Source organism: Coregonus clupeaformis, unplaced genomic scaffold (assembly GCF_020615455.1).
Source record: "Coregonus clupeaformis isolate EN_2021a unplaced genomic scaffold, ASM2061545v1 scaf0033, whole genome shotgun sequence".
Taxonomy (NCBI): domain Eukaryota; kingdom Metazoa; phylum Chordata; class Actinopteri; order Salmoniformes; family Salmonidae; genus Coregonus; species Coregonus clupeaformis.
Window position 1 is genome coordinate 524,514 of NW_025533488.1, and position 72,089 is coordinate 596,602.

Below are 72,089 nucleotides of genomic sequence, written 5' to 3' on the forward strand. Positions count from 1 at the left end.
ATGACCACTCAAAACCCGCCCAAAAGCCTGAAAACTACCCCATTTTCTTTTTGTCACAGCAATAGAGGAGTTGCCATATTTATACAATAAACCCTTTCTCCATAACTTTATTGTGCCAATTAAGAAGGAATATCATAGTAACTTGTAACAGCATTAGAAGCTAAATTCAGGTTTCCTCAAAATAATAATTATTGCAAGCTATGACATGACCTAATAAAGGAATTTGAATATGTGGCAAGACAAAAGATAGTGTGCCCTTATTAAACTCGCCAGATCATTTTCCATCAATGGATGTTTATTTAACTCGTTTGACTGCTATGATTAAGCAATAAGGCACAAGGGGGTATGTATGGATATGGCCAATATACACTGCTCAAAAAAATAAAGGGAACACTTAAACAACACAATGTAACTCCAAGTCAATCACACTTCTGTGAAATCAAACTATCCACTTAGGAAGCAACACTGATTGACAATAAATGTCACATGCTGTTGTGCAAATGGAATAGACAACAGGTGGAAATTATAGGCAATTAGCAAGACACCCCCAATAAAGGACTGGTTTTGCAGGTGGTGACCACAGACCACTTCTCAGTTCCTATGCTTCCTGGCTGATGTTTTGGTCACTTTTGAATGCTGGCGGTGCTTTCACTCTAGTGGTAGCATGAGACGGAGTCTACAACCCACACAAGTGGCTCAGGTAGTGCAGCTCATCCAGGATGGCACATCAATGCGAGCTGTGGCAAGAAGGTTTGCTGTGTCTGTCAGCGTAGTGTCCAGAGCATGGAGGCGCTACCAGGAGACAGGCCAGTACATCAGGAGACGTGGTGGAGGCCGTAGGAGGGCAACATCACAGCAGCAGGACTGCTACCTCCGCCTTTGTGCAAGGAGGAGCAGGAGGAGCACTGCCAGAGCCCTGCAAAATGACCTCCAGCAGGCCACAAATGTGCATGTGTCTGCTCAAACGGTCAGAAACAGACTCCATGAGGGTGGTATGAGGGCCCGACGTCCACAGGTGGGGGTTGTGCTTGCAGCCCAACACCGTGCAGGACGTTTGGCATTTGCCAGAGAACACCAAGATTCGCCACTGGCGCCCTGTGATCTTCACAGATGAAAGCAGGTTCACACTGAGCACGTGACAGACGTGACAGAGTCTGGAGATGCCGTGGAGAACGTTCTGCTGCCTGCAACATCCTCCAGCATGACCGGTTTGGCGGTGGGTCAGTCATGGTGTGGGGTGGCATTTCTTTGGGGGGCCGCACAGCCCTCCATGTGCTCGCCAGAGGTAGCCTGACTGCCATTAGGTACCGAGATGAGATCCTCAGACCCCTTGTGAGACCATATGCTGGTGCGGTTGGCCCTGGGTTCCTCCTAATGCAAGACAATGCTAGACCTCATGTGGCTGGAGTGTGTCAGCAGTTCCTGCAAGAGGAAGGCATTGATGCTATGGACTGGCCCGCCCGTTCCCCAGACCTGAATCCAATTGAGCACATCTGGGACATCATGTCTTGCTCCATCCACCAACGCCACGTTGCGCAACAGACTGTCCAGGAGTTGGCGGATGCTTTAGTCCAGGTCTGGGAGGTGATCCCTCAGGAGACCATCCGCCACCTCATCAGGAGCATGCCCAGGCGTTGTAGGGAGGTCATACAGGCACGTGGAGGCCACACACACTACTGAGCCTCATTTTGACTTGTTTTAAGGACATTACATCGAAGTTGGATCAGCCTGTAGTGTGGTTTTCCACTTTAATTTTGAGGGTGACTCCAAATCCAGACCTACATGGGTTGATAATTTTGATTTCCATTGATAATTTTTGTATGATTTTGTTGTCAGCACATTCAACTATGTAAAGAAAAAAGTATTTAATAAGATTATTTCATTAATTCAGATCTAGGATGTGCTATTTTAGTGTTCCCTTTATTTTTTTGAGCAGTGTATATTGTTTTGTCATCTTCACAAATCAACTGCATTATACTTAAAAAACACTTCAACTTCAACCAGTAAAAAGGCTTTTTGGCTAGCTTCTGCTACAGCCGATATCAATGAGCGTTAGCCTTCTAGCTAACAACTGCTGCACCAAAATAGTTATTTTACAACGATCACAACCTAAAATAATCGTAGCAAATGTTCTAGCAAGAATCAAAGCATCATTGTAAGCGTATGAGAACCCCAAATAGTTATTTTGTTTAGAAGTAATAAAAACATAAATCCACGTCGCGCGCATCTGTGCGTGACGTCAGTGTGTTGTGTGCTGAAAAGGGTCTATTGTACTTCAAACTATGTGTAGGCAGTTTGCTTAGGATTCAAACCTTCTCAAACAGCCTAATTCATACCCCCCCTTTTTTTTTGGTTGAGATGTGTGTTGACTACCTCCAATATAGTTCATTTGCGAATTTTCAGAAATTGGTGTCATATTGGCTTAGTTATGGTGAAAGGGAGATTTGAATTTAACACTGAGCTTCATCCAATCCCTATAATAGACGTGACTATCATCACATCTATAATGGTCACAGCACAGATCATGATACAGGATGTGAAAGACTTGATCACACGTACATTGTTTGAAGGAAATCGTGAATTGCAATGCATATGACAAAAAGTTATATTTAATAATGTGGTTTTAGTGCTACTGACTGAGTGTGAGTAATAGCCCTGACTAAAGTTAACGTGGCGGAATGGTACAGTAACAATCTTATAAGATTTTATACTAATTTCAAGAGATTTCACCTTCAGCTTCTGAAAACCTTTGAGTTTTGCAATGTGGAAAACATAATCAAAATAAATATTCTCAAAAACATTACATTTAATGCTTCCCTCAAGGGAAGAGTTAAATCACCCCACCATCAGTCAGAGACAAAATATGGGAAGTCCTGATAGCAAAAATAAAGAAATCACGTTATATGTGAAATGGGAAGTGTGAGCAGGATGGTAATATTTCCTTTATATGTCAATGCCATTAGTCTCTGAAGGAGAGTGGTTAACTGACAAGAGAAAGAAAGATCCTGCTAAGCAAGTAAGTGATTGTCTTTTAGACAGTAAAAGTATCATATGCAATGCTAACATTCTAGTGATAATCAAATGTTTCTTATTCCCTCAGGTCCTGTACAAAGAGGAGGGGATGCGGAGTGAAGCATTACCGTGGCCTTTTCTTATTCATTGCATTTGGCTTGGAGGTAGGATACAAATATAGATGTATACAGTATAAAATATTGTATTTATTTATTCAGTTTTACACAAGAAAATAGATAACTATGTGAGGAGAGTTAAAAAGAGAAGCGAAAAGTACATGTGCAGGGGAGGGAACCTCCCCCTTTCAAATATTAATAGAACAAAATGAACAATAAAATGGCAAAATGAACAATTTGTTCAAATCAACCCCTGTGACTTATACTCATATTCCTTGACTGTGTCCAACACCTCTTACTAACATTTCCCCCACTGCGATTTGAGTGATGGGAGTTGATGCCTCGTCATGGACTGCTGAGGTGCCCAGCTCAGTATCCGGCCTGCAGGGCTCGTGCATCGTGATTCCCTGCTCATTCAACTACCCAGAACCAGAGGAGAAGCCCTCTGAATTCACTGGCATCTGGTTCAAAGACACCAATGATGTTATATACCACCCAGACAGTTCCAAAGTATTCAAAGACTACAAGGGTCGTACAGAGCTGGTGGGAGACCTCCGGCAGAAGAACTGCTCACTCAGAATCCACCCGCTCCATCGCAGTGACAAAGGACCCTTTTATTTCAGGATTGAAATAGAAGACCATAAAAAGTATTCCTACATACGTGACACAGTCTCCATTGCAGTGACCAGTAAGTTCCCTTGGGAAGAATTGACAAGGAGAATTTCAATTTATGTAGTAGAGTATCCCATTATTTACCCTATTGATAGCTATAGCTTCTTCTAGATTACAATTATAGTGCTGAAAGGACAGACCCAAGAACTAGTGGATGCACACCTCAAAAGAACTGCAATAACTGTTTTCTTCTCTTTGCTGATTTCAGGCTCTCCAGATCCCCCCTCTCTGTCAGTGAGGGAGGAGGTGAAAGTGGGGGAGGAGGTATCTGCCTCCTGCTCTGTGTCTCAATCCTGCCCATCTGATCCCCCTCTCCTCACCTGGAGCCATTCTGGAACACCCAGTGTCCAATCACAGCAGCTGACCAACGGCCAGTGGGAAGTGACATCATCCCTGACCTTTACCCCTAGCATCACTGATCACAACCAGTCTCTTGTCTGCACAGCAGCGTACATGGGAGGGAAGACAGTGAAAAGGTCCAAAATACTCAATGTCAAATGTAAGTGGACCACACCTGTGTGTTAATAACACTGGAAGATTTACACTTTGATTTCTGTGAAAACAGAATGCTTCTGTGCATATGACAAAAGTCAAAACAATAAATTAAATTGAACTAATTTGAAAAGGAATCATGAACTTTGTCCAGATCCTGGATTTGGCATACTTGTCCAGATCCTGGATCATGATACACTGAATCTGTCCTAAGATCTGTATTACATAGTAATATCATTCTTACTAATGTTGATATTTATAGATGCCCCAGTGGATGTGAAGGTTGAGGGAGTGTCCAGTGTGAAGGAGGGAGACTCTGTAGAGCTGAGATGCTCCAGTGACAGTAACCCTGCTGCCCACAGCTACCGCTGGCACAACAGCAGAGGGCCTCTGCCCACCACGGGACCTACCATCACACTGGAGAATGTGACCAGACTCACTGAAACCCTCTTCTGCACTGCCATCAACACAGAGGGACGAGGCCAATCCAGCCCACTGAAACTCAATGTAGAGTGTAAGTAGATGCCGATGTTCTGTCAATAAGGATCATGTCCTTTCTGTGTATATAATATGAAGACAATACTCTTCAGGATGTAGCACTACATGTTCAGTTGAAACCAAACTGTATATCATTCTCATCCCAGACCCCCCTGAGATCAAAGTGGGCTCTGCATGCACATTAGACATCTCCATGGTAACCTGTCTGTGCATTGTGTATTCGGAGCCCCCCGGCACTGTGGAGTGGTCTCTTCCAGCAGGACCCCTGCCCAGTACCAGGGTGGAGAGGCATGGGTCAGAGCTGGCGACTGCTTATATTTGTTAGCTTTATGGTTCTTGTGGCTAAAGAATATGGTACATTCTTATTTGTGTTGTGGCTTTGTGTTATGGCTTTTACAGTACAAAAAAAAAAGGGCTAATGCTTGGGTAGTTCAGGATCTTTGGTATCACATACACTTATGTCAGTCTCATTAAGACTGCAGAACTGTGTGCAAACTTCACCTTTAATTACAGAACACAACATAACACATTAACTGGCATGACAATCCGTCTCATTAGTCAAAATGCATTTTTATTGTACTTGACACATACCAAAAGCATAACATGCATTTAAATGCACTTAAATTACTACAGAAATGATACATTATCTCTCATGTAGTGACTCCATGTCTTTCATGTGTATAACAAAGAAACAAACAAACTTGATGAGAGCGTTGCAACCAACGTCCAATGGGCAGAAATGAATTGTTTTTGCATCCCTTTGATATGTAAAGTAGAAATGATGCACCAATATTGCATTTGAAAACCCTATTATATGAAATGAAGTGCCCTTTAATATAGACCACATGGAGAATTCAATAAATCAGATTTAAATATGAATAGAGACTTGCTAAAGTGCCATAATTCTGCATTTTGCACTCCATGCACCCTCTGTGACTTCTAGAAAGATTTTAACCCACTAACCCCCAAAATACTAAAAGTTTTCACCATCATTGTAAAGCCCTAGTGATTTCGTTGCTTTGACAAAGTTATTTCAGAAGATTATTATTTATTTTATGTGAATAGTGATTCATTTGTCTGTCCCTCATTTTAAGGTCAACCCTGTTACGTGAACTCTCATTTTAATATGGTGAAACTATTCCTTTTTAAATTATAGTGTAAAAGCAGTTGAGCTGGTTTTACTCTTTTGGCCATTTTCTGGTGTTTTGTGGTAAAAAACTGAGCGGGTCTAGCATAACACGTCAACCCTGTTACCCATAGATAGACAGGCTAGAAATGTTTTAACAATTTAAAAGTATGTGTGAATATTGCATTCAATTGCCCCTCCTTGTTGCACTCAACAAGCTTCCATTCTTCTTGTCACAAGGGGATTCATGGCTGATTTAACTAGTAATTACCAGTTGGAGGGCCGTTCAAGTGGATTTGTCCTAACCATCCACTGTAGAGCTGTACAATTCCACTCAATTGAAGCACAAGACCTAAACCTACGCTTTGATATAGTGTGGAGCAATGTTCCCTCTATTTTTTTTAGGCACTGAGGAAATTTCAGGTCTACTGAGCGCATACTTGAACGTTGTGAAAATTCTGTGCAACTTCCAGTGTGCGTTTACTGTGAACACTGAGGCTGTACCAGTTTTCAGTTAGTTTTAACAGTGGCCATGTAGGCTACTGTGGCTATTTGATCATAATGTAGGCCTACCAAAGTGGCTTACCATCAAAAACAGTGGAGAGAATGCATCTCATAACATTTTAACATGGAAATAGCTGTTCTATCATTCAGCCTACAGTAGCATCCAATGTGTGGTGTTCAATGTAGGCATTAACCTGTTTATCCACTTGTCCTTCAGACAAGGAGGTGACTAAAAATGTTGTTGTTGTTTGATGCAAGAAACCACTTTACAAAATAAAATGCGTTATTATTCCCATACCATTATAACAGAATTATGCTACCCTCTGCCTATTGGCTACTTAGCTTATTCAAGCCTGTCTCAAAATATGACACTGCACCTTTAAGACAATTAAAAAGCTCTTTACCTGACTCACTTTTCAAAGATGAATACGTTTTGTGCTCTTGTAGGAAGCAATCACTCCCCTATTTCTGACTACAAATGATCTATAACTGGGCTAATAACTCACTAACTTGCAAAGGATATGAACAAAATGTGCACACATGGCTACATGCAGCTCTCACTTTGATCTCAAAACAAGCTCATCTACACACGACCGCTAATGCTGTAAACACAGTCCAGTTCAAAGTAAATGGCACAGATCCATATATGGCAATGGTCTATTTGCATATAAGCCTACTGCAGCTCTGATTGTTTATGCCGCAACAGTTTGTGTAGAGTACGGTCTGTGCAGAGTATGGTAGAGTAGTGCATGTCAAGACAATAGAATCCTACTCCGATGTGTTCTGCCTACAACAAAATCTGTTTTATAGTTTGTTTTGTTTCGGTATGTTGCAATGAAAGTGGCTAATATTGCATTGATTCGATCACAATTGCCACAGTAAATGGCAACGTTGATAGTGTTAACAGGGAAAACTCTAGAACTGCGGTCACCAACCTTTTCTGAGTCAAGATCAATTTGAGTCAAAATCCAAGCCGAGATCTACCGCTCAGATTATTTTTTAACATGACTTAAAAAATGGAAGCCTATGCAACATTAACCAATTAAAAACAGTACTACAGCAATGAGGTTTGTGCAGTGAGCTCTAGGCCCGATATATTATCACTGCATATTGTCTTTGCTTGAATTGCCCTGCCAATGCATTGTTGTTCGGCCATTTCTTTATTTACTGGGCTGATGGTGACAGCATCTGATGGCCAGTCTCAGCAGAGGGAGAGAGCAGCAGACTGAGGTCCGCCACCGCTCTCCCTTTCCTCCGCTGACACTGACCATAAAGGGACACCGTCTTCCAGTTGATGGCGAAACTCGAATCGCATCGCATTATTTCTGCCTCATGTACAAATTCATGTTGTTACTCCTATGAACAGAGAAAGTGAAATATTCCTCGATATTAAGAAAGTCCAAAGCCACTAATAATAACAACAACGCAAGCCTATAGATACACTTTCCTACTCATTCATTACTGCTGCAGTGCTTGTTGTAGTGCTGAGTGGAAATACCCTTACGAAAACAGATTGCAGTCAGAGCACAGTATAACTGCAGTTAGAGTGCAGTATAACTGCAGTATGCCTCAAATACTGTATCCAATATAACACAGTTTTTTTTGTGCAGTAATTTTGCAGTGTAACTGCAGTTAAAGTGCAGTATAACTGCAGTTCAACTGCAATACTCTGTAGTTATTCTGCAATTACTGCGTCCAAAATACCACAATTGACTTTTTTCTGCAGTTACAAAACTGCAATCTTTTTTTGTAAGGGTAGGAAGAACGTGCATTTTATGGCTTATAAAAGTGTTGAATACAAAGTGTTGACTGTGCTGAGTAAGAACTTAAACATGAACTCACTTATAAAATCAATCTCTTTGCTAGTCTCTCTAGTCATGGTTTTAAACGTTTTGAAATCTCACAGTATCTGTAGCTTTCTTATATGTCTGCTACTTTACTGCAGACACCGTTATCTGAGCCATCCGATTGGCCAGCGGTAGACCTATAGTGCACCTAATTTGCTCTCTGGGCCCACCAGGAAGGCAGAGTTTGTGCCTTCAGACACATGAAATGGTTCAAAATGGCAACAGTTCGCCTACCCGGTGTGCAGGGCAGCTGATTCGGGTGCACCTACCACCAAGTAGGAACACAAGGCTTTATCATTGGGTTTTTTACAGAAATGTTTGGCGGTCAACTAGGAATGCCTTGGAGATCGACCAGCTCTAGAGAGTTCAGTGAAGTTCAATCTCATGCTTCTCTCTCTGTGGGCTGATATTTCTGTGCAGCAGTCCCGGGGGGGCTGAGCGGCAGGCTCGTGGATACTCACGCGCAGCATAGAGGGAACATTGGACAGAAATACTCAGTTTCATCAGCTGTCTGGGTGGCTGGTCTCAGACGATCCCACAGTTGAAGAAGCCGGATGTGGAGGTCCTGGGCTGGCTTGGTTACATGTGGTCTGCAATTGTGAGGCCGGTTGGACATACTGTCAAATTCTCTAAAACGACGTTGGAGGCAGCCTGTGGTAGAGAACTGAACATTACATTATCTGGCAACAGCTCTGTGGACATTTCTGCAGTCAGCATGACAATTGCACGCTCCCCCAAAACTTGAGACATCTGTGGCATTGTGTTGTGTGACAAAATTGCACATTTCAGAGTGGCCTTTTATTGTCCCCAGTACAATGTACACCTGTGTAATGATCATGCTGTTTAATCAGCTTCTTGATATGCCACACCTGTCAGGTGGATGGATTATCTTGGCAAAGGAGAAATGCTCACTAACAAGGATGTAAACAAATTTGTGCACAACTTTTGAGAGAAATAAGCTTTTTGTGCATATGGAACATTTCTGGGATATTTTATTTCAGCTCATGAAACATGGGACCAACACTTTACATGTTGTGTTTATAGTTTTGTTCAGTACATATTATTATTATTTAATTTGTTTATTTATTCTGATTTATCAGGAGGTGCTGCAGCACCCATCAGCACCCCTACCTCCTGTGGCTATGTCTGTGATCATAACCTAGAACCCTTGCTGAGTTGCTAAAGACCATTAGCCTACATTCACTCTTGTTGTGTCATATGAAGAGAATGCATCACATAGTGGCCCTAACTCTATCCACAGGAAAGAGCAGAAAGACTCCAGCAGTGAAATCCACACAAACTACTACACCAACAATCACCTATATGGCAACATGGAGGTATGTACTGTAGGCCTACTGCAGACATTTACAGTAGATATCTGAGAAGAACTTTGCTCTAAATACAAAGGATTTAAAAAACAATAGAGGTGTTGTTGATGATGATGATGATACGATATCTCTGATCTGGTTTCCTGTAGGCTGAAGAGGATGGCGACCCATACCAGTGTGATGGTGGAGACGATGCAGTCTATGCTAACGTGTGAACCCAACAAGAAGAATGTGGAAGTCAACTGGCTCAGTGGGCATGGTCCTCAGTCTTTTAAAGGTTCCAGTAAAATATTAACATTTTAACCCAATGTAGCAGAACAGGTGACTGCTTATATCTGTTAGCTTTATGGTTCTTGTGGCTAATGAATATGGTACATTCTTATTTGGGCTGTGGCTTTGTGAATTGGCTTTTACAAGGCTTTTGTTTAATATCTATGGCTTGGGTAATTCAGCAATGTTTTTACTAAACGTTAAATATGCACAATCAAATATCCAGTATTTAACAATAGCTTGTTTCACACTTCCCCAGCTGTCTGTTGCAATTGTGTCTTGAGGGTAATCTGAGGATCTGAATACGAGTGTGGGACTTTCAGTGTTTCTCCACTTGGGGTTGCTCTTTCATTTATTGAGATTTTCAATGTCTGTTTATTTCCATAGGGTTTGAGCTATTTCACAATACTGCTTTTGTCAATATACTGTAGCTTTAGGTTTATTGACCCGCTCTATAAGAATATACCAGTAACAGTCATCTCCTCCTGTCCCAGAGGGTCCAGCGGCCACATGTCCCACTCTCTTGGGAAGCTGTCCCAGGGCCGCCACAAGGAGGACAAGGCCAAGCTGGAGGAATTCCTGGCTAAACAGGAAGAGGATCTGTGGGCGGTCCCCAAGTACGGCTGTGCCGGGAACAAGCTGGAGCATCTCACTAGGAGCAGCTGCATCCGTTACGTCCACCTGCCCATTTCATGCCCTCAGACCAGCAGTTTCTGTTTTAACAGGGGAGAGATGTGTAAACCAGCCTTTGTAGATGACCAGAACTCCTGAGTCACCCAGGAAAGAACCATTGACTTCTGTTTTCCATGGACAGCTATACACTAATTTGAAAACTGGAAGAATACCTCTGATGCTTAGAATATTGGGAAGAACTTGTCCGAAATGAACTAAACCTGTAGTCTCATTTCTGAGCCTGTTGGGACATTGAAACTCGGGACAGCAATGTCTTTAGGTCAGGACTTACTGTACACTTGTTTTTACTCTATTTAAATATGTTAATTTTGCAGTATTAAAATTACATGGTTTTTTTCTCCACTTCTTTTGTTTGAGTTGGAATTTCTTTGCACATGGAAGTCAGGATTTCCTCTTGACCATATGACTACAGTACCCAGAATATGAATATATCAGATATGTTACATAGACAGACCATGAGAGGGAGCAAGGGGTGGTGTGAAAATAGTAGATTTACACAAGGCCTTTGGTCTGATTCTCTACTGTTCTCTCCATAGAGTGTACTCACTCACTCCTCAAGAATACATAGAATAATGAAGACACATCCTGTGTAGGCTACTACATGCAACGCATAGCCACTGAAAGATGAAAATAGGACACCCATAGGGGTTTTGATAGTGATAGCATTGAAGGGTCAGGCTACACTCAGGAATACCAAAAAGTGTTACAGCATTTGTGTTTAGCACATTCTTTACTTGTAATCTGTTAATTACTCACTGTTACATTCAACACTTTATCATCTTAATGGTAATGTTTAGTTGATGCATTCAGGTGCTATAACCACTATCTACTGTATGTATGAGGTCCTACAGTTAGACCACTTCCTGATTGAGTCACTGCTCAACTTGATGCAGGAAAAGCCCTACATGACAAGCGAGGGAGGGGCGCTCTATGTTGAACCAGCACTTTCTGACCATACACATATCTACTCGAAGACCAGACATTGTTATAAGGTAAAGACCATTTTAATAATCGTGTTAGTGTAGGATATATACTGTATGCAGCATTTTTGCTTGGAACTGTTACTGTATTTAGAATTGGGCATGACTACTGATCTTTATCAATATTAAGGGATAGATTAGTGAAATATGTCTACCTAGTCACAGCCATAGAGATCCTATTAAATTACTAGAGGGGCTATGTCATAAACCCTCAAAGTTCCAGAATGTATGAAAATGCCAGCCATTGTGGTCAGGGAGAAATCCAACCCAGTCTATTTGGAATTAATGGCAGTAGAGGCATAGGTGATGCATTTCCTGCTTTTACTTATGCAGGAAAATAAAAGTAAGGCATGTGATGTATCAGAAACTGTGTAACAGAATTATTGTTAACCTTCAATATTGCCATATAATTTGAAATACTGTATATACAGGTTTTATACACATTTTCAGTATAAATAGCCTCTTAAATATGTAAACAGAGGTATGTAAGTCCTATCATCAACTGATTTCAGCCAGTGTATGGCTGTGGATTGACTGCATTGTTTGAATGGAATGTTGGCATATTGGCAGTAATTTTAAAATAATGTTGGAATCATTCCACTTAAACTGGCTGGCTAGCTAGCTTATAAACATACTGTGCAGATATTCTTGAAGTTGATTGTTTTAAACAATATCTTATCATAGCACACTGGCTGACCATTGTTGACCACACTGGCTGACCATTGTTGACCAACTCCCTCAACAAAATGGCTGACCTTTTATAAGACCTTTCATGTCCATTCTAGTATTATCTTCCCAATTCTATGGTCACAGCACAGATCATGATACAGACTGTGAATCACTTGATAACAAGTATATTGTTTGAAAGAAATTGTGAATTACAATGCATATGATAAACAGTTTGATTTAATTGTGTGGGTTTTAGTGGTACTAACTGAGTGTGAGTAATAGCCCTGACTAAAGTGAACATGGGGGAATGGTACAGGATACAATTGTATAAGATTTAATACTAATTTCAAGAGATTTTACCCGTAGCTTCTGAAAACCTTTGAGTTTGGAATGTGGAAAGCAAAGTCAAAATAAATATTGTAAAGGACATTACACTTTAAGAGGTTCAATCAAATAAAGGTTTATTGGACACGTACACAGTTTAGCAGATGTTATAGCGGGTGCTGCGAAATTGTTAGGTAACAAGCTCCAAACAAAATGTCAAACAAGTACAAAAAAATAAATATTAATAATAAATAAATCAAGAAATGTCAGAACGAATCAAATTAACAACCCAAATAGCACTGTAACAGTAATCCAAAAGCAATCTATATAAACTGAGTGAACAAAACATTACGAACAACTTCCTAATATTGCGTTGCACCCCTTTTTGCCTTCAGAACAGCCTCAATTCGTTGGGGCATGGACCCTACAAGCTGTCGAAAACGTTCCACAGGGATGCTGGCCCATGTTGACCCCAAAGCTTCCCACAATTGGGTAAAGTTGGCTGGATGTCCTTTGGGTGGTGGACCATTTTTGATACACAAGGGAAACTGTTGAGCGTGAAAAACCCAGCAGCGTTGCAGTTGTTGTCACACTCAAACCGGTGCGCCTGGCACCTACTACCATACCCTGTTCAAAGGCACTTAAATCTTTGTCTTTCCCATTGAACCTCTGAATGGCACACACACACAATCCATGTCTCAATTGTCTCAAGGCTTAAAAATCATTCTATAACCTGTCTCCTCCCCTTTATCTACACTGATTAAAGTGGATTTAACAAGTGACATTAGTAAGGGATCATAGCTTTCACCTGGATTCACCAGGTCAGTCTATGTCATCATGAAAAGAGAAGGTGTTCCTAATCTTTTGTACACTGTTTTGTACCCATATATATTAAAGTGAGCTATGTCAAGAATCCGAATAAAAGTAATTATGCTGTGTGTATAAACAGCGTCATCAAGGCAAAGGGTGTCTACTTTGAAGAATCTTAAATTTGATTTGTTTAACACTTCTTTGGTTACTACATGATTCCATATGTGTTATTTCATAGTGTCTTCACTATCATTCTACAATGTAGAAAATAGCAAAAAATAAAGAAAAACCCTGGAATGAGTAGGTTTGTCCAAACATTTGACTTGTACTGTATATAAAATATAAATGTTTCAAATGAAATATCCTTGGGATGTTCTCCAAACACTCTCTAAACTGTTGTGCACAACATCTGTAACAACCACCATAGAACATTCCCCAAAAGTTCTCATTAGGTTTCCAGGTAATGTAATAACACAATGTGCCAGCAATGTTTTTCCAGCAAACCAAAATTGGTTCTGTGAAAGTTCCCAGGACATTCGTTAGTTGGCAGCAAATGTTCTCATAGCACAAAAACTGTCTAGTCGTGCTGATGATATAAAGGTTACCAGAATGTTTAATTAGGTTGTGGGAACAGTCGGATGGGAATATTGTAGTGACATGACAAGAGATAGGTTCCCAAAACACTTAAACTGTCCAGTTGTGCTGACATTCAGATAAAAATTGTATTGGGGTGCACAAAACACTCCTATGATGTTGCAAGAATGAGTTGCCTTTCTGAGTTCTTTAAAGGTTCCCAGAACATTTAATTCAGTTATGGGAGTTGTCTGGGATGTTGCAAGAATATTCTTGTGATATTCGCGAAAGCTTGCGCATAACATTCCCACCAAGTTGCACAATGTTCCACAATTTCCAAATAAGTCCGTTTTTATGACGTTCATAGCATATTTGTTTTAGGTTTAAGCTAATATTCTGTAGATGGTCATGCAATATACTTTTTAACTTGTCTTGGAGGTCCTCAGAACATTTAAAGAACATTTAGAAAATGTTCTATTTAAGTTATACATAATATTACCAAACCATTCTCAGCATGCTAATTTAATGGCAATTCACATTTGAGGACTGTATTGAAGTTTTTATTTAATTCATAGGACATTTGAACAGCATTTAATCATACAATCACAACCACATTTTATACACTTTATACACAATCTGCACATTATTTCATTCATAGGACATTAGAAAAGTGCAGGGGCCTATTGGCCATTAGGCAATTCTGGCAAATGCCAGATGGGCTGGACAATTTTTTTGTTGGGTGGGCTGGTCGAAATTGACACACACAAAAACATATTTTTTATATAAAAATAAAACAATGGAAAAGGTGACATGGCTGGCAGTCCATGGGCCAGTTAAAACAGATATTTTGTTTTAGCTTTTTGCACAATTTCTCTGTTATACTATCTATAATGAGCTTTTGGCTGGTCAGTGGGCATGGCTGGCTCCCATACCAAGATGGGCTGAGCTGAGGTCATTTAAACTCACATTCAAATTCAAACATGGCATCAGGAAAGAAAGCTGCTCCGACTCTGTCCACTTAGATCACAGCCAAGATCATGGATGGTAAAAAATGGAAAGGGTGCCTAGAAACATAGAAAGAGCACATTCTACATTGTCACGTCACTCAAAACGTCCTATTTTTTGGCTGGCTAAAACAATGATTTGAATCAAACAGTAAAGTGCACTATCATCATGATGCCTGTAATGAAAGTGTCTGCCCTGCCCTGCTGTGCCTGTGCCCTCGCTGGGGCCTGCTGCTGTGATGAGTGAGCCACTCTCCTCTCCTCTCCCCCAATGTGTTCGAGAGAAAAATGCCTTCTGATCATTTGCGTTCTGATCATTTAACATTTCAAAATGCAATTTGGGACAAACACAGCTTTGGAAGCTTCATCCCCTTGTTCTTGTCGAAGTGAGGAGGGTGTCAGCTTTCTGTAGCTATCATTTTTATTTCTCAACTTTCAGTATTCAGCTCAATAGCAACTATTTTACTAAAAATATAATTTATATGGCTTTGAGATACTGAGCGGCTCGCGTGCTAAATGCGCACCGGCTGTTGCAAGGACATACAGTGAGGGAAAAACCTATTTGATCCCTTGCTGATTTTGTACATTTGCCCACTGACAAAGAAATGATCAGTCTATCATTTTAATGGTAGGTTTATTTGAACAGTGAGAGACAGAATAACAACAAAAAAATCCAGAAAAACGCATGTCAAAAATGTTAGAAATTGATTTACATTTTAATGAGGGAAATAAGTATTTGACCCCTCTGCAAAACATGACTTAGTACTTGGTGGCAAAACCCTTGTTGGCAATCACAGAGGTCAGACGTTTCTTGTAGTTGGCCACCAGGTTTGCACACATCTCAGGAGGGATTTTGTCCCACTCCTCTTTGCAGATCTTCTCCAAGTCATTAAGGTATCGAGGCTGATGTTTGGCAACTCGAAGCTTCAGCTCCCTCCACAGATGTTCTATGGGATTAAGGTCTGGAGACTGGCTAGGCCACTCCAGGACCTTAATGTGCTTCTTCTTGAGCCATTCCTTTGTTGCCTTGGCCGTGTGCTTTGGGTCATTGTCATGCTGGAATACCCATCCCCAACCCATTTTCAATGCCCTGGCTGAGGGAAGGAGGTTCTCACCCAAGATTTGACAGTACATGGCCCTGTCCATCGTCCCTTTGATGCGGTGAAGTTGTCCTGTCCCCTTAGCAGAAAAACACCCCCAAAGCATAATGTTTCCACCTCCATGTTTGACGGTGGGGATGGTGTTCTTGGGGTCATAGGCAGCATTCCTCCTCCTCCAAACACGGTGAGTTGAGTTGATGCCAAAGAGCTCGATTTTGGTCTCATCTGACCACAACACTTTCACCCAGTTCTCCTCTAAATCATTCAGATGTTCAATGGCAAACTTCAGACGGGCATTTATATGTGCTTTCTTGAGCAGGGGGACCTTGCGGACGCTGCAGGATTTCAGTCCTTCACGGCGTAGTGTGTTACCAATTGTTTTCTTGGTGACTATGGTCCCAGCTGCCTTGATATCATTGACAAGATCCTCCCGTGTAGTTCTGGGCTGATTCCTCACTGTTCTCATGATCATTGCAACTCCACAAGGTGAGATCTTGCATGGAGCCCCAGGCCGAGGGAGATTGACAGTTATTTTGTGTTTCTTCCGTTTGCGAATAATCGCACCAACTGTTGTCACCTTCTCACCAAGCTGCTTGGCGATGGTCTTGTAGCCCATTCCAGCCTTGTGTAGGTCTACAATCCTGTCCCTGACATCCTTGGAGAGCTCTTTGGTCTTGGCCATGGTGGAGAGTTTGGAATCTGATTGATTGATTGCTTCTGTGGACAGGTGTCTTTTATACAGGTAACAAGCTGAGATTAGGAGCACTCCCTTTAAGAGTGTGCTTCTAATCTCAGCTCGTTACCTGTATAAAAGAAACCTGGGAGCCAGAAATCTTTCTGATTGAGAGGGGGTCAAATACTTATTTCCCTCAATAAAATGCAAATCAATTTATAACATTTTTGACATGCGTTTTTCTGGATTCTTTTGTTGTTATTCTGTCTCTCACTGTTCAAATAAACCTACCATTAAAATTATAGATTGATCATTTCTTTGTCAGTGGGCAAACGTACAAAATCAGCAGGGGATCAAATACTTTTTTCCCTCACTGTAGGTAGTAGCCCACAACTGCAAAGTTTTTTAGGACATTACATTTACTGTTGGATGAATACATGGCTAGCAGTGGATATTATATTTAGAGTTAATTATCTAGTAAATGTGTTTTGAGTTTCCACTTCCTCAGGTGTTGAACCCCAAATGAATTAGCCTATGAAATTAGTTAATGTTCATAAAGATGTATGTAATTAATCTCTATTGAAAAATTTTTTTATCTGGAGTCTTATTTTGACAGTAAAACATAGCAACCAGAGTAGACCCCAGGTGATAAACCGAAGATTATCGACACAGACATTGCCTTCCTTTTACCAAAGCATTTTGTTTATGTCAGTCATTTTTGGTGACATTGCTACACAACGTTCCTGTAGATTGTTCTAAAACCATTATTTGGTCAACATTAATAGCCTATGCATTATGTTGATTCCTGCTGTGAAAGTATCTGCCTGTCCATATTTCGCTGTCTGCTCCTTTGTGAGCAAGCCGCTCTCCCTCCCCCCACTGTGCGCACCGAGGAGGGAGAGATGCATTCTGAGAAGCACAATCAGATTACTTTGCTCAAAATGCAATTGTGGCAAAAATACAGTTTTCAAAGCAACTACTATTGTTCTAGTTACAGAGAGGAGAGTCACAGCTTTCTGTGAGTATGTCATTTATTTCCCACCTCTTAATATTGAGTTCATGGCACCACTTTACAACAGGAGTAGGCTGTAGTATGGTTTTGTATGTGCTTGCGGAGCGGGGCAGAGCATGCCATTTGCAGTGAATAGGCTTACATCAAGTAGTTTAGGCCTAGCGCTGGCAAGTTTTTGAAGAACATTATTAGCCTACATTTACTGCCTACATGTCTATATAGCAACAATATCATATTTAGAGTCGTCAATCTAGTTAAGTGTTTTGAGTTCCCACTTCCTCATGTGGTGAATAATATAGCCTATAGGCCAATATGCACAAAGATGTCGGCAAATTCTCTGAAGAGCCTAAAATAAATCTGATCATTCTGGATCCTATTTAGACAGCTTGCACATCAAAATATCAATCATGCATTCCCTGGATATGTTGGATGAAATAGTTTGCTTTTTGAATCATAAGCTACCATCTAAGGCATCTTACTTGGTACTGGAAAACATTTGTCAGTTTTTGTATTATCGCAGAATAGCTAAATGTATCACGATATCACGTTTTGTCCATATCACTCAGCACTTTCCAAAAATATAATTTATAGTAATTTATCTCTTAAAAATGTGTCAATTTATCCCGATATGGATTTTTGTCCATATTGTCCAGCTTTAAACTATAGTCTAATTGTCAACCCAAAGTTGATCACAATGTGTCTTTTGATTGTCTACACCAGTCTAAAAATGTGGGCACAATCAGAATGTGGACAAGATCAGGACAAAGGATGCAAATTAGAACCAGGTATAAATGGGGTTTATGAGTGCTGATCTAGAATCACTTTGCTTTTCAGATCATATACAATTTGACAGGGGGGACAATATCAAGCGTCTAAAATTAGGAATGATATTGGGTGCGTTTTTTCTTTAAAAACGTTTCAAGTACATAGCATATGAGAATGGGAACATTTTAATAACTCAGAAATTGTGTTCTGTGTCCTGATTGACCATATTAGATTGAAAATCCCCATGCACTACCACAGCGATCCACTGGTGGCGCAGAGGATTAATGATTTTGCTGCAGAGTTGAAGATTGCAGGTTCAATCACACATTCTTTAACCATGTTTGTTTGTTTTAAACTGTGAAAAGGAGGCTCAGATATAATCTAATAAGTGAGGGGAAGGTTTTATTTCGTCCGGTTTTATAAATACAGTCAGAAATGCAGAATTGAGAATAACTGTAAAAAATAAAACATTGTGTAAAAATTGACTTTTCAACTTTTTAAAAACACACCTGATATAATTCCTAATTTTAGACGCTTGATATGGTCCCCCCGTCATATTGTTCATGATCTGGAAAGCAAAAGTGGTCCTAGATCAGCACTCATAGTCTTGGATACTTTGTAAATATGAGCCCAGAAGTACACAGCATATAAAGAGGACGGGTGAAGTGATGTTGAATAACCCAGTTACCAGTATTTCCCTGTTAGTTATGTCTAAGAAGGCTAAAAAGGAAGCATGGAATTCCTGATTGACCGTACTGCCATGGCTATATATTGAAAAAATAAAATGTAATAGAGTGTCCTTGTTGGTTCAGAGGATAAAAGACATGAATCATGAAGTTGGTAAACTTATCCTAAATACATCCTAAATACAGGTACCATTTTATTTAGTTTTATCTCTGCAGGTTTGTAATCTGATTTATTATAGCCTGGTGGAGATAGATGCAACCACTCTAAGGCAGGACACATCCAGGTTGAGACTTGCTACCAACAGGAACATGGAGCTTATTATTGTTTCCTTTACATTGCATAATACCATTTCAAGAGTGTAGTGTCTAAACAGTTTATGACTTTGCTGACGTTTGCAAATGGTGTGTTAGAGGAAGTTGACTCAGCTTGCGGAAGCATCTGGAAAGCATTATAGGGGCCCCCTAAAATAGAGGAAGTCTGTTATGTGAAGGCCTGGGATTGGTTTATGGGAGAACCACCCATATCATGTTACATATTATAAATACCATGGTTGGAACAAAGGACGGAGAGGAACAACATATTAGAGATTGGGTCAGTTGTTCTCCAGATGTCTGCAGGAGTCTGTAAATTGACGCTGAAATCTTTGATGTAATAAACTATTATAATCAAGGACAGTGTCAGCGGATTTCTTGTCATCACAGCATAATTAGCATCGTTATCTCGACACTACAAGAGCTAATAGTCCATTCATATAAGGAGTGGAGAGGCTCTAGGCACCATACACCTGTCTACTCCTGGAGTAACTCCCTGTCAGAATAAAGTGTGATTAGAGGGTTAGGTAGAAGGCCCTGGGCCAGTGGGAGGTCAAGGATGAGGACTCTCTCTCTTTCAAGGACATGCTACCTCTATTTGTCTCTCTCCAGATGCTACAAAGACAGCATATTCCAAGGACCTCCAGTGCCTTTCACCAAATACCTGCAATCTCTCACGAGCACAGAGAAGTAAGCTCCACTCATAATAGTATACTTGATGCACTATGTAAACCTCCTTCGCTATGGCAGTCTGCCTTTGTGATGATGACATAGCATATTATCCAGGGCCATTGGTTGGATTTACTGTACTCACTCCAAAACTCATTTACATTTACGTCATTTAGCAGACGCTCTTATCCAGAGCGACTTACAAATTGGTGCATTCACCTTATAGCCAGTGGGATAACCACTTTACAATATGTTTTTTTTTCTTTCATTCTTTGGGGTGGGGTAAGGGGGGGTTAGAATGATTACTTTATCCTATCCCAGGTATTCCTTAAAGAGGTGGGGTTTCAAGTGTCTCGTGAGGGAGCTTGTGGTGCCAGAGCAGCGAACAGTTTTGACTGGGCTGAGTGGGAACTGTGCTTCCGCAGAGGTAGGGGGGCCAGCAGGCCAGAGGTGGATGAACGCAATGCCCTCGTTTGGGTGTAGGGACTGATCAGAGCCTGAAGGTACTCATGCTCTCTCCTCCCTGAAAATGTCTCCCAGACTTTAAGAAAAATTTACAGTGGGGAAAAAAGTATTTAGTCAGCCACCAATTGTGCAAGTTCTCCCACTTAAAAAGATGAGAGAGGCCTGTAATTTTCATCATAGGTACACGTCAACTATGACAGACAAATTGAGACATTTTTTTCCAGAAAATCACATTGTAAGATTTTTAATGAATTTATTTGCAAATTATGGTGGAAAATAAGTATTTGGTCACCTACAAACAAGCAAGATTTCTGGCTCTCACAGACCTGTAACTTCTTCTTTAAGAGGCTCCTCTGTCCTCCACTCGTTACCTGTATTAATGGCACCTGTTTGAACTTGTTATCAGTATAAAAGACACCTGTCCACAACCTCAAACAGTCACACTCCAAACTCCACTATGGCCAAGACCAAAGAGCTGCCAAAGGACACCAGAAACAAAATTGTAGACCTGCACCAGGTTGGGAAGACTGAATCTGCAATAGGTAAGCAGCTTGGTTTGAAGAAATCAACTGTGGGAGCAATTATTAGGAAATGGAAGACATACAAGATCACTGATAATCTCCCTCGATCTGGGGCTCCACGCAAGATCTCACCCCGTGGGGTGAAAATGATCACAAGAACGGTGAGCAAAAATCCCAGAACCACACGGGGGGGACCTAGTGAATGACCTGCAGAGAGCTGGGACCAAAGTAACAAAGCCTACAATCAGTAACACACTACGCCGCCAGGGACTCAAATCCTGCAGTGCCAGACGTGTCCCCCTGCTTAAGCCAGTACATGTCCAGGCCCGTCTGAAGTTTGCTAGAGTGCATTTGGATGATCCAGAAGAGGATTGGGAGAATGTCATATGGTCAGATGAAACCAAAATAGAACTTTTTGGTAAAAACTCAACTTGTCGTATTTGGAGGACAAAGAATGCTGAGTTGCATCCAAAGAACACCATACCTACTGTGAAGCATGGGGGTGGAAACATCATGCTTTGGGGCTGTTTTTCTGCAAAGGGACCAGGACGACTGATCCGTGTAAAGGAAAGAATGAATGGGGCCATGTATCGTGAGATTTTGAGTGAAAACCTCTTTCCATCAGCAAGGGCATTGAAGATGAAACGTGGCTGGGTCTTTCAGCATGACAATGATCTCAAACACAACGCCCGGGCAACAAAGGAGTGGCTTCGTAAGAAGCATTTCAAGGTCCTGGAGTGGCCTAGCCAGTCTCCAGATCTCAACCCCATAGAAAATAAAATAAAATAAATAAAATAAAATCTTTGGAGGGAGTTGAAAGTCCGTGTTGCCCAGCGACAGCCCCAAAACATCACTGCTCTAGAGGAGATCTGCATGGAGGAATGGGCCAAAATACCAGCAACAGTGTGTGAAAACCTTGTGAAGACTTACAGAAAACGTTTGACCTGTGTCATTGCCAACAAAGGGTATATAACAAAGTATTGAGAAACTTTTGTTATTGACCAAATTCTTATTTTCCACCATAATTTGCAAATAAATTCATTAAAAATCCTACAATGTGATTTTCTGGATTTTTTTCCCTCATTTTGTCTGTCGTAGTTGACGTGTACCTATGATGAAAATTACAGGCCTCTGTCATCTTTTCAAGTGGCAGAACTTGCACAATTGGTGGCTGACTAAATACTTGTTTTCCCCACTGTACATGTGTCCACCCCCCTATCCCCAGGTGAGTCTACTGGGCTATGAAACTCTAGCGCAGCGCATCAACAAACCTGCCACCCTGTTGTCAGCTTCCCGCAGACCATTCACTGAGGAAGGATGGTGTTATCAAGGCTTTCAAAGGCCACATTTTGGGGATGACCAAATGCAGTAAAGTTTTGTTTAAAGAACTAATTTTAATTTTAATTTTAATAAAACAATAACTTTTTCATAGCATGTTTGTAACATTGGTCTTCACGTTTACTAACTTCTGTGGTAACTTAAACATCAAGACAAATACACTTAGAGCTTATGATTCAACAGGTCTAAAATACAACAAATGCAAGTCTCATGTCCAGTGTGAAAACATTTTTATCCATGTACAGTACAAGTCAAAAGTTTGGACACACCTACTCATTCAAGGGTTTTTATTTATTTTGACTATTTTCTACATTGTAGAATAATAGTGAAGACATCAAAACTATGAAATAACACATATGGAATCATCTGGTAAGCAAAAAAGTGTTAAACAAATCAAAATATATTTTGTATTTGAGATTCTTCAAATAGCCACCCTTTGCCTTGATGAACTCTGCACACTCTTGGGATTCTCTCAACCAGCTTCACTTGGAATGCTTTTCCCAACAGTCTTGAAGGAGTTCCCACATATGCTGAGCACTTGTTGGCTGCTTTTCCTTCACTCTGCAGTCCGACTCATCCCAAACCATCTCAACTGGGTGGAGGTCGGGTGATTGTGGAGGCCAGGTCATCTAATGCAGCACTCCATCACGCTCCTTCTTGGTAAAATAGCCCTTACACAGCCTGGAGGTGTGTTGGGACATTGTTCTGTTGAAAAACAAATGAGAGTCCCACTAAGCCCAAACCAGATGGGATGGCGTATCGCTGCAGAATGCTGTGGTAGCCATGCTGGTTAAGTGTGCCTTGAATTCTAAATAAATCACAGACAGTGTCACCAGCAAAGCACCCCCACACCACAACACCTCCTCCTCCATGCTTTACGGTGGGAACTACACATGCAGAGATGATCCGTTCACCCGCACCGCGTCTCACAAAGACACGGCGGTTGGAACCAAAAATCTCCAATTTGGACTCCAGACCAAAGGACAAATTTCCACCGGTCTAATGTCCATTGCTCGTGTTTCTTGGCCCAAGCAGATCTCTTCTTCTTATTGATGACCTTTAGTAGTGGTTTCTTTGCAGCAATTCGACCATGAAGGCCTGATTCACACAATCCCTTCTGAACAGCTGATGTTGAGATGTGTCTGTGACTTGAACCCTGTGAAGCATTTATTTGGGCTGCAATTTCTGAGGCTGGTAACTCTAATGACTTATTCTCTGCAGCAGAGGTAACTCTGGGTCTTCCTTTCCTGTGGCGGTCCTTATGAGATCCAGTTTCATCATAGCGCTTCATGGTTTTTGTGACTGCACTTGAAGAAACTTTCAAAGTTATACGTTTTACACTTTTTTGGTTACTACATGATTCCATGTGTGTTATTTCATAGTTTTGATGTCTTCACTATTATTCCACAATGTAAAAAATGGTAAGAAAAATAAATAATAACCCTTGAATGAGTAGGTGTGTCCAAACCTTTGACTGGTAGTGTATATTAGACACATCACACGTGTGTCAACCAAAATATATATATATCCAATACAAGAATAAAGAATGGGACAAGTAGACAAATTGTATATAAGTCAGTGCTTGTGTTTGTATTAGATTGTATGAATTTGAGAGGTTACATACAATACATTGGCAGAATGGCTTTACTCGTTACTGTTATTCATTATTCACTGTGTTTTTATTCCTCATGTCACTTTCTATTATTATTCATTTTGTACCTTTATCTTTATCTCTGCATTGTTGGAAAATGACCCGTAAGCATTTCACTGTTAGTCTACACCTGTAGTTTATGAAGCACGTGGCAAATAAAATGTCATTCAATTTGATTTGAGAGAGAGAGGGACTGTTGCTGTACTCCCAGGTAAGGCCCTTGCTTTCGATACCACTATAGGCCCCAGTATTCAGTCAGGCAGCTTGAAGAGGATGTGCGTTACCATCCAGGCCCATGTAACAGCATGCAGTGGCATGATAGTGAGATGACCATAAATGCATTATGTGCTTTTCATCACCAAAGCAATGTTAGCATGAACAATTGAACCCTTTTGTTAGTGTGATTGATATATGAAAATTAACATAGAATATTCAGTTCATAAGCATTAACTGTAATACCCCCAGGGTCCTGTGGTGAAACGACTGCTGTGCAAGGTATTGGGCAACAACTTTCTTCCCGGGCCCATATTCACAAAGAGTCTTCAGATTAGGAACAGTGATCTAGGACCAGCTCCCCCTTGTCAATTTAATCATATTCATTGTGGTCTAAAAGGCAAAACTGATCCTAAATCAGTACTACGCTGAGATGCTTCATGAAAACGGGCCCATCACCTGAAATGCAACACCAAAAACATTAATAAGAATTAGCTTAGTCAGTCAGTAACTTAACTAACTAATGAAACACTCATGTAAATGTGCACAAGCCTATTCAGCCAAATTGCAGTGCCTTCTGAAAGTATTCACACCCCTTGACTTTTTACACATTGTGTTGTGTTACAGCCTGAATTTAAAATGGATTAAAGTAAGATTTTTTTTGTCACTGGCCAATTCAAAATAATGTAATAGTGGAATTATGTTTTTCAAAATGTTTACAAATTAACAAAAAATTAAAAGCTTAAATGTCTTGAGTCAATAAGTATACTGAACACAACATAACAATTTCAAAGATTTAGCTGAGTTACAGTACATATAAGGAATTCAGTCAATTGAAATAAATAAATTAGGTTCTAATCTATGGATGTTACATGACTGGGCCAGGGCTCAGCCATGAGTAGGCCTGGGAGGGCATAGGCTCACCCACATGGGAACCAGGCCCAGCCAATGGGGAGCCAGGCCCAGCCAATGAGTATGAGTTTTTCCCCACAAAATAGTTTTATTACAGACAGAAATACTCCTCAGCACCCCTCCCCCCTCTCCCCTCAGACGATCCCGCAGGTATAGAAGCCGGATGTGAAGGTCCTGGGCTGGCGTGGTTACATGTGATCTGTAGTTGTGAGACCGGTTGGACGTACGTACTGTCAAATGTTCTAAAATTACATTGGATATGGCTTATGGTAGAGAAATGAACATTGAATTCTCTGGCAACAGCTCTGGTGGACATTCCTTCAGTCATCATGACAATTGCACGCTGCCCCAAAATATCTGTGACATCTATGGCAAGCCTAAATAAGTTCAGGAGTAAAACATTGCTTAAGTCACATAATACGTTGAATGGACTCACTCTGTGTGCAATAATAGTGTTTAACATGATTTTGAATTTACCTCTGTACCCCACACATACAATTATCTGTAAGGTCCCTCCGTCAAGCAGTGAATTTCAAACAGATTCAACCACAAAGACCAGGGAGGTTTTCCAATGCCTCGCAAAGAAGGGCACCTATTGGTAGATGGGTAAAAAACAAACAGACATTGAATATCCCTTTGAGCATAATAATAGTAAGCCATTTAGCAGACACTTTTATCCAAAGCGACTTACAGTCATGTGTGCATACATTTTTACGTATGGGTGGTCCCGGGGATCGAAGCCACTATCCTGGCGTTACAAGCGCCATGCTCTACCAATTGAGCTACAGAGGACCATGGTGACGTTATTAACTACACTTGGATGGTATATCAATACACCCAGTCACTACAAAGATAAAGGTGTCCTTCCTAACTCAGTTGCTGGAGAGGAAGGAAACCGCACAGGGATTTCAATATGAGTCCAATGGTCACTTTAAAAGAGTTACAGAGTTTAATGGCTATGTTAGGAGAAAACTGAGGATGGATCAACAACATTGTAGCTACTCCACAACACTAACCATTTTGACAGAGTGAAAAGAAGGAAGCCTGTACATAATAAAAATATTCCTAAACATGCATCCTGTTTGAAACAAGGCACTAAAGTAATACTGAAAAAATTTGGCAAAGCAATTAACTTTTGTCCTGAATACAAAGGCTTTTTTGCACCCTAAAATAAACATTGTAGAATCACCCGCACAAGTGGACAGTTTTGGGATCATATATTTTTTGATGTCCCCACTATGTTCTCACCAGACTGTTCCCACAACCTAATGAAACATTCTAGGAACCTTTAAAGAACAGATTAAATATGTTCTAGGAACGTTCTTGCAACATCAGGCGAATGTTTTATACAAACATTCAAAAATCATCAGCACGACTGGACAGTTTTTGTGTTGTGAGAATATTTGGGAACTTTCACAGAACAAGTTTTGAAATGCTGGGCCGTATATACATATAAAGTGGGTAAAACAGTATGTTAACATTATTAATGTGACCAGTGTTCAATGACTCTATGTACATAGGGCAGCAGTACTGGGTGGTAGCTGGCTAGTGACGGTGTCTAAGGTTCAGGGCAGGGTACTGAGCGGAGGCCGGTTAACCATCAAGGGAATTGTTAACTCACCTACCATCAGTCAGAGACAAAATATGGGAAGTCGTGATGGCAAAAATAAAGAAATCATTTTAGATGTCTCTGAAGGAGACCTTAGTCTCTGAAGGAGGGTGGTTATCTGACATGAACGAGCAAGAATTGTCAAACTACGCAAGTAAGTGATTTGGAGTTTAGATATTAAAAGTATCAAATGCAATGCTAACTTTCTAGTGATAATAAAATGTTCCTTATTCCTTCAGGTCCAGCACTGAGGGGAGGAGATGGGGAGTGAGAAATTACCACACCGTTTTCTTATTCATTGCATTTGGCTTGGAGGTAGGCTACAAATATAGATTCTGTATACAGTAAAAAATATTGTAGTCAAATGCAGTGGCAGTCTGTGCCGTTTATGAACATGGCCTTATTTCTATTACAGCATATTGGATGACTGTCATTCACATTCCATTCACCCAGCTCAATGTAACATCGATTGGTTTAGGCTACTACATGATGCTCAAGTTTTCCCTGTACCCATCATGAGGTTGATACAACCTAGCCTAGGAATTCATGTTTACAACGTAGGTGCACAGGTTGAGAGAATTTTGAGTAATCAAGGTGACAGACAGTGACACAGTCAATACCGCTTTGCACACTCTTGCCTGCATTTAGCTGATCTAGAGTATAATCATTAGTTCAACAGTTGCAAATGAGAGTTTCTATTGGACCAATTCAGGTATGTTTATCCCTGTTTCGTTCCGTTTGTGTCCATTTAAGAAACGTTTTTCAACAGAATCGCCACAATGAATACACACCTGATCACACGCAAACACAGTTAACTTTCATACCAGCCATATACAAACAGTTCATTGTATATACAATTCCTTCTCTATCTACACACTCTCCTCCTTTCACCTTTTCCCTTTGTTTGTGGACTTCAGTGCACAACACATCAGCTGTCTGTGACCAGGTGAAAAAAACTTTCCAAGCCTAACCTTCATATCATGACTCCTAACCTCACACAGCCTACATCGTTGTCACGTCATAGTCAACATAGCTGCTAGAACCAACGCGTTAGTAAACCCGCTACAATCATGGACTACAGTGTACAGTCAGCAGCAAGCAGTTAGCATTTACACCGGCGGGCCCTGGTGGCTTTAAATTAATAAAACCAAAAGCTTACCTTGACTTGGAAGAGTTCCAGCCTTGGATAGCCAGCTAGCTAACATAGCATCCCTTTCTGTTTGAGCCGGGTGTTTGAGTAGGCTGAACTAACTAGCTGCATTCCATTCATTTACTCATATTCCTTGACTGTGTCCAACACCTCTGACTAACATTTCCCCCACTGCTATTTGAGTGATGGGAGTTGATGCCTCGTCATGGACTGCTGAGGTGCCCAGCTCAGTCTCCGGCCTATATGGCTCATGCATCGTGATTCCCTGCTCATTCAACTACCCAGAACCAAAGATAAAGCCCTTTGAACTCACTGGCATCTGGTTCAAAGGCGCTTATGAGGTTATATACCACCCAGACAGCTCCAGCGTCATCAAAGACTACAAGGGTCGTACAGAGCTGGTGGGAGACCTCCGGCAGAATAACTGCTCACTCAGAATCGACCCCCTCCATCACAGTGACAAAGGACCATTTACTTTCAGGCTTGAAATCAAAGATCATAGCAAAGCTTCATACAAAGATGACACAGTCTCCATTGCAGTGAGCAGTAAGTTTCCCGTGGAAAATTGACAAGGAAGATTTTCAAATGTATTAATTATAGTATCCTATTTAACCTAATGTTATCTTATTAGCTATAGCTTCTTGTTGATTATAATTGTAATGGTACAGAAAGGACAGACCCAAGAATAAGTGGAAGCACACTGCTATAACTGTTGTCATCTCTTAATTTCAGGCTCTCCAGACCCCCCCTCTCTGTCAGTGAGGGAGGAGGTGAAGGTGGGGGAGGAGGTATCTGCCTCCTGCTCTGTGTCTCACTCCTGCCCATCTGATCCCCCTCTCCTCACCTGGAGCCACTCTGGAACACCCAGCATCCAATCACAGCAGCAGACCAACGGCCAGTGGGAAGTGACATCATCCCTGACTATTAGATCCACCATCGCTGATAACAACCAGTCTCTGGTCTGCACAGCAGCGTACAGGGGAGGGAAGACAGTGAGAAGCTCCAAGACGCTAAATGTAAAATGTAAGTGGTCCACACCTGTGTGTTAACAACACTGTTCGGAAGATTTTCACTTTCACTTCTGTGAAAACAGAATATTTCTGTGAATATGAGGAAAGTGAAACTAGAATTAAACTTACATGATAAGGAAACTAAAACTTTGTCCACTCTTAACCTTTGGAAATTAAAATATATTGAGGGCATGTGGTTGATCCACTGAATCTGTCCTAAGATGTTTATTACATAGTAATGGAATTCTTGCTAATTATGTTATTCATAGATGCCCCAGTGGACGTGAAGGTGGAGGGAGTGTCCAGTGTGAAGGAAGGAGACTCTGTAGAGCTGAGATGCTCCAGTGACAGTAACCCTGCTGTCCACAGCTACCGATGGCACAACAGCAGAGGGCCTCTGCCCACCACGGGACCTACCATCACACTGGAGAATGTGACCAGACTCACTGAAGCCCTCTACTGCACTGCCATCAACACAGAGGGACTAGGCCAATCCAGCCCACTGAAGCTCAGTGTAGAGTGTAAGTAGATCCAGAGTTAGTTGATTCATCCACATGTTGTCACTAAGGGGCATGTCATGTCTGTGTATATAATATTAAGACAATGCTCCTGAGGATGTAGTTAGCACTACATGTTCAGTTGAAACAACTGTTCATCATTCTCATCCCAGACCCCCCTGTGATCAAAGTGGGCTCTGCCTGCACTTCAGATAGCTCCATGATAACTTGTCTGTGCATTGTGGATTCGGAGCCCCCCGGCACTGTGGAGTGGTCTCTTCCAGCAGGACTCTTGCCCAGTACCAGGGTAGAGATGCATGGGTCAGTTACCATGGTGACCCTACAGAGGGCACTAGGCTTCTCAGAGACCGTCCACTGCAATGCCAGCAACACACAGGGCAATGCCACCTTGTCCTTCACTGTGCCCACAAATGGTAAGGGAAACAGTGGAGGGAAGTGTATCAATAATTAATTATTATTATGCTATATTTATATCATAAGGAATAGTATGGGTACATTGAATAAATCATATTCATCTGTTTTTGGACAGATAAGATGTTCATGCTGTACGTTTCAATTGGTATTGCTGCATTAGTGGTGGTAGTAATACTAATTATCATGTCAGCTTGCCTGTCGACCAAGAAGGGGTAAGTTACACTTTTATTTCTTTTTGGAGGGAGTTATGTAGATTTTTGTTTCTTGATAGCTGTTTTGTTCTGTTTTGATATCTTGGCATTTTTCTCATCAGTGGGAGGAGTCATAGTAACCAGCCAATAACCAGTATGCAGGACATGGATGCAGCAAAGGGTGCTTCCTCAGATCCCTCACCATCTAGGTATTTTTCTACAGGCTGTTCTATCTGTGATCATAATGTATACATCCTGCTGAGTTGCTAAAGACCATTAGCCTACATTCACTCTTGTTGTGTCATATAAAGAGAATGCATCACATAGTGGCCCTAACTCTATCCACAGGAAAGAGCAGAAAGACTCCAGCAGTGAAATCCACACAAACTACTACACCAACGATCAGCTATACAGCAACATAGAGGTACTGTATGTACTGTAGACAGAGTGTGAATTACACCATAACATTCAGGGGGGCCTCTATTGAGTCCATTCGCTTGCCCGTGCAGAGTTTTTTTCAATTAATAATAAAGACGTAAATTAAACAGTCAAAATGTATTACCTTTCAATGTGGCATGAACACAACCAGTCATGATATTTTAATCTGATTGTCAAACAAATCACTTCAAAAAGTAAGCTACCTGTGCATGTTGGTCCACTCAAACATAATTACAGCATCCAAACTGTATGTAGTCTATAATTGCCCCATTTGATGAATGGAAATATACATCTCTTACAAAACACCAAAAAGTTTGCCAATGACATTCAGCGATTGCTAATGATTAGGACTACATTATTAGAAAAAACGGGATGGTCACCCTAACATCAGTTGCGGTCAGTGCAGTGTAAGATGAGGGAGGACGATTGTTTAATTTTTGTACGAGCGTGGTCTTATTTCTATTACAGCATATTGGATGATTGTCATTCATAGTCCATTTTAGGCTACTACATGATACTAAAATTTTCCCTATACCCATCATGAGGTTGCTACAACCTAGCCTATGAATGAACGTTTACAACCTAGCTGCACAGGTCGAGAGAATAATGTGAGTAATCAAGGTGACAGACATTGACACAGTCAACACCGCCTTGCACACTTGCCTGCATCTAGCTGATCTAAGGTATAATCATTAGTCCAGCAGTTGCAAACAAGAGTTTCTATTGGACAAATTCAGGTATGTTTATCCCTGTTTCGTTCCGTTTGCTTCCATTTAAGAAATGTTTTTCAATATTATGGACTGAATGAATACACCCATGATCACCGCAAACACAGTTCACTTTCATAGCAGCCACATACAAACAGCTTGATAATTTTCTCATTATAAATTTCCTTCTCGCATCTACGCACTCTCCTCCTCTGACCTTTTCCCTTCGCTTGTGAACTTCATTACGCAATACAACAGCTTCATACCATAACCGCAACACACAGCCTACATCGTTGTCACCATATTAGTTAACATCATAGTTAACATAGCTAACATTAGCTACTAGAACTAATGTGTTAATAAACCCGCTACAATCATGCAGTACAATGTAAATCAAGCAGTTTAGCAGTTACACCGGCGGGCCACGGTGGCAATAAATTAATAAAACCAAAAGCCTTGACTTGGAAGAGTTCCAGTGTTGGATAGCCATAGCCAGCTAGCTAACATAGCATCCCTCTCTGTTTGAGCCAGGTGTTTGAGTAGGCTAAACTAGCTAGCTGCATTCACTGGCTAAGTAAGTGAAAGTGAAACAAAAAATACAATGAAATATAGCTATCTCTCTCTTCTCCTTCATTTTTGAAGAAATGTATTTGTTCAAAACTGTTCAACTATTGTCTTTCTATCTCTTTGAGTCAACTACTCACAACATTTTATGCGCTGCAGTGCAAGCTAGCTGAAGCTTATGCTTTCAGTATTAGATTAATTCTCTGATCCTTTGATTGTGTGGACAACATGTCAGTTCACACTGCAAGAGCTCTGATAGATTGGAGGACGTCCTCCAGAAGTTGTCATGATTACTGTGTAAGTCTATGGAAGGGGGTGAGAACCATGAGCCTCTTAGGTTTTGTTTTAGAAGTCAATGTACCCAGGGGAGGACGGAAACTAGCTGTCCTCCGGCTACACCATGGTACTACCCTGGAGAGTGCTGTTGAGGCTACTGTAGACCTTCACAGTAAACAGTGTGTTTTAATCAATTATTTGGTGACGTGGATATATTTAGAATAGTTTTATCCAAAAAGGACAGCTTTTTTATTGTTTCACTATTTTTATGAAATTCACTGAGGAGGATGGTCCTTCCCTTCCTCCTATGAGGAGCCTCCACTGCCTAACATACAAAGTCAACTTACTAGACTAGGTTACAATGTGTATTACCATAAACTTGAAATAGGCCTACCAGTAGCCAGTTATGTAGTGATAAAAAATAGGTGGGTAAACTCTGATTGCCGGTAAGGGGTAAAGAAATTGGTAACGCTCCCTATATTTTCAATGAATTGTTCGGAAAAAGGTGGGTAAACGGTGTTTACTTGCGTTTACCCTCCACTAGGCCTACACCACTGCCGGTAGCCTACCCTCTCAGTCGAGGCAATTTTACACACATGTTCGAACACACGCAGAACAGGTAGCCTACATTCAATATAATTGAATCAAAACATGTTTTACACCCTAGTTCATGAGTTGTCCATAATTCATTAGTTAATTCTTGGATTCTTCATAGATCATGTGACATATAACACTACCTTTCTTTTCCTTACATTAATGACATTTATGACAATGTTATTTGTCATTATTAAGCATTTAACAATTGAATTAGAACATTGAACTTAAACCCTGTATGAATCATGAATCTTGGAGGTCTCGGAAAATGCACTGTAAGTGTAACTATGCCTACGTAACATTTCATTATGTTTCGCCGTGAAAACAGTTCTCATGGACACACAAATCCAAAATAATGTTTGTCCTATGGCATTGCAAAATCGAATGCTTCTAACCGAACGTTAAACTCTTCTAACCGAAAGAGTCACCTTATTTAATGTGCATTTGTGTCTAGCTGTAGGCTAGTTGTCTAGTGATATTGTCGACCATCATCAGCTGATCCAGGAAAGAAAACAATATGAATAGAAAATGATAAAGCTAAATAAATGTTCTACTACTTCTGGCCACAGATGGCACAGAGAACACCAGTACCCATGCGCACCTGAAAAACAAAGCAATGAGTGCTCTAAACAACTGACAAAAGCAAACAATGATAAATCAACGGATAGATCTAATGCATTGGAATAAAAGCTATTTTTATCAAGGAAGCATGGCAAAGAAATTGTGAAAATCAGGAAATACAAAGGAAAATCTATGCGCAAGGAGCTCAGCCGAGGCCAAAATTCAACACTACTGGGTGGACAGCACTGCCACATAGTAATAAATAGTTTAGACCATGACAGCCATGGGTGTTCATTTCAATCAATCAATCAATCAATTTTATTTTATATAGCCCTTCTTACATCAGCTAATATCTCGAAGTGCTGTACAGAAACCCAGCCTAAAACCCCAAACAGCTAGTAATGCAGGTGTAGAAGCACGGTGGCTAGGAAAAACTCCCTAGAAAGGCGAAAGCCTAGGAAGAAACCTAGAGAGGAACCAGGCTATGAGGGGTGGCCAGTCCTCTTCTGGCTGTGCCGGGTGGAGATTATAACAGAACCATGCCAAGATGTTCAAAAATGTTCATAAGTGACAAGCATGGTCAAATAATAATCAGGAATAAATCTCAGTTGGCTTTTCATAGCCGATCATTAAGAGTTGAAAACAGCAGGTCTGGGACAGGTAGGGGTTCCATAACCGCAGGCAGAACAGTTGAAACTGGAATAGCAGCAAGGCCAGGCGGACTGGGGACAGCAAGGAGTCACCACGGCCGGTAGTCCCGACGTATGGTCCTAGGGCTCAGGTCTCTCAGTTGGCTTTTCATGGCCGATCATTAAAGAGTTGAAAACAGCAGGTCTGGGACAGGTAGGGGTTTCGTAGCCGCAGGCAGAACAGTTGAAACTGGAATAGCAGCAAGGCCAGGCGGACTGGGGACAGCAAGGTGTCATCATGCCCGGTAGTCCTGACGTATGGTCCTAGGGCTCAGGTTCTCAGAGAGAAAGAGAGAACGAGAGAATTAGAGAGAGCATACTTAAATTCCACAGGACACTGGATAAGACAGGAGAAGTACTCCAGGTATAACCAACTAACCCCAGCCCCCCGACACATAAACTACTGCAGCATAAATACTGGAGGCTGAGACAGGAGCGGTCCGGAGACACTGTGGCCCCATCCGAAGAAACCCCGGACAGGGCCAAACAGGAAGGATATAACCCCACCCACTCCGCCAAAGCACAGCCCCCGCACCACTAGAGGGATATCCCCAACCACCAACTTACAATCCTGAGACAAGGCCGAGTATAGCCCCACAGAGGTCTCCACCACAGCACAAACCAAGGGGGGCGCCAACCCAGACAGGAAGATCACGTCAGTAACTCAACCCACTCAAGTGGGCGCACCCTCCCAGGGACGGCATGAAAGAGCACCAGCAAGCCAGTGACTCAGCCCCTGCAACAGGGTTAGAGGCAGAGAACCCCAGTGGAGAGGGGAACCGGCCCGGCAGAGACAGCAAGGGCTGTTCGTTGCTCCAGCCTTTCCGTTCACCTTCACACTCCTGGGCCAGACTACACTCAATCATATGACCTACTGAAGAGATAAGTCTTCAGTAAAGACTTAAAGGTTGAGACCGAGTCTGCGTCTCTCACATGGGTAGGCAGACTGTTCCATAAAAATGGAGATCTATAGGAGAAAGCCCTGCCTCCCGCTGTTTGCTTAGAAATTCTAGGGACAATTAGGAGGCCTGCGTCTTGTGACCGTAGCGTGCGTATTGGTATGTACGGCAGGACCAACTCGGAAAGATAGGTAGGAGCAAGCCCATGTAACGCTTTATAGGTTAACAGTAAAACCTTGAAATCAGCCCTTGCCTTAACAGGAAGCCAGTGTAGGGAAGCTAGCACTGGAGTAATATGATCAAATTTCTTGGTTCTAGTCAGGATTCTAGCAGCCGTATTTAGCACTAACTGAAGTTTATTTAGTGCTTTATCCGGGTAGCCGGAAAATAGAGCATTGCAGTAGTCTAACCTAGAAGTAACAAATGCATGGATTAATTTTTCTGCATCATTTTTGGACAGAAAATTTCTGATTTTTGCAATGTTACGTAGATGGAAAAAAGCTGTCCTTGAAACAGTCTTGATATGTTCGTCAAAAGAGAGATCAGGGTCAAGAGTAACACCGAGGTCCTTCACAGTTTTATTTGAGACGACTTTACAACCATCTAGATGAATTGTCAGATTTAACAGAAGATCTCTTTGTTTCTTGGGACCTAGAACAAGCATCTCTGTTTTGTCCGAGTTTAAAAGTAAAACGTTTTCAGCCATCCACTTCCTTATGTCTGAAACACAGGCTTCTAGCGAGGGCAATTTTGGGGCTTCACCATGTTTCATTGAAATGTACAGCTGTGTGTCATCCGCATAGCAGTGAAAGTTAACATTATGTTTTCGAATAACATCCCCAAGAGGTAAAATATATAGTGAAAACAATAGTGGTCCTAAAACGGAACCTTGAGGAACACCGAAATGTACAGTTGATTTGTCGGAGGACAGACCATTCACAGAGACAAACTGATATCTTTCCGACAGGTAGGATCTAAACCAGGCCAGAACTTGTCCGTGTAGACCAATTTGGGTTTCCAGTCTCTCCAAAAGAATGTGGTGATCGATGGTGTCAAAGGCAGCACTAAGGTCTAGTAGCACGAGGACAGATGCAGAGCCTCGGTCTGACGCCATTAAAAGGTCATTTACCACCTTCACAAGTGCAGTCTCAGTGCTATGATGGGGTCTAAAACCAGACTGAAGCATTTCGTATACATTGTTTGTCTTCAGAAAGGCAGTGAGGTTGCTGCGCAACAGCTTTTTCTAAAATTTTTGAGAGGAATGGAAGATTCGATATAGGCCGATAGTTTTTTATATTTTCCGGGTCAAGGTTTGGCTTTTTCAAGAGAGGCTTTATCACTGCCACTTTTAGTGAGTTTGGTACACATCCGGTGGATAGAGAGCTGTTTATTATGTTCAACATAGGAGGGCCAAGCACAGGAAGCAGCTCCTTCAGCAGTTTAGTAGGAATAGGATCCAGTATGCAGCTTGAAGGTTTAGAGGCCATGATTATTTTCATCATTGTGTCAAGAGATATAGTACTAAAACACTTAAGTGTCTCTCTCCCGATCCCAGGCCCTCGCAGATCTGCGCAGATCCAGGACAGCTAAGCCCTGGAGGAATACGCAGATTCAAAGAGGAGTCCGTAATTTGCTTTCTAATGGTCATGATCTTTTCCTCAAAGAAGTTCATGAATTTATCACTGCTGAAGTGAAAGCCATCCTCTCTTGGGGAATGCTGCTTTTTAGTTAGCTTTTGCAACAGTATCAAAAGAAATTTTGGATTGTTCTTATTTTCCTCAATTAAGTTGGAAAAGTAGGATGATCGAGCAGCAGTGAGGGCTCTTCGGTACTGCACGGTACTGTCTTTCCAAGCTAGTCGGAAGACTTCCAGTTTGGTGTGGCGCCATTTCGTTCCAATTTCCTGGAAGCTTGCTTCAAAGCTCGGGTATTTTCTGTATACCAGGGAGCTAGTTTCTTATGACAAATGTTTTTCGTTTTTAGGGTGCAACTGCATCTAGGGTATTGCGCAAGGTTAAATTGAGTTCCTCAGTTAAGTGGTTAACTGATTTTTGTCCTCTGACGTCCTTGGGTAGGCAGAAGGAGTCTGGAAGGGCATCAATGAATTTTTGTGTTGTTTGAGAATTTATAGCACGACTTTTGATGCTCCTTGGTTGGGGTCTGAGCAGATTATTTGTTGCGATTGCAAATGTAATAAAATGGTGGTCCGATAGTCCAGGATTTTGTGGAAAAACATTAAGATCTACAACATTTATTCCATGGGACAAAACTAGGTCCAGAGTATGACTGTGGCAGTGAGTAGGTCCAGAGACATGTTGGACAAAACCCACTGAGTCGATAATGGCTCCGAAAGACTTTTGGAGTGGGTCTGTGGACTTCTCCATGTGAATATTAAAATCACCAAAAATTAGAATATGATCTGCTATGACTACAAGGTCTGATAGGAATTCAGGAAACTCAGAGAGGAACGCTGTATATGGCCCAGGAGGCCTGTAAACAGTAGCTATAAAAAGTGATTGAGTAGGCTGCATAGATTTCATGACTAGAAGCTCAAAAGATGAAAACGCCATTTTTTTTTTTGTAAATTGAAATTTGCTATCGTAAATGTTAGCAACACCTCCGCCTTTGCGGGATGCACGGGAATATGGTCACTAGTGTAACCAGGAGGTGAGGCCTCATTTAACACAGCAAATTCATCAGGCTTAAGCCATGTTTCAGTCAGGCCAATCACATCGAGATTATGATCAGTGATTAGTTCATTGACTATGACTGCCTTTGAAGTGAGGGATCTAACATTAAGTAACCCTATTTTGAGATGTGAGGTATCACGATCTCTTTCAATAATGGCAGGAATGGAGGAGGTCTTTATCCTAATAAGATTGCTAGGGTGAACACCGCCATGTTTAGTTTTGCCCAACCTAGGTCGAGGCACAGACACAGTCTCAATGGGTATGGCTGAGCTGACTACACTGACTGTGCTATTGGCAGACTCCACTAAGCTGGCAGGTTGGCTAACAGCCTGCTGCCTGGCCTGCACCCTATTTCACTGTGGGGCTAGAGGAGTTAGAGCCCTATCTATGTTGGTAGATAAGAGGAGAGCACCCCTCCAGCTAGGATGGAGTCCGTCACTCCTCAGCAGGTCAGGCTTGGTCCTGTTTGTGGGTGAGTCCCAGAAAGAGGGCCAATTATCCACAAATGTTATCTTTTGGGAGGGGCAGAAAACAGTTTTCAACCAGCGATTAAGTGCTGAGACTCTGCTGTAGAGCTCGTCACTTCCCCTAACTGGGAGGGGGCCAGAGACAATTACTCGATGCCGACACATCTTTCTAGCTGATTTACAAGCTGAAGCTATGTTGCACTTGGTGACCTCTGACTGTTTCATCCCTAACATCGTTGGTGCCGACGTGGATAACAATATCTCTATACTCTCTACACTCGCCAGTTTTAGCTTTAGCCAGCACCATCTTTAGATTAGCCTTAACGTCGGTAGCCCTGCCCCTGGTAAACAGTGTATGATCGCTGGGTGATTCGTTTTAAGTCTAATACTGCGGGTAATGGAGTCGCCAATGACTAGGGTTTTCAATTTGTCAGAGCTAATGGTGGGAGCCTTCGGCGTCTCAGACCCCGTAACGGGAGGAGTAGAGACTAGAGAAGACTCAGACTCAGACTCCGACTCGCTACATAATGGGGAAAACCGGTTGAAGGTTTCTGTCGGCTGAATGAGCGACACCGGTTGAGCATTCCAACAGTATTTCCCTCCAGAAGCCATGAGAAAGTTGTCCGGCTGCGGGGACTGTGCGGGGGATTTATACTAACGTTACTGTCTGTACTTACTGGTGGCACAGACGCTGTTTCTTCCTTTCCTACACTGAGATTACCCTTGCCTAACGATTGCGTCTGAAGCTGGGCTTGTAGCACAGCTATTTTCGCCGTAAGGCGATCGTTCTCCTGTATATTATGAGTACAGCGACTGCAATTAGAAGACATCATGTTAATGTTACTACTTTCATTTGGAAGCTTTTATTTTCATATTTACCACTGTAAAACAGATTTACCACTACAGTTTAAACAAATAGGAGAATGGTTAAATTAGCATTTATTAGAGACCCCCTCAAAATTGGTCTTTTGTTGCATTTAGGGGAGGTAATATCTCATTCAGGGGAGCTGAGCCCCCCCCTGGCTCCCCTTTAACTCACACCTTGACTGTAGGCCTACTGCATATGTTTACAGCTACTGTAGAGATGTGAGAAGAACTTTGCTCTAAATACAAAGGATTAAAATAACAATAGAGGTGTTGTTGTTGTTGTTGATGATATCTCTGATCTGGTTTCCTATAGGCTGAAGAGGATGGTGACCCATTCGAGTGTGATGGTGGAGATGATGGAGTCTATGCTAACGTGTGAACACAACAGGAAGCATGTGGGAGTCTGGCTCAGAGGTTCCAGTAAAATATTAACATTTTAACCTAATGTAGCTGAGCTGGCGACTGCTTATATTTGTTAGCTATATGGTTCTCATGGCTAAAGAATATGGTACATTCTTATTTGGGTTGCGGCTTTGTGTTATGGATGTTACAAGGCTTTTGTTTTTATCTATGGCTTGGGTGATTCAGAATGAACCTGATATGGATGGCTATACAGTTATAATATTCGAGAAGTAAATATATATGATTGTCTTTGAAAAAACAGTCACCAGTAATCCACTTATGTGTAACTGACACTCAGGTCAGCACAGTGCTTCTGTGGTCCCCTTGAATGTACAGGCAGATACAGTATAGTGTCATTTGTCAAAACAGGCCAGATTGAGATATACTGTATGTACTTGAGATGTAGAATTATAAACTAAAGTACCTTGAAAATCTGCTTCAGATTAAATATGAACATGTGTAATTTTTCAACAACAGCATAGATCAAATTAAAAAACGATGTGTTTCATTGTGTTTTATTATAGTCTGTAATGTTTGTTCCTAAATCTCCCAATCTACTACTGAATTATTTTTTATATTTTTTCTACCATCGTTTATGTTCTTACTGGGACACTCTGCTCCACATTGATCTGCTGGTTGGGGAAAAACAAACATCTAGTGTCATCATAAATCAACTTCATAACTCAAGTACAACATTTTTTAAAGGTCAAGCAGAAGTCTCCCCTTGTCTACCTCTTCTCAGGGGTCTTCACTAGTTAACACAGCAAAGTCATAAACCAACATATGTCTACAAATTATCTTCTTAAAATCTGATTTCAAACCTAACTTTAATCTTAAATTAAGACCAAAAAGCACATTTTTGTTTTTATAGATTTTTACGATATAGCCCATTGCATTTGTGGCTGTGTTATCTGGTTGAAACTCTTCTCAGGTCATGGTGGCCTCTGTAAATCACCACATCTCCTCCTGTTGGTTTGTAGAAGGTATTACATCATATGTTTATATGAAATAGGAATGATGAGCAATAGGAGTAGAGGGCTGAAAGGTGAACAAACCCAATGCACCACCAGTTATATCTGGTCTGCTCTAGATTTACATCAAAGATTGTCATGACAATTTTGTTGTAGATTTGGATCACAATACATGGTTTTGCAGTAAAAGCCCATCTAGACAATGTATCCCAAAGTGATCCCCTATGAAGTTATATACTCTGAGTACAAACAGCATAAAACAACTACGATGTAAAAGATACACAAGGGAAATGCTGCACTCAAATCATTATTTTGGTATTTTACAATATTTTAATTTTTTTTTAATACATTCTGGAACTTTGAGGGTTCATGACATAGCCCCGAAAGTAATTTAATAGGATCTCTATGGCGATTCTGATCCAACCATTAATATGTATGTTGTTGTGCCCCTGGCCTAAGAGGATGGAAGTTCAATGTGTAGCTAGATGTAGAAGGCTAATGTTAACTTGGTAACGTGTCCCATGAATGGAAGTTAGGCTAGTGAGCAAGCATTTTAGCCAGGTAGCCTAGGACAAAAAAAATAAAAGCTTTTATTGTATGACAGAGTGATAGACCGTTTCATCAACATGAAAGAGAGGAGGATTGCATTGGTTTCTCTACAAGTAGGGTGAGTCAACATGTTTGTCTACTTGCTCGAATGCACACACACACATACACACGCAGAAATCAGAACCATGGACAGCCACATCATATTCTTCCCCAGTGATTTTACCAACACCTGACAGCAATGCCTTTATGCCAGGACTTACTATACACTTGTGTTTACTCTATTTAAATATGTACATTTTGCAGTATTACAATGAGATTTTACACACTGGCAATTTTATTTTGCCTCATTTGTTTGAGTTGGAATTTCCCACCCAACTCCACTTTGCACATGGAAGTCAGGCTTTCCTCTTGACTATATGACTACAGTACCCATAATATGAATATATCAGATATGTTACATAGACAGACCATGAGAGGGAGCAAGGGGTGGTGTGAAAAGAGTAGACTTACACAAGGCCTTTGGTCTGATTCTCTACTGTTCTCTCCATAGAGTGTACTCACTCACTCCCCAACAATATGCATTCAGGTGCTATAACCACTATCTATGTATGAGGTCCTACAGCTAGACCACTTGTTGCTTCCTGAATGAGTCACTGCTCAACTTGATCAGAAAAGCCCTACATGACAAGCGAGGGAGGGGCGCTCTATGTTGAACCAACACTTTCTCACCATACACATGTCCACTTGAAGAACAGACATTGTTTTAGTATTATGTTAGCGTAGGATATATGCAGCATTTTTGCTTGGAACTGTTACTGTATTTAGAATTGGGAGTGACTAATGATCTTTATCAATATTAAGGGATAGATTAGTGAAATATGTCTACCAAGTCACAGGTATAGAGATCCTATTAAATTACTAGATGGGCTATGTCATAAACTCTCAAAGTTCCAGAATGTATGAAAATGGCAGCCATTGTGGTCAGGGAGAAATCCAACCCAGTCTATTTGGAATTAATGGCAGTAGAGGCATAGGTGATGCATTTCCTGCTTTTACTTATGCAGGAAAATAAAAGTAAGGCGTGTGTTGTATCAGAAACTGTGTTAACAGAATTATTGTTAACCTTCAATATTGCCATATAATTAGAAATACAGTATATATGTGAAATGTCAAAAGAAATCAAAATTACCAACCCAAATAGCACTGTAACAGCAATCCAAAAGTGTTGTACACATTAGGAACACCTTCCTAATATTGAGTTGCACCCCCTTTTGCCTTCAGTACAGCTTCAATTTGTCGTGGCATGGACCCTACAAGCTGTCGAAAACGTTCCACAGGGATGCTGTCCCATGTTGACCCCAATGCTTCCCACAATTGCGTGAAGTTGGCTGGATGTCCTTTGGGTGGTGGACCATTCTTTGACACACAACTGTTGAGCATGAAAGACCCAGCAGCGTTGCAGTTCTTGTCACATTCAAACCGTTGCGTCTAGCACCTACTACCATACCCCGTTCAAAGGCACTTAAATCTTTGTCTTGCTCATTGGACCTTTTAATGGCACACATACACAATCCATGTCTCAATTGTCTCAAGGCTTAAACATCCTTCTTTAAATTCTTGTTAATCTAACTGCACTGTCCAATTTACAGTAGCTATTACAGTGAAAAAATACAATGCTATTGTTTGAGGAGAGTGCACAAAAACAAAACACTTATCACGGCAACTGGTTTGATACATTCACCTCTGAAGGTAAATAATGTACTTACTTTCAGTAATCTTGCTCTGATTTGTCATCCTGAGGGTCCCAGAAATTAAATGTAGCATAGTTTTGTTTGATAAAATCAATTTTCATATTCAAATGTAGGAACTGGTTTCTACAGTTTGAACCCTTGCTGTCTCTGGCTACACACACACACCCTGCCCGGCCATCTAGATGTGTGAAAGTTAGTGTATAAGCTAATGATCCATCATGTATGACATTTCTGGGAGTATGTAAACTTACATTTTGTATTACCATATACTTTTTTTATGTTCTCTATAGTTATGTACTTGAAAATGTATGAATTTACCAATTTGGCACATTTGGGCAGACTTGATACAAAATAGTCCAGTATTGCAACGCTTCACTAGATCAATCTGAAACTTTGCACACACACACTGCTGCCATCTAGTGGCCAAAATCTAAATTGCGCCTAAACTCCTATATGATACTGTGGCCTTTCTCTTGTATTTAAAAGATGATGGAACAAAAAAAGAAGAAAATAAAACACGTTTTTTTGTTTGTATTATCTTTTACCACATCTAATGTGTTATTTGCTCCTACATTAATTTCACATTTCCACAAACTTCAAAGTGTTTCCTTTCAAATGGTATCAAGAATATGCATATCCTTGCTTCAGGTCCTGAGCTACAGTCAGTTAGATTTGGGTATGTCATTTTAGGCGAAAATTGAAAAAAAGGGTCCAATCCTTAAGAGTTTAACCTGTCTCATCCCCTTCATCTACGCTGATTAAAGTGGATTAAAGTTACATCAATAAGGGATCATAGCTTTCACCTGGATTCACCTGGTCGTTCTCTGTCATCATGGAAAGAGCAGGTGGTCCTAATATTTTCTACACATATATATTAAAGTGAGCTATGTCAAGAATCCGGTATTAAAGTAAATATGCTGTGTGTATAAATAGCGTAACTAAAATGCAATTTATAGTAGAATAAATATTAGAATGAGCTATGTTGAGAAAACAGTAATTAAATACACAGTATAAAACCCATGGCAAATGGATAGAACTACAGATAATTAGCATCCGGACCTGAGCCCGGAAAATAAAAAATATATGTACAGTGGGGAAAAAAAGTATTTAGTCAGCCACCAATTGTGCAAGTTCTCCCACTTAAAAAGATGAGAGCGGCCTGTAATTTTCGACATAGGTACACCTCAAATATGACAGACAAATTGAGATATTTTTCTCTCCAGAAAATCACATTGTAGGATTTTTAATGAATTTATTTGCAAATTATGGTGGAAAATAAGTATTTGGTCACCTACAAACAAGCAAGATTTCTGGCTCTCACAGACCTGTAACTTCTTCTTTAAGATGCTCCTCTGTCCTCCACTCGTTACCTGTATTAATGGCACCTGTTTGAACTTGTTATCAGTATAAAATACACCTGTCCACAACCTCAAACAGTCACACTCCAAACTCCACTATGGCCAAGACCAAAGAGCTGTCAAAGGACACCAGAAACAAAATTGTAGACCTGCACCAGGCTGGGAAGACTGAATCTGCAATAGGTAAGCAGCTTGGTTTGAAGAAATCAACTGTGGGAGCAATTATTAGGAAATGGAAGACATACAAGACCACTGATAATCTCCCTCGATCTGGGGCTCCACGCAAGATCTCACCCCGTGGGGTCAAAATGATCACAAGAACGGTGAGCAAAAATCCCAGAACCACACTGTGGGACCTAGTGAATGACCTGCAGAGAGCTGGGACCAAAGTAACAAAGCCTACCATCAGTAACACACTACGCCGCCAGGGACTCAAATCCTGCAGTGCCAGACGTGTCCCCCTGCTTAAGCCAGTACATGTCCAGGCTTGTCTGAAGTTTGCTAGAGTGTATTTGGATGATCCAGAAGAGGATTGGGAGGATGTCATATGGTCAGATGAAACCAAAATATTACTTTTTGGTAAAAACTAAACTTGTCGTGTTTGGAGGACAAAGAATGCTGAGTTGCATCCAAAGAACACCATACCTACTGTGAAGCATGGGGGTGGAAACATCATGCTTTGGGGCTGTTTTTCTGCAAAGGGACCAGGACGACTGATCCGTGTAAAGGAAAGAATGAATGGGGCCATGTATCGTGAGATTTTGAGTGAAAACCTCCTTCCATCAGCAAGGGCATTGAAGATGAAACGTGGCTGGGTCTTTTAGCATGACAATGATCCCAAGCACACCGCCCGGGCAACGAAGGAGTGGCTTCGTAAGAACCATTTCAAGGTCCTGGAGTGGCCTAGCCAGTCTCCAGATCTCAACCCCATAGAAAATCTTTGGAGGGAGTTGAAAGTCCGTGTTGCCCAGCGACAGCCCCAAAACATCACTGCTCTAGAGGAGATCTGCATGGAGGAATGGGCCAAAATACCTGCAACAGTGTGTGAAAACCTTGTGAAGACTTACAGAAACGTTTGACCTGTGTCATTGCCAACAAAGGGTATATAACAAAGTATTGAGAAACTTTTGTTATTGACCAAATACTTATTTTCCACCATAATTTGCAAATAAATTCATAAAAAAATCCTACAATGTGATTTTCTGGAAATTTTTTCCTCATTTTGACTGTCATAGTTGACGTGTACCTATGATGAAAATTACAGGCCTCTCTCATCTTTTTAAGTGGGAGAACCTGCACAATTGGTGGCTGACTAAATACTTTTTTCCCCCACTGTATGTGAATGGTGTGTATAGACAGTATGGGCAGTATGTGAATAGAAAAGTTGTGTACAGCAGTAGTTATATAGTATGAGCCATGACTAGCATACACCCAGCAAACAGGAAAATTCCCAGAACATTAGCTTAGATTCCCATTAAGTTCTAGTTAGGGTTTTATCTAACATTAGGATGATAACGTGCTCCTGAGTGGCGCAGTGGTCTAAGGCACTGCATCGCAGTGCTAACTGTGCCACTAGAGATCCTGTTTCGAATCCAGGCTATGTCGCAGCCGGCCGCGACCGGGAGACTCATGGGCGGCGCACAATTGGCCCAGCGTCGTCCAGGGTAGGGGAGGGAATGGCCGGCAGGGATGTAGCGCAGTTGATAGAGCATGGCGTTTGCAACGCCAGGGTTATGGGTTTGATTCCCACGGGGGGCCAGTATAAAAAAATATATATAAAATATGTATTCACTAACTGTAAGTCGCTCTGGATAAGAGCGTCTGCTAAATGACTAAAATGTAAAATGTAAATGTAAAATGTAAACATACCAAAAACATTAAAATAATACTTTTGATGACAAAAACAATAAAATATATACATGTATATATAATATATGTTTTACATGAAATGTCCTTGGAATGTTCTCCAAACATTCTCTAAAATGTTGTGCACAACACCTGTAACAACCACCACAGAACATTCCCCAAAAGTTCTCATTAGGTTGTAAGGTAATAACACAATGTGCCAGTAATGTTTTCCCAGCAAAGCAAAATTGGTTCTGTGAAATTTCCCAGAAGATTCGTTAGGTTGCGGCAAATGTTCTCATAACACAAAAACTGTCAAGTCGTGCTGATGATTATAATACGTTTGTATAAAACATTCGACTGATGCTGCAAGAATGCACATTTTTTCTCTTCTATAAAAGGTTACCAGAATGTTTAATTAGGTTGTGGGAACAGTCTGGTGGGAACATTTTAGCGACCTTACAAAATATATGTTTCCAAAACACAAAAACTGTCCAGTTGTGCGGATGATTATACAATGTTTATTTTAAGGTGCAAAAAAACATTAACCTGATGTTAAAATAATGTTCCCAGAAAACATTTATGTTCTTTAAAAGTTCTTAATAAATGTATTTCGGTTCTGCGAACATTGTAATTGACATGACAAGAGATAGCTTCCCAATGTCACACTCTGGCTCTGGGGACTTTATATGTTGAGTCAGGGTGTGTAGATTCCGTGTGTTTTTGTGCTGTGTTTTAGTGTCTAGTTGTTCTATGTCTAGGTTGGCCTGAGTGACTCCCAATCAGAGGCAACGAGTGTCAGCTGTTTGCTGGTTGTCTCTGATTGGGAGCCATATTTAAACTGTCGGTTTTCCTTTGTGTTTTGTGGGTTCTTGTTTCGTGTTGGTTGTGTTTGACCGTTTACTGTCACGTTACCGTCTTTTGTTGTTTTGATCGCGTTTCACTAAATAAAGGAGTATGTTTGCCTGCAACGCTGCGCCTTGATCCTCATCTTTGGTAGACGATCGTGACAGAAGAACCCACCAAAACTGGACCAAGCAGCGTGTCCAGGAGCCATCGCCAGGGGAGTCGCTAGCAGATCTCCGTGGCAGCCTCGACTGGGTCAAGCCGAGGGAGGAGCAGAGAGAGTGGACGTGGGAACAATGGAGGAAGAGCCTCGACTGGGTCAAGCCCATTGAGGAGCTGAATAGCGGGAGTTGGAAGCAGAGGAGTGAGAGTTGGGCGAGAAATATAGAGGCCTGGCCCACGGGGAGGAGAGAACCCCAGAAAATTTTTAGGGGGGCTCACGACGTGGGACGACGGGGGCAGCAGGAGGCCGCGAAGGAGCGGTCCAGCGGGTGTGCAGAGGGGAGGCCGCCAGGTTAAGGGGGGCCACTGGTCACAGAGGAGAGGGAGAATGTGGAGGCACGGCGAGAGGTACTGGGGTGTGTTACCAGTCCGGTCCGGCCCGTTCCTGATCCCTGCGTAGGGCCAGTGGTGTGTGTCCCCAGTACGGTCCGGCCTGTTCCTGTTCCTCGCATCGAGCCTGTGGTGCGTGTCGTCAGCCCGGCCCGGCCTGTTCCTGCTCCCCACACCGAGCCTGTGGTGCGTGTCGTCAGCTCGGCCCGGCCTGTTCCTGCTCCCCACACCGAGCCTATGGTGCGCTTCGTCAGCCCTGTCCGGCCTGTTCCTGCTCCCCGCACAAAGTCTGTGGTGCGTTTCGTCAGCCCTGTCCGGCCCGTTCCTGCTCTCCGCACCAAGTCTGTGGTGCGCGTCGCCAGCCCAGTCCGGCCCATTCCTGCTCCCCGCACCAGGTCTGTGGTGCGTTTCGTCAGCCCTGTCCGGCCTGTTCCTGCTCTCCGCACCAAGTCTGTGGTGCGCGTCGCCAGCCCAGTCCGGCCCATTCCTGCTCCCCGCACCAAGTCTGTGGGGCGTTTCGTCAGCCCTGTCCGGCCCGCTCCTGCTCTCCACACCAGGCCATGGTGTGCGTCGTCAGTCCGGTGAGGCCCGTGCTCGGCTCACGCACCAAGCCAGGGTGCGTATCGTCAGCCCGGTCCGGTCCGTTGCTGCTCCACGCACCAAGCCAGAGGTGCGCATCGTCAGCCAGGTCCGGTCCGTTCCTGCCTCACGCGCCAAGCCAGGGGTGAGCGTCGTCAGTCCGGTGCCTGATCAGGTACTGGTTAGCTGCTCCACAACGGAGCTTAAGCAATCCGCTCCGTCGATGTCCAGTCCTGATCCAGTCAGCGGGGTCAGACCGGACCAGGGGCGCTACGGGGGGATTATGGAAGGGTGGTGGTCAAGCCCGGAGCCGGAGCCGCCTCCGAGGAGGAATGCCCACCCAGCCCTCCCCCTGTTTGGGGTTTTGTTGAGGCGCGGTCGCAGTCCGCGCCTTTGGGGGGGGGTACTGTCACACTCTGGCTCTGGGGACTTTATATGTTGAGTCAGGGTGTGTAGATTCCGTGTGTTTTTGTGCTGTGTTTTAGTGTCTAGTTGTTCTATGTCTAGGTTGGCCGGAGTGACTCCCAATCAGAGGCAACGAGTGTCAGCTGTTTGCTGGTTGTCTCTGATTGGGAGCCATATTTAAACTGTCGGTTTTCCTTTGTGTTTTGTGGGTTCTTGTTTCGTGTTGGTTGTGTTTGACCGTTTACTGTCACGTTACCGTCTTTTGTTGTTTTGATCGCGTTTCACTAAATAAATGAGTATGTTTGCCTGCAACGCTGCGCCTTGGTCCTCATCTTTGGTAGACGATCGTGACACCCAAAACACTTAAACTTTCCAGTTGTGCTGACATTCAGATAATATTTGTAGTAGGGTGCACAAAGCATTCCTACGATGTTGCAAGAATGAGTTGCCTTTGAGTTCTTTAAAGGTTCCCAGAACATGTAATTACTTTGTGGGAATAGTGTGTGTACATTCATACAATGTTTAATTAAAGTTGCACAGAACATTCCTATAATATTTTAAGAATTGACAGAACACCTGGCCTAAGTTCTTTAAAGTTTCCCAGAACGTTTAATTCAGTAATGGGAGTTGTCTGGGATGTTGCAAGAATATTCTTGTGATCAGTGGCGGCTCCTGGGGCAATTTTTCTGATGATTTAGGTGACCTACACACATTTAAAAAAAGATATGTCCAGCAACAACATGAAGACAGGGGCAGCATATAAGTCAATACCAGAAGCATTTATTGACTGATCTCAAAAGTGTTGGCTTACCAGGGTTGGTGGAGCCTTCAGTTTCATCTTTGCCTCGCAAAGCTAACTCAAACACTCCGCAAAACTTCACACACTGGATTAGCCGGCTGAGGATGTGGCGGTTCTTGCTAATGTCGTAGTAAATATATTTGTTATAGTGAATATGGAATATGATATGTTGAGTAAAATGTTGTGCTAAGATCTATTTAGGTCAGGAGCTGGTTATAAGTTCTGTTCCTATCCAATAACAATGGACAAAAGGGTCCTATCTTGTCAGCCTTGTCAGCAGGTGGCCAAGGACAACACCCACGCCATAGGCCTCTCAGTTCTTCCAACTCACGAGTTCTTGCTCTGAGGACACACACACACACACATCATCACTGTTAAACACACACACACACACACACACACACACACACACACACACACACATCATCACTGTTAAAACACACACACACACACACACACACAAAAATCCCTCTCTTAGGCTGAACATTTGAAGACAGAGAACCCGACTCAGAGCCAATGCAACAGTGACAGTAGCCTGGAGGGGACCTCGCCCAACTCATCAGGACCAATCAGAAGATCAGAACTACTAGATTCAACCTACTTCATTTATTGCATAAAATGTCTGCACACAATGTTTCGGGGCTCTCTTCAGAATAATAATAATAATAATAATAATATGCCATTTAGCAGACGCTTTTATCCAAGCGACTTACAGTCATGCGTGCATACATTTTTGTGTATGGGTGGTCCCGGGGATCGAACCCACTACCTTGGCGTTACAAGCGCCATGCTCTACCAGCTGAGCTACAGAAAGTGGATACTCATGGATGCGCATCGCAATTGTAAAATGTCAACACAATTGGAGACACCACGTCATTTTTGGAGACATGTTATTGACAGTAAACTATTGTAGATGCGACTGCTAACTAAATAAAACATTTTAGCTGGCTAGCTAATCATCTTAGCTAAATGTGGGGCAAACAATTCAGTTATTTACCGTTAATTTGAGGGATTGGGGTGAAAGAAATCGAGTTACATAGTGATACTTTACGATATACTGTATTGACAATATCGCAATATTTTAGCGCTAGTTGGCTGTACCTGCACCAAAACACCATTATTGTTCCTTCATAGCTTGTTCTCAATCTTTTCACATTGGGAGCCAATTTGTTTTCAGCACTTTTATTTCCATGACTGATCAAAACTCGTTCTCATGGCTTTCTGATCCCTCTGCAACAGACATATGGTGCGCAATAAAATCACAGTATCGAATCGCAATACGTATAGAATCATGAGACTCGCAATGCTGATGCATATATCTTATCGTGAGGTTCCTGGCAATTCCCAGCCCAAGTTCATTTGCCACAACAAATCTCTTCGCTAGCAAACGCGATGTCTTCTCCAAAACGGCAATGTGTCTCCAGCAATGTTTACTTTTTTGACGTTCTATGGCATCTCCACTTTCCAAGCATATATGACCACATGTAATATTTTGGTAAGTGATGCAAATAGTGAACTATGTAGGGCCAGGATGTAAAATATATGTAGCTGCAGCAATTTCTCTTATCTGATATGGTAAGTAATGGGGCTTAATTTATAGCTCCCTAAGAGTTTGACGAACGGGTCCGTGCACGCGATTCCAGATATCTTTACCTCTGAATAAACTGCCTTTATTATACCATATCCACCCTGTCCAAAGTCTCTACTTGGTCTCAGTTCTCCAGTAAACTTGTGATTATCAACACTAACCTCATAGTTGTGGCGGCGGACAGCTAGCCTGTATCCCTCATCAAGTTGAGTGGCAATGTTATTTTTCCGTTCAGTACCAATTTTTGGAAAATCCTCGGGTGTAGGACTTTCCGCCTTTAGTAGAAACCTGTTGAATTATTAAATTTGGTCTGGGAGGTCCTAATTGTTTCGTTGCCAATTTATCTTAATTTGTTCGCCGACAAAAAGGAACTTCTTTCAAAGACACAATCCGCTCTTTTCTCAGTTACGTTCATGGTTACGTTACGTTACGTATGACGAAAGCGCGTAAGTGCAAGCCCTCAGACACCAATAGAGATTGTATTGAAGGCTCTGAAATTTGAAAAAAATAGATTTTACATTAGAGGCTATGAGAGACTTCTGGGCGATTTTCAACCTGACTGAAATCGCCCCAAAAGGGGGGGGAGCCATTTGAAGCACGACTTTAGCCTGATTCGACATTTAGTGGCAGTGTGGCACTGTGGCAGATCAGACGTATAGATTACAACACTGATAACTACTGTTGCCGTGATATAATTGATTAGAAAAAAAATCCCTTCCTTTTCCCGTTTGGCAGTGCGTCGCCCATATCGCCCTATTGAACAGGCCGCCCCTGCTTGTGATATTAGAAAAAGTTTGCACAGAACATTCCCACCAAGTTGCACAATGTTACACAATTTCCAAATAAATCCATTTTTATGACTTTTATAGAATATTTGTTTTAGGTTTAACATAATATTATGTTGATGGTCACGCAATATACATTTTAACTTGTCTTGGAGGTCATCAGAACATTTAAAGAACATTTAGAAAATATTTTTACATAAAATTACCAAACCATTCTCAGCATGCAAATGTGTAGCTCCTTAAAGCATATTGGAATACATCCCCAGTATGTTTCTCTGCAGATTTAATGGCAATTCACATTTGAGGACTGTATTGTAGGGACACTAAAAGGTGATATAGACACACATGGCATTTTTTGTTTGGTGGGCTGGTCTAAATTGACACACACTAAAATGTATTTTTGATATACAAATAAAACAATGGAAAAAGGTGACATGGCTGGCAGCCCATGGCCTGTTAAAACAGATATTCTGTTTTAGCTTTTTGCACAATTTCTCTGTTATACTAACTATGATGAGCTTTTGGCTGATCAGTGGGCATGGCCGGCTCCCATACCAGGATGGGCTGAGCTGAGGTCATTCAAACTCACATTCAAATTCAAACATGGCATCAGCAAAGAAATTTGCTCCGACTCTGTCCAATTAGACAGCCAAGATCATGGATGGTAAAAAATGGAAAGGGTGCCTAGAAACGTAGAAAGAGCACATTCTACATTGTCACGTCATTCAAAATGTCCTATTTTTTGGGTGGCTAAAACAATGATTTGGTCAAACAGTAAAGTGCACTATCATCATGATACCTGTAATGAAAGTTTCTGCCCTGCTGCTGTGCCTGTGCCCTCGCTGGGGCCTGCTGCTGTGATGAGTGAGCCACTCTCCTCTCCCCCGATGTGTTCAAGAGAAAAATGCATTTTGAATTTCTAACAGTTCAAAATGCAATTGTGGGAAAAACACAGCTTTGGAAACTTCATCCCTTTGTTCTTGTCAAGGAGAGGAGGGTCTCAGCTTTCTGTAGGTATAATTTTTATTTCTAAATTTTCAATATTCAGCTCAAGAGCAACTATTTTACAAAAAATATAATTGATAAGGCTTTGAGATATGGAGTGGCTCGTGTGCAAAATGCGCACTGGCAGTTACAAGGACATATGCCTATAGGCCTCATGGATAGTAGCCCACAACTGCAAAGTTTTTTAGGACATTACATTTACTGTTGGATAAATACATGGCTAGTAGTGGGTATTATATTCAGATATGCACAAAGATGTCGGCAAATTCTCTGAAGAGCCTAAAATATATCTGATCATTCTGGATCCTATTTTGACAGGTTGCACATCAAAATATCACTCCTGCATTCCCTGGATATGTTGGATGAAATAGCTTTCTTTTTGAATCATGAACTACTGTCTCAGGTATCTTACTTGGCACTGGAAAATGTTTGTCTTGAGCACTGCCGCTAATGTAAAGTAACTGTCTATTTTTTATTACAGAATAGCTAAATGTATCACGATATCACGTTTTGTCCATATCACCCAGCTCTAGCACTTCCCCAAAATATAGTTTAGCATAATTTATCTCTGATTTATCGTTATCACAAAACTTTGGTCAATTTAGCCCGATATGGATTTTTGTCCTTATTGCCCAGCTTTAAGTTATAGTCTAATTGTCAACCCAAAGTTGATCACAATGTGTCTTTTGATTGTCTACACCCGTCTAAAAATGTGGGCACAATCAGAATGTGGACAAGATCAGGACAAAGGATGCAAGTTAGAACCAGGTGTAAATGGGGTTTATGAGTGCTGATCTAGAATCACTTTTGCTTTTCAGATCATAAAAAAATGGACAGGGAGGACCATATCAAGCGTCTAAAATTAGGAATTATATGTTGTGCTTTTTTTCATTAAAAAGTTACTAGTACACAGCATATGAGAATGGGAACATTTTAATAACTCCAAAATTGTGTTCTGTGTCCTGATTTACCACATTAGATTGAAAATCTTTTGCTGCAGAGTTGAAGATTGTAGGTTCAATCTCACATTCTTTAACCATGTTTGTTTGTTTTAAACTGTGAAATTGAGGCTCAGATATAATCTAATTAGTTAGGGGAAGGCTTTATTTCGTCCGGATTTATAAATCCAGTCAGAAATGCAGAATTTAGAATAACTGTAAAACATTAAACATTGTGTAAAAATTGACTGTTCAACTTTGTAAAAAACACACCTGATATAATTCCTCATTTTAGACGCTTGAGACGGTCCCCCCTGTCATATTGTTCATGATCTGAAAAGCAAAAGTGGTCCTAGATCAGCACTCATAGTCTTGGATACTTTGTAAATATGAGGCCAGAAGTTCACAGTATATAAAGAGGACGGGTGAAGTGATGTTGAATAACCCAGTTACCAGTATTTCCCTGTTAGTTATGTCTAAGAAGGCTAAAAAGGAAGCATGGAATTCCTGATTGACCGTACTGCCATGGCTATATACTGAGAAAATAAAATGTAATAGAGTGTCCGTGTTGGTTCAGAGGATAAAAGGTTGGTTCAAACATTGCAGGTTCAAAACCCCACATGTGCAGATTGTCAACATATGAAGTGTAAGAAATATGGGTGTGTTTGTATGATTAAATGACCTAGGAATTAAATTACAATTCCATGTGTCTCTATATCACCTACAATACAGTCCTCAAATGCAAATGTCCATTAAATCTGGAGAGAAACATCATGGGGATGTATTTCAATCTACTTTAAAGTCCATCCTTCATTTTAAAACCACAAACAATAATACTGCTGGGCTGCACACGCACCATACAAACATGATATAGATTCAGGCGAAGACTGTTGGAACACTGAGCAATTTGACTGCCTGGCTGAACCAGATGGCTGTGTGTGAGTGTGTTTCTTTTGACAATGAAGCACCGTACTACAGCCATTTAGTTTTGAACCTAGAAGAAGACAGAGAGATGGAAGTAGGCAAGAAGGAGTCATCTGAGATTCGTGTGAAGTTGGTCAGAAATGCATGATAAACTACTGAGTGAGTGTCTTCATAACTGCCTAGTTTTTTTTTAGTTTTTTTTATTTCACATTTATTTAACCAGGTAAGCCAGTTGAGAACAGGTTCTCATTTACAACTGCGACCTGGCCAAGATAAAGCAAAGTAGTGCAATAAAAAACAACACAGAGTTACATATGGGGTAAAAAACATAAAGTCAGAAATACAACAGAAAATATATATACAGTGTGTGCAAATGTAGCAAGTTATGGAGGTAAGGCAATAAATAGGCTATAGTGCAGAATAATTACAATAGTATTAACACTGGAATGCTAGATGTGCAAGAGATTATGTGCAAATAGAGATACTGGGGTGCAAAAGAGCAAAATAAATAACAATATAGGGATGAGGTAGTTGGGTGGGCTAATTTCAGATGGGCTGTGTACAGGTGCAGTGATCGGTAAGGTGCTCTGACAACTGATGCTTAAAATTATTGAGGGAGATAAGAGTCTCCAGCTTCAGAGATTTTTGCAATTCGTTCCAGTCATTGGCAGCAGAGAACTGGAAGGAATGGCGGCCAAAGGAGGTGTTGGCTTTGGGAATGACCAGTGAGATATAACTGCTGGAGCGCAGACTACGGGTGGGTGCTGCTATGGTGACCAATGAGCTAAGATAAGGCGGGGATTTGCCTAGCAGTGATTTATAGATGGCCTGGAGCCAGTGGGTTTGACGACGAACATGTAGTGAGGACCAGCCAACAAGAGCGTACAGGTCACAGTGGTGGGTAGTGTATGGGGCTTTGGAGACAAAACGGATGGCACTGTGATAGACTACATCCAATTTGCTGAGTAGAGTGTTGGAGGCTATTTTGTAAATGACATCGCCGAAGTCAAGGATCGGTAGGATAGTCAGTTTTACGAGGGCATGTTTGGCAGCATGAGTGAAGGAGGCTTTGTTGCGAAATAGGAAGCCGATTCTAGATTTAACTTTGGATTGGAGATTCTTTATGTGAGTCTGGAAGTTGAGTTTACAGTCTAACCAGACACCTAGGTATTTGTAGTTGTCCACATACTCTAGGTCAGACCCGTCGAGAGTGGTGATTCTAGTCGGGTGGGCGGGTGCCAGCAGCGTTCGATTGAAAAGCATGCATTTAGTTTTACTAGTGTTTAAGAGTAGTTGGAGGCTACTGAAGGATTGTTGTATGGCATTGAAGCTAGTTTGGAGGTTTGTTAACACAGTGTCCAATGAAGGGCCAGATGTATACAAAATGGTGTCGTCTGCGTAGAGGTGGATCTGAGAGTCACCAGCAGCAAGAGCGACATCATTGATATACACAGAGGAAAGTGTTGGCCCAAGAATTGAACCCTGTGGCACCCCCATAGAGACTGCCATAGGTCCAGACAACAGGCCCTCCGATTTGACACACTGAACTCTATCTGAGAAGTAGTTGGTGAACCAGGCGAGGCAGTCATTTGAGAAACCAAGGCTATTTAGTCTGCCAATAAGAATGCGGTGGTTGACAGAGTCGAAAGCCTTGGCCAGGTCGATGAAGACGGCTGCACAGTACTGTCTATTATCAATCGCGGTTATAATATCGTTTAGGACCTTGAGCGTGGTTTAGGACCTTGAGTTGGTTAGCTACCCAGCTAACAAGGAACGTAACTGAGACATTTGTAACATTCCCCTTAAGTCTTCCAGAGGTACTGAATGTCATAGCCCGTTTGGGACATTATAGGCACATTCATAATGTTTCTAATAAGTATTATAGAGGTTATAAATATCAGGTCGCCATACAGACATCATGGGAACATTAATAACGTTCCTTGGTAGTCCATGAAAGGTTCTGAATATCATGTTATTTTGGAGAAATCCTAGGAACATTTCATAATGTTACATTTAGAGCTATGGTTTGTCTTCATGTAACGTTGCAATCAGAATGATAGAAATACATTTTGGAACATCGTCTGTAAGTTTCACAACAACGTTATCATGACTTATGTGGGGACTAAAATAACTTTGCGGTCACGTCCTGGAACTTAATTTTGTTAGCTGGTAGATCGCTAGCTAGCTGCGTTTTACACAGCTAGCTTGCTAGCTAGCTAGATAATGAATTATACTGCAATTATCATAAACCATTATTATTTAACTAGCTACGTTAGCTAAATATATGTCAGATGTAAAACAAGCAGGATCATGGCATGTGTCAAAAACAATGCATGTTGGCTAAATAGCTCACGTTAGCTAGATCACATTAGCTACCTAGCATGCTAGGTAGCTAATACTTACAAATGTAACTCAGAGGTGAAGCCTACTTTCTGAATTGAGTAATAGTAAATATTAATAGAAATAATAGGGTTATCATTTAGCGGGAAGCTACCTAGGCTAATCACAATTTTTGAAGCAGTTTGGCTGCAATCAGCCCTCAACAGTCACAGGAATCAAGCTAAAATAGCAGCTAACTACAGTCAAATAAGGAGTAACATTATGTTGTCATGATGGAATAAGTCGAGGTAGCAATTGTTATTGAGATGAGACCTGGTGCCATAATATAAATAGATGAGTTATAAATTCATTTGTCATGGCCATTATCAAACTGGTATGCATATTCTGTCTCAGCTCTATTGTTGTCATTTGGAGACATGAATCATGAAGCAGGTACACTGACATATAAATCCTAAATACAGGTACCATTTTATTTAGTTACCAGGTTTGTAATCTGATTTATTATAGCCTGGTGGAGATAGATGCAACCACTCTAAGGCAGGACACATCCAGGTTGAGACTTGCTACCAACAGGAACATGGAGCACTCAGTCTCAGTAAGACATTATATACTTTTTTCCTTTACATTGCATGATACCATTTCAAGAGCTAATACTCCACTCAAATAAGGAGTACACCTGTCTACTCCTGGAGTAACTCCCTGTCAGAAAAAGTGTGATTAAAGGGTTAGGCAGGAGGCCCTGGGCCAGTGGGAGGTCAAGGATGAGGACTCTCTCTCTTTCAAGGTCACACTACCTCTATTTGTCTCTCCCCAGATGCTACAAAGACAGCATATTCCAAGGACCTCCAGTGCCTTTCACCAAATACCTGCAATCTCTCAAGAGCACAGAGAAGTAAGCTCCACTCATAATAGTATACTTGATGCACTATGTAAACCTCCTTCGCTATGGCAGTCTGCCTTTGTGATGGTGACATGGCATATTATCCAGGGCCAATGGTTGTATTTACTGTACTCACTCCAAAACTCATGCTCTCTCCTCCCTGAAAATGTCTCCCTGACTTTAAGAAAAATGAACATGTGTCCACCCCCCTATCCCCAGGTGAGTCTACTGGGCTATGAAACTCTAGAGCAGCACATCAAAAAACCTGCCACCCTGTTGTCAGCTTCACGCAGACCGTTCACTGAGGAAGGATGGTTTTATCAAGGCTTTCAATGGCCACTTTTTGGGGATGACCAAATGCAATAAAGTTTTGTTTAAAGAACTCATTTTCATTTTTTTATTTTAAGATTACAAAACAATAACTTTTTCATAGCATGTTTGTCATATTGGTCTTCAAGTTTACTAACTTCTGTGGTAACTTAAACATCAAGACAAATACACTCAGAGCTTATGATTCAACAGGTCTAAAATACAATAAATGTAAGTCTCATGTCCAGTGTGAAAACATTTTTATCCATGTACAGTACAAGTCAAAAGTTTGGACACCTACTCATTCAAGGGTTTTTCTTCAATTTTACTATTTTCCACATTGTAGAATAATAGTGAAGACATCAAAACTATGAAGACATCAAAACTATGAAATAACACATATGGAGTAAACAAAAAAGTGATAAACAAATCAACATATATTTTATAATTGAGATTCTACAAAAAGCCACCCTTTGCCTTGATGACAGCTTTGCACACTCTTGGGATTCTCTCAACCAGCTTCACTTGGAATGCTTTTCCAACAGTCTTGAAGGAGTTCCCACATATGCTGAGCACTTGTTGGCTGCTTTTCCTTCACTCTTCAGTCCGACTCATCCCAAACCATCTCAACTGGGTGGAGGTCGGGGGACTGTGGAGGCCAGGTCATCTGATACAGCACTCCATCACTCTCCTTCTTGGTAGAATAGTCATTACACAGCCTGGAGGTGTGTTGGGTCATTGTCCTGTTGGAAAACAAATTATAGTCCCACTAAGCCCAAACCAGATGGGATGGCGTATCGCTGCAGAATGATGTGGTAGCCATGCTGGTTAAGTGTGCCTTGAATTCTAAATAAATCACAGAGTGTCACCATGTCATGAGCACACTCACTCATCTTTGCTCGCTCCTTGGAGTATTTTTGTAAATTATTTTTTAAGTAAAGGTGATAAATTAGGTGAAAAGGAGACGAGTGTGATTTTAGCATTGCCAATATGGTCAAACTAGCTACGTTATCCACATTGATAACGTTCGTAATTGTCAAAAACTGATTTGTTGTCATCTTTTGGAAACGGTGAAAGACCAGGTGGTAAAACATGACAACTCAGCAGCTCTGGTTGCAACATTTTTTCAGAGTTTCCAACTTGTAAATACAACTTGGAGGGTTGTTCAAGTGAAATTCCGAGAACATGTGCACGCCCCACTTGCGTAAAGAGGCAGGCTTTCTATGAATACATAAATTGTAGTTGTGATGAGGGCTTGATCACCCACTGGCCAATGAAAACCTGCTCCAAAGCTTTTTATGTGTTTGCTTCAAGTTATCTATTTACAGTGTTTGTTCCGCTGTCATTCCAATTTGGCAGGAGGGCATGGATGTTTGCCCTATCCATTGATGGTAGTTTATTAAACAGTAACCCTGTAATAGGCCTTGTTATAACAAACATGTATCTAGTTTGTTACATCAAAAAAGTTATTGGTTTCAACAGAATATTAGCCTGGAAATAATTGGCTTCAAAATAGATAGGCTACTGATTGGCTGTGCGCCTCCACTGGTGGTAAAATCAATGTTATAACCTGTAAGCAGTCGATGGACAAGGTATGACAGCAATGGTTTCAAATGCTGACTTTTAAGCATTTGTGGCACAAATCCAATGCATGTCAATGGTATCTACATGAAGTGCGAAAATGATAATATATGTACCATTGAGCTGATGTTAGACAGGTAAATTACAAACCCTGGCTCAAGGTATTTGGTATTTATTAGGAGGTATTTATTAGGATCCCCATTAGCCGCTGCAAAAGCATCAGCTACTCTTCCTGGGGTCCACATGAAACATGACAAAATAACTTGTACAGAACATTATAAGTCAAGGACTGAAATACATAAATTTAAAACGTCACACAGCCTACATATCAGTACATACACACAATATCTAGGTTTAATACACAGTACAGTGCAAATTACAATACATCATAGATAAAATGGCTGTGTCTCTTCACAGTCCTCTTTGTGCAGTAAGGTGTTCTTTTATCTGTTTTTTGGAACTGGTTTTATTACTAGCTTGAGTTACCTGGGCTGGCAGAGCGTTCCATGTAGTCATGGCTCTATTTAATACTGTGTGTTTCCCAGCCCCTGCTCTGGACCTGGGGACTGTGAAGAGACCTCTGGTTGCATGTCTTGTGTTATACCGATGAGCTGAATTTTTTTTTCCAACTGGGTAAGGGCCTGAAAAGCGAGCCTACAACGGTGACCCCAGAATGGGCAACAAAACCAGGACTTGGTCACCCACGTCGAAAGTGCGTTCTCGGGCCTTTCGATCGTACCAAACTTTAGTTTGCGCCCTCTCCAGATTCTCACTGGCAAACTCACAGGTGTGGTGCAATTTGTATCGAAAAGCGCTAATGTGCTACAACAGATTTGTTTTTGTTTAAGGTGTCGCCCTGCAACAACCTCTCTCTCAGCAAACTCAAAGGATCTCAGACATGATGTCCAAACACAAATTAATTCAGACTAAAACCGAGAGATTCCTGAACAACCTCACGTGCTGCAAATAGCACAAGAGGGACCCCTTCATCCCAGTCTTTCTAAAACTCAAAGCAGTAAGCTCTCAACATAGACTTCAAAGTCTAGATGAAATCTCTCAAGAGCACCTTGAGACTCTGGGTGGTAGGCACTAGAGGGGCAATGTGTTACCCCCAACTATTGTAGCACTTGCTGGAAGACATTTGACATGAAATATGAGCCTTGGTCCGACTGCACTACCTGCAGAAGTCCAAACATTGAAAATAATTTCACCAGGGTCTTAACAATACTGGGAGCTGTGATTTTCCTCAGTGGAATGGCCTCAGGGAAATGAGTGGCAGCGCACATAATGGTCAAGAGAAACTGATTACCACTCTTTGCTTTGGGCAAAGGACCAACACAATCCACCAGAACCCTGCTGAAAGGTTACTCAAAAGCAGGAATAGGCTGCAAAGGTGCCATCGGTACTGCTTGGTTGGTTGACCCGTCCGCTGGCAATTGCGACAGGATTTACAGTAAGACACAACATCCTTTTTCAGACCAGGCCAGAAGAAGTTACGCAAGATATGGTCATACGTCTTGTTGACCTCAATATGTCCTGCCATACTACCATCGTGAGCCAACCTCAGTATATCTTGTCGAAGCATAACTGGAACGACAATTTGAGATACAGTGGGCCAATAGTCTTGCCCAGAAGTGGCGCCAGAACGCCATTTCCTCATTAGAACACCATCTCTGTCAAAGTAACCCACACGAACTTCATCAAACTCCTCCTCTGGACGATCTCAGCAAAAAGAGGGGAGAGGGAAATATCTTTACTCTGTTCCGCAATCAGCTGTTTCCTAGACATCGAAGTGTCAACTGTAGGGACCCTCTCTTCCTCCCTCCTACAAACTCACTCACCTTTGGGGTTTTCAAAGGAGAGGTCAACTCAGGATGTTTAGCAAAATCAGGATCACCAATAACCGTCTCAGACAGATCGACCATGGTGGGATCGCTGACATCCTCCTCAACACTAGACTTGCTCCCGGCTACTTTCTTCGACATAGCCTGTGTAACGGAACGCTGGGAACACTAGGGTACTTTTCTGATAACCCATCAGGTTCTTCCACTCTGGGTTCCTTACAAACGACAGGACTTGGCACAACTTTCCCTCCAGCCAAATCGTTTCCCAAAATGAATGAGACCCCCCTTCACCGGTAGGCTAGGCCTCACTCCAACGGAACCAGATTGGGCTGCCCCAGTGTCTCACAGTATCTTCATTGGCTGCTTAAAAGCATCACCACTCTGCAGAGACACGAACCTGTCTGAAACAAAGGGTTCATACACATTTGATCCAAAATCTTGTTTAGGAGATACCCCAGTCCCAACCAGAGACTTAATGGGCAGCTTTTTCTCTAAAAAATGTATGTTTCAACTTAGGACACAGAGACAATGTGTCCTCTCTCATTTGTGTGTAGTGCTTTGTTTGTGAAGGTAGTTGTATGTGTCAACACAAACTCATCTGCAAGAACTGCAGCTTTCTCAAGCGTGAGATCCTTGTGCTCATAAATGTAGCTCAAGAAGTATGAGTGTCTTTGAATCCTCAAGGTCCTTGACTTCTTGAGAACCACACCACTGATCAAAAAGACATGCTTGTTCCCTTGCGAACTCAACATGGCTTTGTGATTCTGTCTTTCGTAATTTACAGAACTGTTGTCTGTATGTCTCTGTGACCAAATCATAAACCCGAAGGATAGCAGCTTTAACAGTGTCATAATCTGAACTCTGGTCAAGAGATAAAGTGGTGTACACTTTCTGAGCTTCTCCCACAAGAACACTTTGGAGGAGCAGTGACCAAATATCTCGTGGCCATTTTAGGGATGTGGCAATCCGCTCAAACAGAGTAAAATATACATCCACCTCCTTTTCATTGAAAGGCAGTACACATCTGCTATTCCGACCAAGATCAAACTGTTGACGGTGTAGAATGGCCTGATTGGATTCGGACTACTTCCAGATCGAGGTCTTTCAATCGATTGTACAACTTTCTTCTTGTTCTAGTCTGGCTACACGCTCTCGTTCTTGTTCTCTTTCCTGTGCTCAAGCTCTGATAGTTGCACGTCTACGGGATTTACTCTAGCCATTTCATCAACCTCTCTCTCCGGAAGGATTTCCTCCTCCACCAAAGCAGCACCGATCAACTCTTTGACTACTTATTTTGGATCGCCAGATGCCACCTTGATGCTATGCAATGATGAGTAGATTCGCCTTTGAACATGTATCTAGCATCTCCCATGTAGGGTTTTCCACAAATACTTCCAACTTAATGTCCATGGATTTATTGTTATTAGCCTGTGTGTTTATGCAACTTAAAAAATGATTCCACCAATCTTATAACTTATAACCCCACAAGGTGGATGTCAGTGACAGAAACTCTACCCAAATTTGTATTTTAAACACTCAAATATCTGGTCACAGCAGAGCTTCAGAGTATGTGACTAGAGCGACTACCATACTCATGGGAAACAACATCCTGGATGAGCCCCCATTTTGTTACGTTCCCACAAGACAAACTCATAACGTCGCTCACAACAAATGGAACAAACAAAATCACTGACAACCAAACAAAACAGAAAGGGGTTAAAAAGGGGTTCTGAAAGGCACCCATGTGGGTGCCCACTGAAAGTTTGCAAAGCCACAAGTAAGGGGTTCTAAAACACGCCCAACATGGACACCCACTAGGTTTCCTCCGAAAACACAAACTAAAAGAAAAACCCACAACAACTTAGGATAGGGACTAAAAAGAATATGGAACAAAACAGGGGAAACCAAAACTCAGGCTTCTTTCTAACGTATATAGGTGAGCTAGAAATTGCACCGTAGCTCTCCCATCTATCAAACTCATTTGGAGCACTGGGCCAACCACTCCTAAATAGCACCTGGGCCAACACAGGTGAAACACCTTCCCACTAACGAGACGGCAACTATGGTAATATTTTATGTATCATTAAGGAAAATGTTGGGAAATGTCTAAGATAAAATATAGTAAACATGATTGACATTTTGTAAGTCCAGATGCATGTTTAAATAAGGAATATAGTCAATACAATGTGTAAACATGCTTTAATGAATGTATGCATTTTATTTTAAAAGTGTCTGAGCCACGTCACCAATATAATGAGATAAGGGGAAGAGGCCATATAGAAAAGCGCCCATGGTCTTTTGGAGTAAACAACATGTGTTGTTGGACTTTGAAAGATAATAGTGGCGTGGCAGTTAAATAAGTTAATCAGTGATCTTAAGGGGAGTAGCTTTGTAAGCTATGTATACATGACTGTGCATTTGTGTGTTGTATAAGAGATCTCTAAGCAAAAGAGAGACAGTTGTTCCATGGAGCAAGCTCGGCTTTGTTATGCAATAAAGTCTAATTATTGGATTCACAAGCTCCGGTCTCTTGAGAAATATCTTTAAGTTGACTACTTTTCAGTCAAATATTTCTACGACATAATTGGCGAGCTTTGCCAGGAGTTGAAAAAAATGGTCCAGAGACGGTGTACATCTGCAGTTATGAAACGGCTTGGACGAACCATACAAACAAAAGCGGCCGCTTTTAACAGGGAAGCCAAGTTCTTACTTATATAATATAACGTTTGTATGGTCCGATCCGGGGCACGGCATCAGCTGCAGAAATACCAAGGAAGGTCTCTCCAAAGTTAAGAACCAGAAAATTAAAGACTAGGAGCTTTTGAATTTAAGAATACATGTTGCTGTTGTTTGTCTGAACCGTCTGTTCAATTGATTTGATTCATTTGATTCATTTGATTCATTTGATTCATCCTGCTGATTGCTTTGTCTGGGTCATTTCGGCACAGGCGGTTGTCCATCTGGTTGAGCGATCAGACAATAACATGTTAAGTCCTACAGATACCGCTCTAGACGTGTAGTGGAAGTGAATCGTCTTGAGGACTGCTTAGGTAGGCGAAATCCTGTGCAATAACGCTCTTTCTCTGTGTCGTGAAAGTGTATCAGAGAAAGAGGGCCGAATTTACAGGTCGCTTAGGAAAGCGTAGTAGAAGTCCAGGGGTGTAGAGGAAGTGTAACACCTGGGCTAAATAAATAGAAATCCTGTGGATACCGCTTTGGAGAGCTAAAATTAGCACTCCAGAGGTCTGAACGGGCAGGTGGCTAGCTAAATTTGGGACCTACGGTACCGCTCTAATAAGGAATTCATTGTTAGAGGTCTGCTCGGGTAGGTGGGGCATCATCCTGTGTTGTGGTGATGCCAAAATTAGGTAGGGTCGATCAGGTAAAAAAGTTAGGTCATCCAGCGTAGGTGACACCATAAATTGGAGTAACACCAGTCATCCTGAGTAGGTGAACGGGTTAAATAGCTACAAGGGCTTCAAAATATTGAGAAAGTGTTAAATAGAGTAGGTCTGCTCATCTCGTATGGGTGAATGGGTTGCTTGGGCGGCTGTGAGTCATTCAACTGTCTGATTCATTTAGGCACAAGTGGCTGCTCATCTGTGTGAGTGAGAATAATAAGAAATCCTGCAAGTAAATAGCCTTTCTGTAAGGAAAGGAAATATATTTGAGGTTGTTTGAAGCTTCTGTCTGATGGAGAAAGGGCGTGCCCAATCTCACATTAGGAAAGAGAAGAATAAATGGTGCGTGGATATTCATTGACCAACTGAGTGTAGAAAATTCACGTTACCAGGAGGGGTAGAATAAAACCTGTTGGAGGAACAGGTCACGTGTACCGGTGTGGTCATATGACGTCTATGCATTGTATTTTGATAAATCTTTTAGGGTATGTTTCTGACATTATATTTAGAAACTTTAGAGGTGATGTAGTATTATTGTAAATTGACTACAGTAAAATAATAACTAGGATAGGGTTAACATTCCAAATTTGGGCCCTTTGATAGAATAATATATTCCTGTAGGTTATACAAATAGTAATTAAGCGCGTTTAAGAACAACATTGTATAAATATGGAATAAAAGTGGTATAATGGTGTAAATTAGTCGCACTCTGAAGTTTGAATGATGAGATATAGAGGTGTGTATGATAATTATATATATGTTGGAATAATAAGCTTTTCTTGTAAATTATATCTTGGAGTTTCCTACAACAATGCCTGTCATAGAATTTTGTAAGATCAGGGAATAGTGACCAGCATATATGATTCTGGGAGGATTCTATGACTGAGAGGAAGGATTTGGGAAATGTGTTGTTCGTTCCGCTGAGACTAGATTGTGATTAACAGATTGTGGCAATAAAGAATAATTAGAAACATGAATGGTTTGGTAGATATGAATATATTGGAATATAATGAATTTTATGTGAGTGTGATTTAATACGAGGGATTGGATAAAACTATAGGTGTTGACTTGTCCAAACACGTAGACGTACGTGGGGATGGGAGAAAGTACATAGGGCATGTGGTAGAATTAAGCATTATAATAAACTATCTATTATTTCAGAAGCAGAGGTAATATAGTCATGGAATTTTAGTATATTAGGGGAAAAATATAATTCATTTGGTTAGGTCGTTAGATCTGTTTCCAAATCAATGAATGTGGGGTTTGACTCGTTGACTGCTAAGTTGATTACGTTGAGCGTGTGAGATCTGTGTCCTTCAAAGCTATTTTCTGATAAAGTGTGGAATGTGCCAGATACTAAAACTACTGACCATTATCATTGAAATAAAGGAGGATTAACTTGTCTTTTCAATAAAGCATAGATTCTGCATCGCTGAACAGAGTCTAGGTTTTCTAAGTATAGTTTAGCTATAGTTGTGGGTTGTTTAGATTGAAGGAACATTCAGGATAAGACTGGACGATTTAGCAGCCTGCGTCTTTTCAGACTGGAGGACTCACTTATTCAATGGGAAGGAGTGAGGAGTGACTATAGTCTGAATAGCGTACTGGCAATTGCGATAGAGTTATGGCCATAATTTTAATTGTTTAGGTAGACTGGAATGAAAGAAAGGTATTTTAATGATATGAATATAAATATATTATTAGTTATTGTTGGGATGTGAATAGACTTTACTAATGCCATGAACTGGTTTCCGGGTAAAATAGAGTCGTACTTGCTTGACTGTATCGAGCTGAAATAGTTATTTAAAGCAAGTTTGAATAGTTGGATGGAAAACATTTATTTGACAAAATTCTAATTGTTATTACTTTATTATATGGTTTGCGTGACACCAGTAATGTATGCGAATATTTGGTGAATTGTAGAATGATAATGTATTTTCGTTACGTGAACTAGGGGATGCAAGGAGCTTTGGCTATTATGCTGAGTGAATAGCACCAATTTATAGTGGGTTCTAGATTTGTTGAATAAACAAACGTATATTTTAAACTAAAGTAATGCAATAGGCTACAATTATAACATTATCAGAAAAAGGCACTATAAGCTCATCTGTGGTCCTCAGTAGCTCAGTTGGTAGAGCACGGTGCTTGCAACGCCAGGGTTGTGTGTTCGATTCCCAAGGGGGGCTAGTATAAGTATAATAATGTCGTTTGGAATAAGAGCATCTGCTAAAATGTTAACAGAGAGGAGAGTACGTGGTAGTCATTGAATAAGGTTTTGCTAGATTAAACGCGTGACAATGGTGGAATAAGTCTATAGATAAATTGGATTGTGATGAATGGATGATTTCAATATATGATGGTAAACTACAGCAAGTGTTTGGTGTTACTTGTAGCTTACTTAGAAAGGATAGATTAATAGATCTCATTCATTCTGATAATGGCGGAGTGATGGTTTAATTGCGTGGCTATGATTTTAGTTGATTACAAGAGAAATAGGATATAGTTTACGACGCATGGAGAAGTGAATGTCTTATATGGTAATAGATCAACTGAACCAAACATGACATTACTACGGCAATTTAGGATGGTTAATGTTGTTAAGTTCGTTTTTAAACCCTATGATAGAGGTAAATGCAGAACGCTGTTTGAAAGTGTGTTTTATTAGGTCTGCTAGGAAAAAGGGAAGAATTTCAATTTTTGTCTGCGGGTGTTAACCATTGGGGCTTGCTGAAACGTGAGAGCGCTATAAGGGACATTATGGGTTAAGTTAGGTGTATAAGGATCGCGTATTTTGTAGGAAGTCGTAGAAGGTTGAATATTATCGGCAGGAAATTGCTAGCTAGTTAGCGGTGAGAGCTAGTGCGGTTTTCGTTGGGTGACGTCACTTGCTCTATGAACTGGAAGTAGATGCTGTGTGTGGCATTTGTGGAGCGATGGGTAACGGTGCTTCGATGGTGAATGTTGTGGATATGTGCAGGGTGTCCCTGGCTCGAATCCAGTAAGCGACAGAAAGTAAATATTTTACATTGATGCCATTGATGTGAATTACTGGTTTCATTGATAACATTATAGGAAAGATGTTGTCCTACCAATTCATGTCGGATCGGATAACATAGTAATTAAAATTGCATATCGGTGAATTGGATGTTTTATTGGTTTTTACTATAAATGTAAAATCATTTGTCATCTGTTGAGGTACCATTATGAGGAAAATTAGCGGTAGAGTATGATAGATATTGTAGAGGGTTTAAAAAAATATATATATAAAAAAATAAGTAAGTTAATTGGGTGATGAGACAGGTTGACTTGATGTTGAATGGGATTGTTTAATATAAGTAATTAGTTATATTTAGGAGAATGAGAATATGTTATTAGGTAATATTGCTTTGTGGAGACGATTTACTAATGAAGACCATGTCTCGATAGTTGAATAAGGAACGATATTTGACAATTGATCATTTTTATTATGACATTATATAGTTTGGTTAAACAGCGGTGAGTTATGAAGATGGTTTATTACTTCAGATAACGATAATTTGTTTATAGTACGTTGAACGATGAGAGTAGTTCTGAGGAGTGAGATTGATACAGGTTGGGCGGCAGGTAGCTTAGTGGGTAAGAGCGTTGTGCCAGTAACCGAAAGGTCGCTGGTTCTAATCCCTGAGCCGATTAGGTGAAAAATCTGTCGGTGCCCTTGAGCAAGGCACTTAACCCTAATTGCTCCTGTAAGTCGCTCTGGATAAAAGCGTCTGCTAAATGACTAATTATTATTATAATTATTATACAAATGATTGTCGATTAAATAGGACTGGGGATATATGTATGATGTTTTGTGTGTAATTACTATCTTTGGATTGTTGATTATATGTTAACGACATGTATACTTTCTCTTCCAGGAACATGGGGATTTCTTTATATCTCATTGGGATGTTAAAAAAGTCTGTAGGCTAGGGTGGAACTAGTTAGTAAAATTAAGTAGTTATATTTTTATTTTTGTCATAGGGAGCTACCAAAATAAATAAGGCCTGGCCATTTTTTGTTTGTTTATTGTTTTACTAGATGGTGTTCAAATAACCACAAACAAATTACTTAGTATGAAATGTTATTCTGTATAGGATTTTATTTCTATTTTGGGTTTTGTGACAGGATGGAAGTGAAATATCTTAAAGGAGCATACACATGTAATTTGGGTTTTATTTACTGAGGGATAAGTAAATATGTGTGATTTATTTTGAAAAGAGCTGTACTAAAGACATACTGTACACTTGGGATACAACATTTATGAAAGGTCTTGATGGTTGTTAGGAGTAGTATACTATTGGATGAAACAATTCATTGAATGATTTCAATGACCTCTGAAATCTGTCCTGGCTTTATAGTGTGACCTGATCACCCGCACTATAAATTCTAGAGGCATGCTGAATTAGGGGGTTGGATATAATAAGGATAATTGTGAAGAAGTTTATCATTTGGAAAAAATCCTATATATAAATTAGTCGAAACAGGACAAGGATGAAGTGAGAGGGTTAGTCCTGAAGGAGAGGTATTCCTTGAATAGCGTTATGGATGTCACGGTTTCGGCCGAGGCTGCTCCTTCTCCTTGTTCGGGCAGGCTTCGGCGGTCGTCGTCCCCGGAGTACTAGCTGCCACCGTTCGTTGTTTCTGTGTGTGTTTGGTTTGGTCTGATTTGTTACACCTGTTGCTCATTTCGTCTTGATTATGTGTCCTTTAAGTTCTCCTTGTTTCTGTCTTGTGGTTGTGTGTAGTTGTTCTATGTCAGCAGGTGTTGCCAGTCAGTTTGTGCTCTATGTTATTAGAGAGTCTGCACATTGTGCGTTTGTTGTACTTTTACGCTGAGTGTGTTTATTTTTTCCTTGTTCAAACGGCTCTGTTTGTAGCCGTTATTTCTGTGGACTTTATTAAAGTGTTTTTGGACTAGCATCTGCATCCTGCAATTGATTCCACACCACACCTACGCCCGGCCTTGACAGAACTACACACCTTCATGGAATCAGCAGGAGCAGCAGCGACCGAGTCATGGGAGGAGCGCGTCCGCAGACAGGATGACAGGATAGCCCAGATCACCAACGCATTACAAGGAGTAATGAATACCCTGCATCGCCTGGAGACCAGTTGGGCACCCACGCCTCCTCCCACAGTACCACCAGCACCGGTCAGTCCCTTAGTCCACGCTCCGGAACCCAGTGGGATTCGGCTCTCGCTCCCGAGGGCGTATGATGGTACCGCTGCCGGGTGTCAAGGTTTCCTCCTACAAGTAGAACTCTACCTCGCCACCGTACACCCGGTGCCCTCGGGACACGAGAGCGTTTCCGCCCTCATCTCCTGTCTCACCGGCAAGGCGTTGGAGTGGGCCAACGCCGAATGGAGGAGAATAGACCCCGCGACGATCACCTATGCGGAGTTCTCCCGTCGCTTCAGGGCTGTATTCGACCATCCACCTGAGGGGAAGGCGGCGGGAGAACATCTATTCTACCTCCGACAGGGGAAGAGGAGCGCACAGGATTTTGCACTGGAGTTCCGGACTCTAGCGGCAGACGCAGGGTGGAATGAGCGGGCCCTCATAGACCACTTCCACTGCAGCCTACGGGAGGACGTCCGTCGTGAGTTGGCCTGCAGGGACACCACCCTCACGTTTGACCAGTTAGTTGACATGGCCATTCGCCTCGACACCCTGATGGCCACACGCGGACGTCCTGAGTGGGGGGTCGTCCATTCCACCCTCCAGCACCTCCGAGCCTAGTCCTATGGAGCTCGGGGGTGCTGGCGCTAGAGAGGAGAGGAGAAGGAGCCCCAGGGGGAACCAACTCCTGTACCTACTGTGGCCGTGGAGGACACACTGCGGCCAGGTGCTGGGGGGTCTCCCTAGGGGGAGAGACGGCAGGCCACGCTCTGGGGAGTCCTTCCAGGTGAGTAGGCGCCCCACTTACCCAGAGCTCTCTGTTGATCACCTAACCATACCTGTTTGCTTCCCACAGGTTGCACCTCATTCCCAGCATAAGGCGCTAGTAGATTCAGGCGCAGCTGGGAATTTTATAGATCAGCGATTTTGTGCTGAGTTAGGGATTCCCCCTCCTTCCAGTCAGTAGTCCCTTCCCTGTACATGCTTTAGATAGCCGTCCGTTGGGATCGGGGTTGATTAGGGAGGTCACAGCTCCACTTAGGATGGGGACGCAGGAGGGTCATGAGAGACTATTCAGCTATATCTTATAGACTCTCCTGCGTATCCGGTGGTGCTGGGGCTTCCCTGGTTGATTACTCATAATCCCTCTATTTCGTGGCAACAGAGGGCTCTCAAGGAGTGGTCTGTCCAGTGTGTAGGGCGATGTCTGGGCGTTTCCGTAGGGGCGACATCGGTGGAAAGTCCAAACCAACTGCCGGCATTGCACATTCCCCCAGTATGATGATTTAGCAATTGTGTTTAGTAAAGCGAAGGCGACGCAATTGCCACCACATAGACAGGGGATTGTGCGATAGACCTCCAGGTAGGAGCTGCGCTTCCGCGGAGCCATGTGTATCCTCTGTCTCAAGAGGAGAAGAGAGCTATGGAGACTTACATAGCCGAGTCTCTGAGACAGGGATACATACGACCCTCCACTTCCCCTGCGTCCTCGAGTTTCTTTTTGTGAAGAAAAAGGATGGAGGTTTGCGCCCGTGTATTGATTACCGCAGTCTCAATAAGATTACTGTGAAATACAGTTATCCACTCCCTCTGATTGCGACTATGACGGAGTCTTTACAGGGCACGTTTCTTCACAAAATTGGATCTCAGGAGCGCATACAACTTGGTGCGTATTAGGGAGGGGAGACGAATGGAAGACAGCATTTAGTACCACCTCGGGTCATTACGAGTATCTCGTCATGCCATACGGGTTAATGAATGCTCCTTCAGTCTTCCAATCCTTCGTTGATGAGATCTTCCGGGATATGCAGGGGCAGGGAGTGGTCGTGTACATTGACGACATTCTAGTGTATTCTTCTACCCGAGCCGAGCATGTAGCCCTGGTGCGCCGAGTATTGAGGAGATTGTTGGAGCATGATCTGTATGTCAAGGCAGAGAAATTTCTGTTTTTCCAGGAGTCTGTCTCCTTTTTGGGTTATCAATTGTCTGCGTCAGGGGTTAAGATGGAGGTTGACCGTGTGTCGGCCGTGCGTAATTGGCAAACTCCAACTACTGTTAAAGAGGTGCAGCGGTTCTTGGGTTTTGCGAATTACTACAGGAGGTTTATCCGGGGGTTTTGGACAGGTGGCAGCTCCCATAACGTCTCTACTAAAGGGAGGTCCGGTGCGCTTGCAGTGGTCTGCTGAGGCTGATAGGGCTTTTGGGAGACTGAAGGACCTGTTTACCTCGGCGCCGGTGTTGGCGCATCCGGATCCCGCACTCCCATTCCAGGTCGAGGTAGACGCGTCTGAAGCCGGTATAGGGGCCGTACTCTGCACACGATCTGGCACGCCCCTGAAACTCCACCCCTGTGCTTTTTACTCTAAAAAGCTCAGTCCAAGCGGAGCGAAATTATGACGTGGGGGACAGGGAGCTGCT

At 41.7% G+C, this 72,089-nt stretch overlaps 2 protein-coding genes across 6 annotated transcripts; both read left to right on the forward strand.

The window, feature by feature from the left end:
* Positions 1–2,938: 2,938 nt before the first annotated feature.
* On the forward strand, positions 2,939–8,739 carry LOC121543797 (sialic acid-binding Ig-like lectin 13). Its single transcript, XM_045212636.1, has 7 exons — positions 2,939–3,016; positions 3,101–3,176; positions 3,454–3,816; positions 4,009–4,299; positions 4,555–4,806; positions 4,937–5,084; positions 8,688–8,739. Exons 1-7 carry the CDS (start codon positions 2,948–2,950, stop codon positions 8,737–8,739), a joined length of 1,251 nt encoding a protein of 416 aa, XP_045068571.1. The 5' UTR covers positions 2,939–2,947.
* A 2,725-nt stretch (positions 8,740–11,464) lies between these two features.
* On the forward strand, positions 11,465–39,792 carry LOC121585347 (sialic acid-binding Ig-like lectin 12). Of its 5 annotated transcripts, none has more exons than XM_045212621.1 (11): positions 11,492–11,550; positions 20,079–20,156; positions 27,084–27,159; positions 28,178–28,540; positions 28,727–29,017; positions 29,274–29,525; positions 29,675–29,935; positions 30,052–30,148; positions 30,250–30,336; positions 30,476–30,551; positions 39,193–39,792. In XM_045212621.1, exons 3-11 carry the CDS (start codon positions 27,105–27,107, stop codon positions 39,256–39,258), a joined length of 1,548 nt encoding a protein of 515 aa, XP_045068556.1. In that variant the 5' UTR covers positions 11,492–11,550; positions 20,079–20,156; positions 27,084–27,104; the 3' UTR covers positions 39,259–39,792. The 5 variants fall into 5 exon arrangements, with proteins under 5 accessions (XP_045068557.1, XP_045068560.1, XP_045068556.1 ...); XM_045212624.1 differs by having other exon boundaries at positions 28,352–28,540; XM_045212622.1 differs by lacking the exon at positions 20,079–20,156 and having other exon boundaries at positions 11,465–11,550.
* The last annotated feature ends 32,297 nt before the right edge of the window (positions 39,793–72,089 follow it).

What these genes read in the sequence shown, in the direction of transcription:
- LOC121543797 (XM_045212636.1), top strand. Translation starts at nt 2,948, where the DNA reads ATGTCAATGCCATTAGTCTCTGAAGGAGAGTGGTTAACTGACAAGAGA. An exon ending in TCATTGCATTTGGCTTGGAG is followed by an intron (nt 3,177 to 3,453) that starts GTAGGATACAAA and finishes CTGCGATTTGAG; the next exon opens with TGATGGGAGTTGATGCCTCG. An exon ending in AGTCTCCATTGCAGTGACCA is followed by an intron (nt 3,817 to 4,008) that starts GTAAGTTCCCTT and finishes TGCTGATTTCAG; the next exon opens with GCTCTCCAGATCCCCCCTCT.
- LOC121585347 (XM_045212622.1), top strand. Translation starts at nt 27,105, where the DNA reads ATGGGGAGTGAGAAATTACCACACCGTTTTCTTATTCATTGCATTTGG. An exon ending in TGCCTGTCGACCAAGAAGGG is followed by an intron (nt 30,149 to 30,249) that starts GTAAGTTACACT and finishes TTTTCTCATCAG; the next exon opens with TGGGAGGAGTCATAGTAACC. An exon ending in TCAGATCCCTCACCATCTAG is followed by an intron (nt 30,337 to 30,475) that starts GTATTTTTCTAC and finishes CTCTATCCACAG; the next exon opens with GAAAGAGCAGAAAGACTCCA.